Source organism: Macrosteles quadrilineatus, unplaced genomic scaffold (genome assembly GCF_028750875.1).
Source record: "Macrosteles quadrilineatus isolate MER2022 unplaced genomic scaffold, UCM_ALF_1.0 Scaffold_2__2_contigs__length_208266976, whole genome shotgun sequence".
Classification (NCBI taxonomy): domain Eukaryota; kingdom Metazoa; phylum Arthropoda; class Insecta; order Hemiptera; family Cicadellidae; genus Macrosteles; species Macrosteles quadrilineatus.
In genome coordinates, this window is record NW_026542595.1 from 99,323,262 (window position 1) to 99,395,350 (window position 72,089).

The window sequence follows — 72,089 nt, forward strand, 5'->3', positions numbered from 1 at the left end:
TTTTGTTTGGAGAAGGTTTTAACTAGGTACATTCTGTTTCTCAAAGGAAAAGGGGTTAAAATCATATAGACTAGCATGCATAGTATGAATAAAGGGTACTTACGTATTAAACGGAGGCCACATTTTGTCAGCGCGCTGCGGCGGTTATGTTAGGTTGGGTTATCATAATAGAAAGTATAACTCGTCTGGTATCGATTCATAACGAAGCGAGGAAGGTCCTACACACATAATATTTACGATAACCCAACCTAACATAACCGCCGCAGCGCGCTGACAAAATGTGGCCTCCGTTTAATACGTAAGTACCGAATAAAGTACAGGGAAAACCTATAACAGTAATATTTTGAGGTAGTTTCCTTTTCTTTATATGCTTGTCAATGCTGGAGAAACGTAATTTCGTGATTGGTTTCGACAAATGGGTAATAAAACCCTAACCATGCACTGCAGTGGCAAAAATGTTAGACGTGAGCCGTTGATTAGCTTTTTCAAATATAGATGAATATAAACTCGTTAAATGTTTTAAAATAAAATCATAATATATCCATTGAATATAACATGTAATACTATCTAACAACTAAATGGCTAAAGAGGATGAAGAAGCAAATAAATAGGTATTGTAATGTGGTCTCAACTGTGAACCCGCTGAACGTTTTAAATAGGCCTATTTAGATAGAATGTAAAGTCAATCGCACTTTTAGCAAGAATTCCACCACATAAACTTAGAATAAGAGTAGTTTCTATTTTCGTTTATATTATTTTGACCAGAACCAAATCTAGGGTAAAGTTTAGTCAATGGGATGCATTTACACTAATTTAGTTTACCTTAACGAAAGGAGAATAAAAGTAGAAATAATAACTGGGCCAGGTCGCTAATTCAGTGGGTTTTACCAAGAACTTAAATTATCTCCACATCTTTATATGCCTTTTCATATTTCACGAAGACAATTTCCGAAATTACAATCGGGGAAGCATTTGTATCAAAGAATTTTGTTAACTATAGACTACCGGTAAGCATTAAAATGCACAAACATACGCCTGTAAATTAAGTTACCATTCTTCGTAATGTAATGACATATTTGATGTAATACAGTATAATGATAATTAAATGCTAGAAACTCACGTTTCTATATCCCGTAAACTGATGCTGAGCCGGCCAAACTCCTAGCGCCAATGCCGCGCCAAGCGATTTTATGCCTATTTTTAATCGCTTAAAAATGATACAAGCAGGCTCCGTATCAAAAAAAGCTTCAAATAAAAAATAAAATTCATACTTTGATCTAAAACTTTGCCGCAGGAATTTTTTTCCTGACCAAAAAATAAAAAAGTTCCTCGCTTACTACATTTTTCATGTTTTTTATGGTGTTAAAAAACAATCATCTGTTTTAATTTGCCTAAATAAATTATAAAAATTATGTTAAGGTAAAAACTAGCTACATAGTAATGAGCACTGGTTTTTCCAGAAAAATAATATATCAATTTGAAATTTGTATGTTAACAAATAAGTGTAGCAGAGCAGGTTGAGTGAATGTATGTTTGTGTAAAACAGAGAGGTTCATTCGGCCCGTCCGCCTCGGTATCCCGCCAATTCGATTGACTTATGGCAGAGACTGTACCGTTGGAGCTTATGAAACTTGGAGGTTATGAACCGCTCTGTTTATTTGATATTTAAAAGTTGGAGTTTGTGAAATTTGGACATTGTGAAACTGTGCTTATTTGAAAGTTATAGTTTTGGAGTTTATGAAGTTTGGAGGTTATGAAACACACTGTTTATTTAATATTTTAGACGTTGGAGTTTGTGAAATTTGGACATTATGAACCTCACCCGAAAAGACTTGTAACATCTATATCTATATATATAATACGCTAAGCCGATTTTTGTAAACAGAACTCCTCCCTCATTTTTGGACCGATTTTGATGATTAAAGTGTCAAATAAATTGCCCTGATATGTAGTTTTGCAAAGTGTTTTTGATATCTTTATTAGTTTGGGCAGGATCTTCCATCAAAGTTGGATTCTCTCCCATAAGATTAACATGGGGGAATCTAAATATTTAATTGGAAACTTTGTCTCCACTAATTTAAGAGAACGGCTGGACGTAGAAACTTGGTAGAGGTGTCCAAAGAAAGGTCTTGGTCTGTAGATGAGCTATCAAAAGAAAAACGAAGTAAATTCGCTTAGGGCTCTGCCCCAGAAGCCTTTAAAGATCCCTCCACAGATTTGTTTACATTTTGGTCACGTGGAACTTATTAATAAAACAGCTGTTAATTTAAAAATTGTATTTTAAACAGCAGAAATTTATTGGGAGTAACTGAATGGTCCAAAAGAAGTATTTGCAATGTTATTTTCTGATTTTAAAATTGGTTTTCTTCTGTATCATGTCATGTGTTGCAATATAAAGTTTCATTACAAAATCAGTGGAAAATCCTTTTATCACAATAACCCCTACAATTATTTCTTATTGAGCTATCTTATACCTATTTTACGGTTGGTGTCTGCATTTTTTCACACTTTTTCCCTATATTTTATCATATTATTCTAGACAGATCATCATAGGTTCATGAGATTATTGTCATGCATGCTTTCAATCATTTGGAAAAATCTTCGATTGTGTAATACAATAGAAAATAATACAAGTGCAGAAAGGCACGGTGCCCATTTGAGCCGTGTCCATATTTTGTTAAATTAATAGTGGTTTACAGCAACTGGATAAAACATTTTACAATTTTTATGTAGAAATATGTGCATGATTTAGACAATAGACAATAGATAATAGACAAAGCTTTATTGTACATAACGCCTGAAACAATAATTACAAAAGTAATTCCCAAGCTGGTACATGGTCAATTTATATCTAATTTATATCTAGGTTCCTTAATCTAATTATACCCTGACAAGAGTAAAAACTATTACAATTTATCTTTAAAAAACGTCTGAATTTTGTAATACGCTTTTTGGCTCAAAGTCTCTTTCAGTTTATATGTAAAATTTGATTTTGATAAAGTTCTGTATGAATTAGGTAAATGATTGTAGATTTTTAATCCCATGTAAAGAGGTTAAGTGTAAGAGAGGGCCATGTGGCCCTAACTTTGCCTGACTAAATAAATCATTTTCATTTCATTTCATTTTTAAAGAGGCCCAGTTTCAAATTTTGTGTGCGAATGTTTGGGATATTGAAAAGTTTTGTTATTATTTCTCGTTTGATAGTTATGATTTATCTTATATTTTTTTAAAAAGAAAGGATTTGCATGAACATACTTTGCTATTTCAAATATATAAAGAGAAGGTAATGTTAAAATGGAATGTTTTTTGAAAAAAGGTTTAAAGCTTTTTTTAGACTTCTGGTGAAAAATAGTTCTGAGAATTGACTTTTGGCAAGTGAACACTTTCTTGGCCTCTGCAGAGTTACCCCATAGAGTGACGCCATAAGCCAGCAAATAATGAACATACGCATGATATACTGTCAAGCAGACTTCTAGCGGCGTGACCTTGGATAGTACACTTAGTGAATACCTTGTTGACCTTAATTTTTTATTTAGATGATGAATGTGATCAGACCAACTTAATTTTGAGTCTGACGAACAGTATGGGAATTATTTTATTCATTGAATGATCAACCATATTTGGTAACTAACGCAATTAATATCATTATTGTTTTTACACTTATTAATCTTTAAACAATGCTAAATTCTCAAAATATGTATAATTACACTCAATTTATTGCAGTTAGATGATTTAGCGTAAGCCTTGAAATTAACCGTCGATTTCGACGGGTTTCACCTAGTGTGTATATAACAAGCCATCCATAGTATACTAGCAAATAATAAAATACAGTAAAAAGTGATAGAAATCTGTTGTGACTATTGAGCAAAGATTACACTGAAGATTACTCGATATAGGGCAAAATAGAGCAAGTCATTGTTGAGAAGTGTTAAGTGTTTAGTGTTGGTGCCGTTTGACTGCACTGGCATCAACTAAATGTTTCACTCTTATTTAAGGGTAGATTTTACAATTTCTGTGCACTCTTTCTTTTAGTTTACATAATTTTGACAACTGTAGTCATAATAAATTGAATTTCCACAGGAACTTAAATAATAAAAGCCAAAATTAGTCGCAAAAAACTTTCCTTCATATTGTTTTTACATTTGAAATAAACTATACCGATTCACGGCTCAGGTTATATTGTTTAAATGGAATTACAGTATAGGCATTCGGCCCAGTTACGTAATTTATTTATATTTATGATCCATACCGTTTATGTCCTAATACACCTGTGTATGTCCTAACTTTCTAACAGTTGGATTTTGACGATGATCTGCATCTTTGTTTGTAGGTTGATTATGTGATCAAACATGTCAAATTTTGAGGTTAAATCAAAATTTTAAAAATTGACATATTCATGGATCAGACAACTATTTAAAAACAAAAACCATGCGGTTGAAAAAGGTAATAGTTTAAGGACTTTTACATTGAAATAGAAACATAATTCCTGATTCAAAATTAACTAATGAAAAATTGTTTACTAAATTAGTGTCTCCAAATCTAAAGTGGTTGCCATAACTAACCAATCGAGCTAATATTAAAATTTTACAACTTGATGTCAAATTGGTTCTGTCAATAATTGTATGAAAAGAATAATGCAGTTTTTGTGACTGTGATAAGGATAAACTATTGGGATATTATTTTATGTTTCTTTCGTATAAGTTCTTAAATCGTCCATCGTACTGTAGTCAATGGTAAAAACTGTTGTCTAATCCATGATTAAGACGATTTGTTCTTATTTAACCTCAAGATTTGACAGTATTATCACATTTAAAACAAAGAAGTCTATTGTCATGAATAGTCCACCATGTACCTGAACTGCTTCAAGTTAAACCAATCTTAGGCCTACTAGGGATTTAGGATAGGCGCAGTGATAGCTTTTTACTTTCCCTCCCTGTATGGAGAAAGTTTTTTTTTTCGTCAAAGTTTCCGAGTTTTGAGTTAAATATCCGTTTTGGGTCTCCCTGAACCCAATCTGTTAGGTGTGTGTGTGTGTGTGTGTGTGTGGATTTTTCCAGAGCTACAAATCACACCTGTGGTCCAATTTTGATGGAATTTGTATGCTGGCACTAATCTAGTGTATCTCCTTGAGGTTTTAAATTTAGATTTTTACGTTTATGGTTAAAATAAACCTCATAGTATTTTTTCAGTCCCACCTTGACATCTACCACGCCAGTTCTAGAGGGTTGTGGCATTATCACATAGATAAAATCCATTGGTGATTAGCGGGATTTGAACCCGGAGCCCGGGAACCAAAACCTCGCGCTCCCCAGCGGTCTAGTCTTTTATCTCTAAACAAAACTTTACAACCCCATTGCTGTAAAACTACCGTTCAAAAGTTATTGCAGCTTTTGTGATTTTTATCAGTTACCCCCACCTCCCCATGATAAAAAAATTGTTGTCAAACTAATGAGACAAAGTATGTGTCAGATTGCTGACTTCGTTTATTATTTGTTTAATTTATAATGTGATAGGTTTATCTGCGCTGCTGACTGAGTTGTTGCCGGTGTTGGTGTTATACTAGTAGTAGTAGGTGTATATGACTTCCCCTTCCCACCTGGTCTGTACAGTCATTACCACCACCACGACACAACAATACTCTACCAGTCAGCTGGGGCTGGAGTGAGTCAGTGTTGCCACAATCGCGAAGGTGCACACACCGTCACAATGTCGCCAGTATTATCCCACTTGTGTGTGTGTGTGATTGTTTTTATCCTGTGTCAACATGCTTTTGTGTCAAGTGATAATGAAACCTGCCAAAGTTGCGGGGACAAGGTAAGCAACTACATAATTTAGTACGTAGTTTTACGTTCAGTTCGATCTCAAAATATTTATACATTATTCCTGTATAATTCCGTTGGGTTAATAGGTCCTGGCTACAGAAACAGACCTTCGTAAAGTTTAATAGAAATGTCTAGAGTGTAGGAAAACAATCTAAATAATACTACACAGATATTTATCTTACTTAATTCCACACTCACCTTATATCCTTATTCCGCTTACGAGTGCGCCGCCGCATCGAAGTAATGATAATGACAAATCTTAATAAAAGAAAACTATTTTCGTACAGTTACCTGACAAAGCTGGCTTACTTGCACTGATTGTAGCACGCAAAGTAGCTAATTGCTGCATTTAATTACTTTTCCGCACTCATTTTACTTTGCTGCATTCACTTTACTTTGCCGTTTGCGAGTGCGCTCCAGTATTCCAATCAAAAAACCCAAAACAGTGTGCTTTTATAAGACGTACGCTCTAAAATAAGCTGGCAACACGATACTACGACTACGATCAGCTATTGCAGCGTTTCACAGGCTGAATCACAGACTTTGAGTATTATTTTTCATTCAACGCTTGGTTTTAAACTAAGCTAAAACGCGTTGCTTATAGTGTTTGTAAGACTAATTATTTATATGCTTTATAGTAACTATGGGAACAAAAATGTGTAACGCGAGCGCAAAGTGCAAGTTTGCGCACTAGCTACACAAATAACTTTTGTGTTTATGCAAACGAAGGCTGTATTAATCTCAAACATGCAAGTAAAAAATAACATCTTTTATTTAAAAAAGCAAAACTTGTGAATTAATTGCATTATTCTAAAGTTAGAAGTGGTACTTATACTTGGCATTTTAATTTCATTGTTTAAATCCGTATTCAGTTTCGAATTTGAATAGTAAAATTCTACAGATACTCATGGTTAGACTTGTAAACAAAATAATGTTTAAGATTTAAAATCAATAGTGTTATAATTCTTCGATAATTCATAAAAGAATATAAACAAAAAACGCAAATAATTAATCAATCTTTTGACATTGAATCGTAACCACAATACAATCAAAACCCTTATATCTTCTGGAATTAAATAATTAGAACACCAGAGACTCTCGATACTATAATGATAAATACGTAATAGATAACCAAAAACAATTTAAATACGTTGTTTAAACGGTGTTGATACTTTGACTTATGAATCAGTGAAAGGCGATAGGCTACTCAAATATCCGAGTACGTCAAGGAGAGCGTGTCTTCTTAGATTGTGGTTCACGTACGCTGGGATAACTTCCTTCCGGAGCTGTAGAACAATCGTCTTCGTTTTCTTTTATTTGGTCTCTGAATACATTTACTTGGACTTTTTGTCTCTCTTTTCCTTCGATCTTGTGTATGATCTGGTCATCTAGGTTCTATAGTCTGTACGATGGAACATGTATGACTGGTTGGGTAGCTGAGTGGTTAAAGAGCTCGCCAACAATCAAAAGGTCGCTGGCAGCTATAGCATCCTGAGAAAATGCTATAGCTTTTTGAAGGTTCAAAGCCGGACCCAGCTGTGCCTGATCAATGGGCTGTAAATAAATGATCCTGACTAATGAAACAGCTGATCTTAGTCAGTAACAAAGCTACACAGATCATCTCTCACCATTCATTCAAATTTCACTCATATGTGAGTTTAAATACGCACCTAGGTGGCGTCCCAATCTCAAATAATTGATAAGAAAATATAATTGAACGAACCCAGGTCTTCATGGGACATGTCCGAACATGCCGATCTGCTACATCCCACAGCTGTTTTTCGAATTTGTCACATTTTAGTTTCCCTACTAGCGTATGGAAAAATGTTTCGGTTTGGTAAAAAATAAGAAACTTAAATCGGACAAACTATTCGTTCGGCCTAAAACCGGTAGACTTATTCTGATATATCTTTAAATCGCCGCCGCTTGAAACACTCTTATATGTGTTCTGTCTTTGTTTTGTAGACTCTAATTTTATGTGTTATCAATAATCGAAATGGTTAACTTATATTATTTTATATTATATCTGTAATGTCTTTTTTGTAAAATTACAATAACAGTGAACACGTTATTTGATCGACTTAGCATTAGAGTTTGGCAATACAACTATAAACGGTGTACGAATCTCTAGTATACTGAACCAGGATGCTTATGGTTTGACCTTAAAATCTTTTTTTATCATGTTCAAATTGAAGTAACTCACTGTCAAGTGGAAATTTAAAATGCTGTATTTTTAAAGAGGTGTTAAATGAAGATTCGTTAAAAGTATTTGAAATCCTAGACGAAGCAGCATTTGATGGCCGGATTAAATTTCCCCTTTTACAGACACTGGGAAATCCTCAGCATATGTTCTTAACTGCAGCGATTAGGTGAACGAAAACAGGAAATTATTGTACAAAAATATACCTGTGTGGTCCAAATGTGAGGCTTTGATGCCACGGGTTGCTTAGCTGTATGTTTAGCCCTTGATAGTGTATTTTTAGAATATTTTGGATGCAAAGAAAATACACTTTACCATTCAAATAAATTAAAAGTAGTTGATATCCGTGATTATCAACGGAGGACGCGTAAGACAAAAATCTATAATGTAGATCTCAAACTGCCGCACAAAATTACGCATCCATAGTTATTTTTAGAACAAAAACCTAATTTTACCGCTTATTTTGAAAGCATTCTGTTTAAATTCAGGTAAGGTTTATAAATTTACTGGGATACCTTGTACAGCGTATAAGTAGGGCTTAAGAGTGGTAAGAAATTCTGTAACTTTATGATTTAATTTGAAAAGATACGCTTATACTTATTTGAAATCGACGTCTCGAAGTCTTTACATAATATGTGCATACACATAACAACGCATAAGAATATATTTTTAATTTATGTAAATTGTCTGTGAATTGTTTTACAAAGTTGGGGCTTTACATCGATGACAATTTTATAACAGTCGGTGTATAGTAGTTTTTTGGTGTAGTAGTTTATCGGTCTAGTAGTTTATCGGTCTAGTAGTTTATCGGTCTAGTAGTTTATTGGGCTAGTAGTTTATCGGTGTAGGTAGTAGTTTATCGGTCTAGTAGTTTATCGGTCTAGTAGTTTATTGGTCTAGTAGTTTATCGGTGTAGGTAGTAGTTTATCGGTGTAGGTAGTAGTTTATCGGTGTAGGTAGTAGTTTATCGGTGTAGGTAGTAGTTTATCGGTGTAGGTAGTAGTTTATCGGTGTAGGTAGTAGTTTATCGGTGTAGGTAGTAGTTTATCGGTGTAGGTAGTAGTTTATCGGTGTATGTAGTAGTTTATCGGTGTAGGTAGTAGTTTATCGGTCTAGTAGTTTATCGGTGTAGGTAGTAGTTTATCGGTCTAGTAGTTTATCGGTGTAGGTAGTAGTTTATCGGTCTAGTAGTTTATCGGTCTAGTAGTTTATCGGTGTAGGTAGTAGTTTATCGGTCTAGTAGTTTATCAGTGTAGGTAGTAGTTTATCGGTCTAGTAGTTTATCGGTGTAGGTAGTAGTTTATCGGTCTAGTAGTTTATCGGTGTAGGTAGTAGTTTATCGGTCTAGTAGTTTATCGGTGTAGGTAGTAGTTTATCGGTGTAGGTAGTAGTTTATCGGTCTAGTAGTTTATCGGTCTAGTAGTTTATCGGTGTAGGTAGTAGTTCATCGGTCTAGTAATTTTTCAGTTCACCCGGTACAAATAAACAAGCATAACAAACCACAAGTTCCTTTAAATGAATTAGCTTTACCCGTGCTTTGCAACGGATTGAGGACATCATAAAACTGTACCTAATAGTAAAATATATTTTATAGTATTAAGCAGGGCTTCAGAGAAACTTATATCAATGCAATGTTAGGAACCAGAGTTTATCTATATTTAAACATAGTAATGGAAACATATCACCACTCAAATCTAAAGCATATTTTATGAGTGTTTTATCGGGGTAACGTTTGAGTGCGCTAGTTGTGCCTAAATTTTTCTCCCTCATTTCTCGATATTGTTAATTTAATATTCAGTTTTATTGCTATAACATTATTTGACAAGCATAATATATAAGATCGTAGTTTTTGTCAAAAACTAGTTTTTAAATTGGATAAATAACAAGAAAAATAAAGTTAACAATACATTAACTCACTTAACCGGACAAACGACCTTTAGTCTACTCATAAGAATGAAAATCTACAGGGAGTGAGTTTAATATGATACAGAAGTAACCGGTTTTATGTGCTGGGAAGGCTAAATGTAGACAGTACTTCCACATTTTCTGAGAAAACACTGTGACTCAAGTATAGAGAAAATAAGTATCCGGTTGGTTATACCATTGGCATTGGGTATTGCAGGTCTGTTCATCCTATAAGTATAAAATCCGGAACTTGTTTGGATAACCGATTGTTTTCAGTATTGCTTGTTTTCGACTGAATTTCGAATATTGGGTTTAACTTTCTCCAGAAGATAAAAGTTCCAGAAGATACGCAGTAGTTTGCAAATATACCTTTATTTTGTAACAGTTTACAAGTTAGACTGCATTAAATACTATTATCCAACCGTAATCATAACTTGAAACTGTTAATAGTTTATGCTTGAAAAGTGTTATAAGAAATGGAACGATTTTTTACACACCTATTTGATCTTGTATTCATGCACTTAAGAGATTGGCGAAAGTAAGACATCTCATAGGGATTTTTAAAATTTTAAGCTTGTTTTCATGAATGGTCTATACCCGGTTACGTTATAATGCACTTGTGGAACACCATATCTCGCACTTATTAGTAAACTTTACACTGTTCCCATATCCACTTTGGTAATAATGCCAAAGGACACGTGAAAGGTTACAAAGAATCGATTTGTTTGTAATGGCTTTCAAGCGGGAAATGGCTAAAAATAAATAGTAAACATCAATACCAGTACGTAGGCTATCACATTACATAGACATTGTAATGCTATTGTTGACGAAAGGCATTAGTTTAGGATAAGACAGACTCGTTAAGATAATATTGTTGACGTCAGTGTTGCTGTCAATGCCTTCTACACCTAACGACCTTGAATGACCGTCTGTTATATCGAGGTGGCAGTGGTTTGTCTACTTCCGTAAATTAAGGTCATTGTCATTATAACTAACCGCTATAATATTCTAACCTAAAAATTTCGCCAATTCTTCGAACAAGTGCAAGTTAAATTCATTTCGTGCGTTCCTCCTTTAATTTAAGCTCAAATTATCGGGAAGAAAATCTCTGCTCTTTCGTGGAAGATAATTTGTATTACGAATCTGAATTAAATAAACCAAAAACTTGTACAATTGTACAAGATTGTAATATGTTTATATTTATCCATTTTAGGAAGTTATCATTCGTGTCTATCTGTATCTGCGTAATGTCCTGATGATACATATTTTAATAAATATGTGGTCTTCGTATTTGATGTGGAGTATTAAAGATTGTAACTAGTGTAAGAAAAGGCATTGCACTTCGTCGAATCACCAAGATTTCACAAACAATTCCCTTTTAAACCGAATAAACCTTAAAGGTAGCTCTTTTGTGTTGGAATTCAGCTTGGGCTAATGCAGTAGGGACTGTATTGTTTGTTTGTGCATTCGACGTTTTTATGTTGGTAGCTGAGTAGCGCTGAATGGGTGCTAGAAGAAACCCACCTACTTATTAGATAGAAGCATAGACTAACGAACCACAAGAAGGTTGTCAGTTCTAACATGAATCAAATTCAGGGGCTTTTTTATAGTATGAAAGTGGACCCAGTTGCCCTTGATCGTTAATAGCCTTTAACAAAGTCGTTCTGGCGAAAGAAACAGTTTGGTTGTGATTAGTACGAGTACAACAAAGCTACACAAGGCATTCACCCATACCTAATCGCCATCCTTATGTTTCAGTTGAAAAAAACAACTATTTGAGTCTTCATTTTAAATGTTGGTAATGCGATTTGTATCTGTAGGCACATAAAACAGCATTTAGCCACTTACTGAATAATATCGGGTATCTCGGTGCAAATAAGGCACACTCAAGAATCGAGACTGTTACTCAAAGACTGGCGTCTGCTCTGATTCATGTACAGCTAATCGTCCGTACCTCCAGTGCCATTGTGATATCAGTATTGCAGTCTTAACAAACGAGACTCTATGAGGTCACGGTGTTGGCAAAGACGATATTCCCGCCAGTATCTGCGTCTGCTCTGATTCATCTACAGCTTCGTCTGCACCTCCGGTGCCATTGTGATATCAGTATTGCAGTCTTAACATACGAGACTCTATGAGGTCACGGTGTTGGTCAAGACGATAATGTTCCCGCCGGTATCTGCGTCTGCTCTGATTCATGTACAGCTAATCGTCTGTACCTCAAGTGCCATAGTGATATCAGTATTGTACAAGTTTCTATGAGGTCACGGTGTTGGCCAAGAAGATATTCCTGCCAGTATCTGCGTCTGCTCTGGTTCATGTACAGCTAATCATCTGTACCTCCAGTGCCATTGTGATATCAGTATTGCAGTCTTAACAAACGAGACTCTATGAGGTCACGGTGTAGGCAAAGACGATATTCCCGCCAGTATCTGCGTCTGCTCTGATTCATCTACAGCTTCGTCTGCACCTCCGGTGCCATTGTGATATCAGTATTGCAGCATTAACATACGAGTTTCTATGAGGTCACGGTGTTGGTCAAGAAGATATTCCTGCCAGTATCTGCGTCTGCTCTGATTCATGTACAGCTAATCGTCTATACCTCCAGTGCCATTGTGATATCAGTATTGCAGCCTTAACATACGAGATTCTATGAGGTCACGTTGTTGGTCAAGAAGATAATGTTCCCGCCGGTAAACAGAACAGATTATTATGGACAATTTTCATCACGATCAGTACTGTAAAAACAAAGTTTTGACAACGTTGATAACTTCCAATCTGAGTAATAGGTCTGATTGGGTTCCGGAATGATGTGAAAACTTTGTTTTTCACTTATCTTGATGGAAAATGTACGCTAAAATCTGTTAAATAATGTAAACTTAAAGGCCCTGGGGAGCGAGCTGGTCTAGTGGTTAGATCCTGCCAAATCCACAATTAATTTTATTTATGTAGGTAATAATGAAGCAACCCCTAGGTCTAGCCTGAAGTAATGTGAAAAACAATGCCGGGCTCGTGCCTAGCGTTCCTAGACAAAAATTAAAGTAATTAATTATGAACTATAGGCAACGAATTAACATACGTGTTTCTGATATCACAGAAGACACAAAATAGCTTTCGTGTTTGTTTCATCCCTTCTCAAATAAATCCTGTAAACTGGCTCTACTCTCTAAAGATTCTGGAATCCCCTACTTTCAAAGCAAAAAATTCCTGTAAAACTTTCCGATATATATTTTTCCACATAAGTTAATGCTAAAACATTCAACTTATTAAAATTACCATTCTCAAGTGTGGATTACAGACTTGACGCCATCTTAGGAGGCGCCGCGTCCGTTGCCACATACCTGTGCTTAGCTTACATTCAATCGATGAATCATCGGTCTTATCCGGTATTCGTGCCCGAGTCGACATTCTCATAATGTTTACTTTACTTAATTTCACTTATCACTGGTGACACATGAGTGACTGTAAAATGCTGATAAAGTTATATATAGTGACCGTTTTAGAATAATAATCAGAGACCAAGGGTTACTACAGCGTCACAATCATATGTTTACTAAACATTTTTTTATTCACTTCTGCAATAATTTATATGAAACTATTCAATTATTTGTTAGTTGTATTGTTGTTCTACTATTTGTTATTTGTTCTGTTAAACTGCGAAGTTAGTGCTCAAATCATTGTCTATTGGATTTGGATACTCTCAAACTTTGTCAGATTTTACATTTTACAATTGATAAGTTTATTATTTTACAGCATTTCTGACGATAATATTGCTACAACGCAACTAGAAACTAGAAACGTTTCTAGAAATAGTCCGGCACCTATAGGGGGTTGAGTATGCACTGAAAGTGTAACGCATTTTGACTTTTGATTGTTGTTGGGGGCACATTGGAGATGACCAAAAGCGATGTTGCCGCCCTCCCAGCAGGTGCACAACCTATGGGGAGGGGGGCAAACATGGCGGGGGGCGCTATGCGTTAAAACGTAGATATCTCCGAAATGGTAAAAGATAGAACATCGGTTAAAACGTCGTTTTAATCTAAAAAATGTGGTTAACAATAAAGGTCATTAGGTCCGAAGGTATCTTGACTAATAAACGAGTTATAAACTAAAACATGGAATTACGAGATATTTGGATAGCTTTTTTTAACAAAATAAGAATTAATTTGTGAGTGTTTTAAGGAAGAGTAACCAAATATTTTTGCTGATCATTGTACTATGGACTGCTGGGATGACCAAAACCGATTTTGTCGCCCTCTCAGCAGGTGCACAACTTAGGGGGGAGGGGGGAAAGTACGGGGGGGCGCGCTCTAAAGAATCGCTCATAACTCGCGAACTAGACTCGATAGAAACATGCTATAAACGGCATTCTATTACAAAATATTATTCTCTAAAAAAATGAAAAAACCCGTATCTGCTATTTAAATTGAATATTAAAACATTTTTTTTTATTTATTGCATTTAAACTCAATTAAAGAGGATTTAACATAAAGGAACTAATGTCCCATGAGTTAGTTCCATTTCCACCAAGTCTTTCGCTGGAAAACGGACACATGAAAAAAAGTGTTAAATCTGATCTGACTCATGCCATTGAAAAAGACTATGAGTGCAGTACAAGTTTGGAATACACAGCATCTCTTCCAAACCAAATACATATTGTTGATGGCATGGCTCTTATTCATGGCATTCGAACTAGCGTGATAGCTAAAATGAAAACTTTTGGTGATTTAGCTGCCTACCAAATGATGAAATTGGAGAAGATTTTACAACAGATAAATACGACTCGAGTAGATATGGTGTATGACACTTACGGCGACTCAACAATGAAATATGTCGAGCATGAAACCAGACTTGATGGAAAGTCTCCGTTGATTGTCAATGTACACAACGAATCAACAAAACTACCGACTCAATGGCCTCGGTATTTATCACACTCTGAAAACAAAAGGAAACTAATCCAGTTTATTTCACATTATGTATTGAATAACATCCACGTCCCTAAAGATAAAAGACTTTATTTATCAGGATGTTTTCTCAACCCGACATTGTGTTTTTCCAAAGACGACACTCAAACCATAACCGAAGTATGGACTTTAAAAAGTAACCATGTAGAGGCAGACACCAGGATGTTCCTCCATGTCCAACACTGCCTTCAAGAGGACGAACGAAAGAAAAATGTTCTTATTCATAGTCCTGACACTGATGTGTTTTTGTTAGGCATACGATTTTAGGATAGTTTTAAACAAATTGGTTGCCAAGGTTTGTGGCTAACTGTTGACGTAGGAGCTAAAAAAAGAAGTTTAAGTTGCCACAAAGCAGCAGAGGTTTTAGGCAATAGACTTTGTGAGGTTTTTCCAGCTCTACATTGCTTGACAGGATACGAAACAACAAGCAAAATAGCTACAAAAACTTCAGCATACAAGTATGCCAAAAACCACCCAGAAAAAACCTGTGGCATTTTTCAACTTCTAAACCAACGCCCACTACTGGATGACAGCGTGAAAATATTAGAAGCATTGTATTTGAAGTTATTGAGAAGAAAAGGTCAAACTTGTAATGAAAGTCGCTACATCCAAATCACCACAATCTGCCGTCAAGGACATAAGCAAAATGTCTTGTACATCGGACAGTTACAAATTACATCTGTTACAGTGCAGTGCTCAATTATACTATTGGGAAAATTCTTTAATTGCTGAAATTGAGCCTTTAGATTTATCAAAGTACGGATTTTTCAAAGATAGCTCTGGAAAATTACGCCCTCTACTTATGGAACTGACTCCTACTCCTACTGCGTTACTTCAACCATGCAAATGCAAAAACTGTTCCACGGCAACTTGCAGCTGCTTTTCCGGCCACTCTTCTTGCTGCTCCTATTGCAAATGCTACGGAAATTGCAAAAACCCGAAAAAAACCTGTGTCATACATGGAAAACGAAGATGAAATCGAACATGACAGTTTATAAAATCTTGTTTACAACGTTAACGAAGTGTACAAATTACATAATAAGGAATTGCACTTGAAAAAGTAAGCAGTACAATTTGACAATAGGCCTACCTTTTTATTTTTATAGATTATTTAGTTTTTTTCAAGTATGTACAGTAATTTGATTTTTGTTGTATTGTATAATATACGTATTATTGTATGTATTTTGTTGTGTATTTGTTGTTTTACCTTATTTAGCGTAAAGTTTATATTTTAAAATAAAATAATAAATTAAACATATAACTTTTTAACAACTACACTGATTGTCGCCGATTGTCGTGTGATCTCCGCCACGTGGCGGCGCCGCGGCGGCGTCACCGTGCAGTAAACCTTGTCATATTGTCAAATATATACTATGTGATGATGATTTTTAGTGTATAAAACCCACAATACACAATAACACAATACTGTTTGTTATTCGAAGGTTTTATTATTATTAATTAGACGTTATTTTGAGTTTAAATTCAATAAACTAATTCAAAATGTTTAATTACTGAATTTGTATAGCAGATACGGGTTTTTCTCTTATAACATTTTTTTTGAGAATAATATTTGTAATAGAATGCCGTTTATAGCATGTTTCTATCGAGTCTAGTTCGCGAGTTATGAGCGATTCTTTAGAGCGCGCCCCCCGTACTTTCCCCCCTCCCCCCTAAGTTGTGCACCTGCTGGGAGGGCGACGACATCGGTTTTGGTCATCCCAGCAGTCCATAGTACAATGATCAGCAAAAATATTTGGTTACTCTTCCTTAAAACACTCACAAATTAATTCTTATTTTGTTAAAAAAAGCTATCCAAATATCTCGTAATTCCATGTTTTATTTTATAACTCGTTTATTAGTCAAGATACGACTTCGGACCTAATGACCTTTATTGTTAACCACATTTTTTATGTTCTATCTTTTACCATTTCGGAGATATCTGCGTTTTAACGCATAGCGTCCCCCGCCCTGTTCGCCCCCCTCCCCCTAGGTTGTGCACCTGCTGGGAGGGCGGCAACATCACTTTTGGTCATCTCCAATGTGCCCCCAACAACAATCAAAAGTCAAAATGCGTTACACTTTCAGTGCATACTCAACCCCCTATAGGTGCTGGACTAAAACGCAATATTGCTTTATTGACACAACCAGGATGATTTATAAGCGGTTTGGTTGGCAATGGAAGTAGAACAGTAGGCTACTGTTACGTCGTAAATCATTGTTATCAGGTCGTAAATCTGTATTATCTCTTGTAAAACAAATGTAAAGAAAAGTCGCGCGTCACTTATGTTGGTGGTGTTAGCAGTGTTGCCAAATGTGGGTATTTTACTCAATTTCCGGGATATATTCAGTTTTATATTAAGGCTAAATAAATAGTTGATTTTTCATATAACTTATATCAGGCTATGTAAAAAAAATATTTATGGGTGACGCTCTTGAAAAATGCAAACTCTTAGCATAACAACAGCTGTTCTGAATTAAAAAAGGTTTTAACCATGGATATTAGAATAGAAACAATATGGATCCATGGATGAAGGAAAAAACATAAGTGTGCTATTCCCGTCATATGCTGACGTCACCCAGATTGCAAACAAAAAATCAGCTGATTGTATCGCCATATACAATATATATTTGTTTTGATTTGATTGTTATTATTTTTATTTTTTTATGTTGTTTGCAATCTGGGTGACGTCAGCATATGACGGGAATAGCACACCTATGGTTTTTCCTTCCACCATGATATGGATCTTAAACACAAACAAATGACGTTACTGGTCAGGAAGTAAACATGTTTGTATTATTATTACATGAAACGGTCAAAAACGTCCAAACCAGCTGTTAAGGCTGTTCGTATAAGAGTCGGGCTAGTGACGTCATTTGCTTGAGCTTATTATCACCATCGATTATCACGCCGTTTCTGTTCTAATATCCGTTCGCGGTTTAGGTTTACCCGTCTCTCTACTAACCTTGGGCCTACCCAGCATGGGCTTAACTCTAGTAGCATACTAAATAAGTTTATGTAAATTGAATTTTCCTTGATTTTCATACGTCCAAATTTGCTCTGTTATGAGAAAAGCAAACTCTTTCTATTTTATGTTTTATTATTAAAGAATACGTTAAAAATGACTATAGCGATGCATGCACCCGATACGGGTATTTTAGATATTTTGGGGAAATCGGATATTTTTAACATTATTTCGGGGAAATCTGTATACCGTTGGCAGAATTTGGTTTTAGGAAGAATGGCACATTAAGTAATGTCTCGAGAGTCTCTCAACATTGCGATGAAAGTACAGTAATTAACAGTAAGTCGCCAGACGAAATGTGTAGTCGGATGTCGTTAGACTAACGATAACATTGTTACTTTATAACATTATATTTACCTTTGTTGTTTTTGGCCAAGTTATTGTAGGTGAGATGTTTGTGTCGCCCTATGCATTTATTTCATCACCTAGGCATCTTTAGGGGTCTCCTTGTTAATTCATCTTAATATCACTAACACTATAGTCTATATTCACACGCGGTCACTAGTATCGCGGTCGGACAACGCGCGTCGCGGAAAAGAACTAGGACAACAACAACAAAGGTAAATATAATTCAAGTTTTTGAAACTGGGACAACAAAAAATATTTATAATATTGTTCCTTTAAATTCGTAATTTTCTCTTTTTAAGTAGAATCAGAAGAACGTCTGAATCCTGCATACCAATATGTAAGGTTAGATTATATGTTATTTTTAAGAAACATACCACACCAGGGAATGTAAACGATGACACATTAATGAAGATTATATGAAACAAATGTAGACCTGTGTCCCTAATCCTACTTCGTTTAGTTTGGACTATTTATTCTACGAGACTTGTACATTGATCACACGTCATAAGTCAAATTGCAGTATCCCTTAAAGGCAATAACTCAAAATGACTCAAGTATACTAATACTTTAAGCGTTTAAGGGCATGGTGGAAGGAAAACCCATAGGTGTGCTATTCCCGTCATATTCTGACGTCACTCGGATTGCAAACAAAAGATCACCTGATTGTGACTGTCAAATAAGTATATGTATTTGTTTTGATTTAAAAAAACACAATAACAATCAAATTAAAACAAATACATACTAATTTGACAGTCACAATCAGGTGATATTTTGTTTGCAATCCGAGTGACGAGTGACGTCAGAATATGACGGGAATAGCACACCTATGTTTTTTCCTTCCACCATGCTTTAAGGGGTTTCTCTGTTACATCCATTCTCCAGCCATCTTACTTTAACCGATTGTTAAGATTGAGATTGAGGTGTCACTTTAACGTTTATGTTATATCGGAGGGACGGGTTTCGCCACCTCTTGCATTTGTTTTATTGCTAGAGGTCGCCTTCAAAGATTCAATTATGCTGACCCACTTTCTATAGGTTTATGTGAATTGTAATTTAACAGCTGATCGTTCAGTTGAATCCACGCATGTTAGAATACAAATCGGCATGAATCATAAGCATAAACAAATGACGTAACTGGCCCAAATCCTATAGAAATAACATTAACATATGGTTTAGACATTTCCATTCAAACAATGTTTACTTTCGGGCCAGTAACATCATTTGTTTATGCTCATAATACATACCGTAGCCCAGTCAATGAATGCAATAAAACACCCTTTTTCGCAACTAAATGGTGGAAAGCTGGATTTTGTATATGTAATAGAACCACATGAGAGGTGTATTTTCCCAAAAGTCCCCACTTCTACCCCTTGAGCTTTCCCCCCCACCCCCCTCCAAACATAGAAATTGCAGTGTTTTACTTAATTGATCATAAGTCGAATACTTTGTCAGCTATCGAGCTGCAATTTGTTTTGTTTTGTTTCTGATTAGATTTTCTACAAATTTTGTACTTATAATATTTTTCTAAAACCAATACTTAGGGAGATATAAAATTTAAACTTCGTTAAAAGCTTTGTTTCAGAGTGCAAAATTTTGTTTTATCTATGTATACTTTTAATTAGAAATAATACGCAAATATGGTTCAAACAAACGTTTTAGTACGTTTTTCAAGGTTTACAAATATATTATTGGTTAGTCATCTAGGTGACCGGGTGAAGAGCTGGGCGTCGGCAAAGAGAGCGCGTGCGGGCTAGTTGAACACCTCTGCGCTGCGTTATCGCATCTAGCCCAGCCAATAAACGCACAAACTGCCTTTATTCGTAGCTAAATAGTGGAAAGCTGAGTTTGTTATATGTGATGGAACAACTTAAGACATGTATTTTCAAAAAGTTCCCGATTCTCCCCTTGAGCTTTCCCCCCAAACCCCTTCCAAACCTGGAAATTACAGTCGTTCACTTTACTGGATATAATTCAAATTCTACGCATTCCATCGAAGTGAAATTTGATTTGTACTATTTATAATTAGTTTATCCAAAATTTTTGTACTCAAAGTTTTCTTATAAAACTATATCCAAAGAGATATAGCATTTTAATTTTTTTTTATCATGTTTATGTTTTAGAGTACACAATTTTGTTTTGCCCTCTATATATTTTTTAGAAATAAATTACGCAAAATGTGTCAGAAACAAAATTTAAGTACCTATGATTATTAAGGTTTATAAATATAGTTTTATATTTGGTTAGTCGACAGAACGAACTGATGTAGTGAGGGCGTCAGCAAAGAGAGCGCGCGCAGCGCAGCCCTGACCGTCGATGCATCGCGTCGTAGGCACCGACATCGCTAAGTTTTCAAAGGTTGTGGTTGTATACAAATGCTAAGGCTATGTACTTTGTACTTTACTACCAAAACAATCTGTATCCAAGCTTAAGCGTGAACTGCAAAAACAATTATTATTTAGATGGAACCCAATCTTTTACTTTATAATAACCATTTTTAGTTCAGGTAAATTAATCTCTACCTACTTACTTGTTATACTTGCAATACCTGTAATACTTGATTTCTTCATCTTTGACCAATGGAAGTTTGATAGATTGAGGTATAGAACACTAGGCCTAATAAACACTTAAAAAACATACTCTTTGCTCTTCCTTGCATTACAATGTGCTTTCCAATATCTACCACCAATGGGACTCGCTTTGTTCCGCAAGATTTATACTAACTGCGCCTCGCGGTCAGTAAAGATCTAAACAGTAAAAAAAAATACTAATTAGATGAAACCTAATCATTTGTACATTTCTTGAATTTATTGTCAGTTTTAACTCGTTTCTCACTTGAAATAATAATTGATTTAATTATTTCTGTCAACGGCTACACCAATTGACAATAATGTACACGGATACTGAGTTTGTTATATGTGATGGAATCACTTAAGACATGTATTTTCAAAAAGTTCCCGATTCTCCCCTTGAGCTTTCCCCCCAAACCCCTTCCAAACCTGGAAATTACAGTCGTTCACTTTACTGGATATAATTCAAATTCTACGCATTCCATCGTAGTGAAATTTGATTTGTATTATTTATAATTAGTTTATCCAAAATTTTTGTACTCAAAGTTTTCTTATAAAACTATATCCAAAGAGATATAGCATTTTAACTTTTTTATGTTTATGTTTTAGAGTACACAATTTTGTTTTACCCTCTATATATTTTTTTCGAAATAAAATACGCCAAATGTGTCAGAAAGAAAATTTTAGTATGTTTCTAAAGGTATATAAATATATATTTGTTTAGTCATAAAAAAATTGATGTAGTGTGGGCGTCGGCAAAGACAGCGCGTGCAGGCTTCTTAAAGTATTCTCGCAGCGAGCCCGGCCCGTCGATGCATAATAAGGACCCGCACCGCTAAGTTCTCAACTGTTTCATACAAATCCTAAGACTCCCTAATTTGTAGCCTACTTTACTACCAAAACAATCTGTTTCCAATCGAAACCGTGACTAAATGAAGCACCTCGCGGTCAGTAAAAAGCTTTCATCGACCCACTAATCCTTGATACAAACTGATATGTCCCTCTCTTCACGCTTCCCGCTAGTAAGGGTTAGCTTTCTGCTCTGCCATGAGTTGTAAGCCTGTGTTAAAATAATATCACGAACAACGTAGAAAACTGTTGGTAATATTTATAAGCCATTTTTAATCATGGTAATGAATACAAATTATAACCAGTCAATGTTAAAACTAACTTTTTTATTAAGTCTATATAGATGAGATTTCAAAACACTTAATAAGCGCCTTCTTCTTTATTAGCGACGTTAAACGTTTGCATAATGTCTACCACAAACCAATTAAGAACTATTATGCTGACTCATTTTTAAGATAACATGAAAACAATCAAATATTAGAGAACAGAACGTCACCAAGATTCACAGTATAGAGTCTCTAAAAATGATTGATCTCGACCACGTATTAGTGCCGTAAAGCAGATTCGTAATACATTGATGCTAATTTTTACGAAAAAAAACCAATTTGATTGACACATCTACACAATATGTTAAGAAAGGAAATTTGAATAATCTACCTGTATGTATCCCGTAAATAGTCTTGCCTGCATGCATGGGGACACAATTATAGTTTTTTTATTTACTTATTGATAACTTTTGGATATATGCCTTATTACATTAATTAATTGGAAAGTAAAAAGAAAATACGTCTAATAGCCTAACAATTAAAACATAAATTTACCCTTATAATGTTACTCACAATTCTGTAAATATACATAAAAGAAAAGATAAAAGAGAAAGAAAAAGAGAAAAAATGAAAGATGGTAAGTGGTGGTAGATTTCGATTCGACACTCCAATCATCCTCAGACCCATAGGCGAATAGGGTCATCTCATCATTGGGTTTAGTATGTTTCTTACGCAGCTTTATGTAATGCAATATTTGTATCCGTGTACATTATTGTCAATTGGTGTAGCCGTTGACAGAAATAATTAAATCAATTATTATTTCAAGTGAGAAACGAGTTAAAACTGACAATAAATTCAAGAAATGTACAAATGATTAGGTTTCATCTAATTAGTATTTTTTTTTACTGTTTAGATCTTTACTGACCGCGAGGCGCAGTTAGTATAAATCTTGCGGAACAAAGCGAGTCCCATTGGTGGTAGATATTGGAAAGCACATTGTAATGCAAGGAAGAGCAAAGAGTATGTTTTTTAAGTGTTTATTAGGCCTAGTGTTCTATACCTCAATCTATCAAACTTCCATTGGTCAAAGATGAAGAAATCAAGTATTACAGGTATTGCAAGTATAACAAGTAAGTAGGTAGAGATTAATTTACCTGAACTAAAAATGGTTATTATAAAGTAAAAGATTGGGTTCCATCTAAATAATAATTGTTTTTGCAGTTCACGCTTAAGCTTGGATACAGATTGTTTTGGTAGTAAAGTACAAAGTACATAGCCTTAGCATTTGTATACAACCACAACCTTTGAAAACTTAGCGATGTCGGTGCCTACGACGCGATGCATCGACGGTCAGGGCTGCGCTGCGCGCGCTCTCTTTGCTGACGCCCTCACTACATCAGTTCGTTCTGTCGACTAACCAAATATAAAACTATATTTATAAACCTTAATAATCATAGGTACTTAAATTTTGTTTCTGACACATTTTGCGTAATTTATTTCTAAAAAATATATAGAGGGCAAAACAAAATTGTGTACTCTAAAACATAAACATGATAAAAAAAAATTAAAATGCTATATCTCTTTGGATATAGTTTTATAAGAAAACTTTGAGTACAAAAATTTTGGATAAACTAATTATAAATAGTACAAATCAAATTTCACTTCGATGGAATGCGTAGAATTTGAATTATATCCAGTAAAGTGAACGACTGTAATTTCCAGGTTTGGAAGGGGTTTGGGGGGAAAGCTCAAGGGGAGAATCGGGAACTTTTTGAAAATACATGTCTTAAGTTGTTCCATCACATATAACAAACTCAGCTTTCCACTATTTAGCTACGAATAAAGGCAGTTTGTGCGTTTATTGGCTGGGCTAGATGCGATAACGCAGCGCAGAGGTGTTCAACTAGCCCGCACGCGCTCTCTTTGCCGACGCCCAGCTCTTCACCCGGTCACCTAGATGACTAACCAATAATATATTTGTAAACCTTGAAAAACGTACTAAAACGTTTGTTTGAACCATATTTGCGTATTATTTCTAATTAAAAGTATACATAGATAAAAACAAAATTTTGCACTCTGAAACAAAGCTTTTAACGAAGTTTAAATTTTATATCTCCCTAAGTATTGGTTTTAGAAAAATATTATAAGTACAAAATTTGTAGAAAATCTAATCAGAAACAAAACAAAACAAATTGCAGCTCGATAGCTGACAAAGTATTCGACTTATGATCAATTAAGTAAAACACTGCAATTTCTATGTTTGGAGGGGGGTGGGGGGGAAATCTCAAGGGGTAGAAGTGGGGACTTTTGGGAAAATACACCTCTCATGTGGTTCTATCACATATACAAAATCCAGCTTTCCACCATTTAGTTGCGATAAAAAACATTTATTGACTGGGCTACCGTGTCTGTTATAATATTCGTGGTTGAATCTAATCACAGTCAGAATGTAAACAAGTGACTAAAAGTTTAGGAAAATGGATTTTAAAAAGGCTACTAATTGTAACCTGATTGAGGTAGGTAAATTACTCCTTAAGTAGTTGGTCTTAAATCAACAAATTTTATTTATTGTAAATTAGTAGTTTCATTTACCTAATGACTCTTTACTGTAAACCACATAATGTTTGAAATATTAAGGGTAGGCCTATTGCGGATTTTGCTTTGCTTCGGAATTAGTTTTGAGCCCAATTAAGATGCGCAACTTGAGCTCGCGCCCACGTCGTAATACATAAAAATTGAAATCTTAATTTACAATTTAATAGTTATAGAAACTAATATGTTAAGGATGCTAGACTGATATAAATCACAGTAGCACAGGAGGAGAAGACGATATACTGCACTGTAAGTGAATCAGACGCAAATTCTCTTGGTTGTTGACAGTTATGTTTTCTGTGCAAAATATCGAGAACTTTAAGAAACACACATTTTGAATAAATATTTGCTATTTGAGAGACATTTTACTAATAATGTTTGTTGATTATAATATACCATATACTATAACCAACACAAGTAGACTTCTTATCCCGTTACCATTGGAAATTTTAACGCTCGTTTTTCGTGTCTAGTTCATGTCCGGTGACACTGATCGCTAGTGTCGACGAAATTTTGTTTGAATTATTTTAGGGTTATTTCATGATTTGTGATTTACTCTGTTTGGTTATATAATTAGGGGACGAGCTATTGTTTATGATTACATCGTTTTATGATGTTTTAAATTACTAAAATAACAAGAAACAAATTGTAAACAGTTACGACCTCTACAGTGCACCGTACAGAACTAACAATAAAACTGTCTTACGCTGTTCCATAAGGATGAGAAATCTACTAAGGGAGTATTTTTTATCTTTGACAATACAAAATGCCAATCCCATAATTTGTGTAGACTAACTAGGCCTATAGCTAGTTTTAAATCAATGTAAACATAATTGAAAGATCTATTTAAGTACATTTTCAATTTAAAATTATTAATCAGTTGGAAATTGGAATGTAAAAAAAACAAGCGTTTATAAAGCAGCACTCTCTCATCTCTGTCGTTCAAATTGAACTGAGTTTTTTTAAATTCAAATCATAGCCTAATCAAAAATCCTGATAAAATTTATCTACGAATTTAACAGAGAATGAGATGTAGTATGCTCCAAAGTGGTGTGTGTAGAGACAAAGAAATTAGGCTTTTTGTTTAAGAGGCATTGTTGTTCAAGCTGATGATTCATTTCTTTCAACCGACTCCTAATTATACAACTATAATAGCACTGGCTGACTCTTTGCCTGTTCAATGTCATGCCAAGGTCAACTCTCCTATCCTTATTATATCCTGTCTTCAGACGTTTCAGTTGTAAACTTTTACTGCATGGTTAAAGAATTTTTTTTTTATTTTTTTTTTTTTTGTGACCTCCAAAGGCTGGTAGGCCTACTGTATACTGAACCTTTGACTATTGATAAAACTAACTCGTTCACAAAATTTATGTGATTTGAGGGGAAACAATTTCATCCCCTCCACTTCAACCTAACAATGAAACAACGGCCCAACAGCTGATCAGCTGATATATACATTAGGTAGGCCCTAACCTAAAAAATGTTATAAGAAACCAGGAAGCCTTCGTGATACTCCACTTTGATCTATGGAGTTTAGAGGTTATTTTCCTAAGACGCTATGCACGAGTACGGGATTGTTTCGCACATTACTTCAGGCTAGACCTAGGGGCTACGGTACTATCACTTAGATAAAACCCATTAGTGATTTAGCGGGATTTGAACCCGGGACCTCAGGAACCGATGTCCCACGCTCTATAACTACTAGACCAGCTCGCTCCCCGAGTTTAGAGGTTTTGAGGAAGGTGTTATGTAATCATACTTTGGTTTCTAAAAATCACAATGTAGATTTTCTTTGACTTAACGTGAGGTGAGAGTGGTATGACTGATGACCTATAGTTTTGTCCTCACTTCTACTCCTGGTCTGAATCTTAAGCAGGCCTTCAATGATTTCTCCTTGGATTGCGTCCAAACTGGTTTTGTAATTACATTCATACAATTGAGGACTCTGTTAGTGTTATGTATGTTTTGTAATTAAGTTGGATTTCATCTCTATTTATACAGGGTGATTAAACAGGTGTGTCAGCTGTTTTATTCGAAAATTATAAGAGATATCAAAAAAAGTTAAATGCTATGTGCCTTGGATTTTTTTTTATTGTAGTCAAGTCGAAAAAAAAAATATTTTAGCCGCCATTTTTCCATTATGGCCGCTAACTTAGATTTTTTGTATGGAACACTCTGTATTTTATGATGTATTCTGGTAGAAAATGTAATTTTAAGACAAATTTACTCTTGTGTTTTTTTTCATAAACCTAACCGTTTCAAAGATCATAATGGTTAAAGTTTTGAAATTTCGGCATGAGAAAGAGTTTCAATAAAGGCCTAAGCATTAAGCAAGCATGCCAGCTGTTTTATTCGAAAACTATTCGAAATTTCACAACTTAAACCATTATTGTCTCTGAAACGGTTAGGTTTATGAACGAAACACAAGAGTAAAATCGTTTTAAAATTACATTTTTTTCTATTTATTATGATGTATAAACAGGGTGTTCCATAAGAATAATCAAAGTTGGCGGCCATATTGGAAAAATGGCGGCTAAAATATTTTTTTCTGCTTGACTACAATTTTTAAAACAAAAATGTATAGTTCTTTCGTGGATTTTTGAAATAAAATATAGAAATTGTAATAAAATTAATGTTATACTTTAAAACAAAATAACTTTAAGATAATCATATTTTATGATTGAATTTATTGTTTATTCAGTCAATCTATGCTTTATTGTGTTTTTGTGTGTTATCTACGCCAATGGCATTTTTTACGTTTTGAAAGGGGACGATCCAAACCTCGGTCTCGTCACTATCTATAAAAAACGTTTTTTTATAACGTTGGCCTTTTAGCGAATATCTCTATAGGGAATAGCTATTACCAGAGGTGGCACAGTAAGACCTAGACCCGGGACCAATATAATTGTTGATTTTGGTGTCCCTATAGAGGCTCAGATATTATGTACTCCGTGAACACGATAGCTTGAGTCTTTTCCTTCTGAATTTGATGAAATTGATCTAAATTGAATATGTAGAGCTGGATTAACTTGAAAAAGCTTGTGAACCAGCATGATCGAACCATGGGAACGGGGTTTATGGGGGTTTATAGAGTCAAACTTGGGGTTGACTTATTTTTTACCCTAAAACATATTTTTTCAAATTGTCTTTAAACTATTTTAATTACTACAACTAGAAACTATTTTAACGACTAAAAAATCATTTAATTATTTTAAATTAATTAAATTAAGATAATTTAATTAATTTATTATATATTTTTATTAATTTAATTGATTTAATTAATTTAATCAATTTAATTGAATTTAATCAATTTAATTGAATTTAATTAATTTATAATTAAATTTTTTAATTTATGTTTTATATTACAGTAGGTTTTTTATATTTATTTATTAGTTACAGAGAAAGTTCTAAAAATTGTAAATTTTAAACTCCCATGTTATTCTTATAGAGAATAAGTAAAATGTTGTAATTTGCTTGTTTATGGATATATTTGGATATATTTTTCTTATTTATTGATTTTATACTAGGCTATTAATATTCGTCTAAAAACAAACTTAATTACCCTCCCTGAAGCAGCAAACCTAGGTACTTGTTAAACCTGAATTGAAAGAAAAAAATTAACTAAAAAATCCAATCAGGCAAATGGAAATTCGCTTAGTCTGCAGGTTAGCTGCGGTAGGAGCTAACATAGGTTTCTAACATTTGTTAGATACCATCATTAATTTATAGCCCAATGAATTTTTGTTTTATGAAAGGAACTTATTTCAGCTTTTTGCAGTCGTGCTGCAGAACTCTTGATGTAGATTCTTAGATTACATTCTCCACCAGTGCCCAATGTTGAATATTGCTGCAGAAAACGACATGTTTACAGTTGAACTAAACACAAATCATAAAACCAAAGCTACATATTAAACTTTGTTGCAGATCCCCTTGGAGATGGCTATTCGAATGAACACAATCACAGACGAGAAACAACTTTTCAGAGAATTCATCAAACCAGATGTGGAAAAGCCGGTTATAAAAGTTGCTAAATTCCCTTTAAGTTTTGGATTTGGACCTGACTCAGGTAAGCGACTAGCTAAATTTCCACTTTAACTGTATCCGAACCACTCACTCGTTGTTAAATCAATTAAATTGGTTTTAACAGCTGATAAGTCGTTCGAAGTATTACAATTTTACTTCTTTTCTCTCAATTCTTGAACTTCATTGGTCCTAACTTGTTCTGTAAAGTAACAAAACAATAAAAGTAAGTAAACAATACTGCAAGCAAAGTGAATATTTTAATTCTAAGAACGTAATTGAATAGGTTAGTTTAAAAACCAGTCGTAGATAGGGGCCTAAAATGTATTTCTACTTTCAATAGGTAATATCTACAGTTGTTGGAAATAATTTAACTAACAGTGCTTGGTAATCTGTTATTCAACTTCTTGACGTAGAATTGAAACGTGAGTAAGTAGGGCTTAGTACAATCTTAATGTTTTTCTCCATAACATTAGTTTTACACTCAAGATAATGTCGGTGCCAATATGTCAAGTGTTTGCGTAAGAAGTGTGACTCACAGCTTTTAGTCATTGTGTTGACATTATAATCATTAATCAAATCTCAAGCAAGCTCATAATTTTACAAGTGTAAAGCTATCTGACTATTCTGGTAGTTATAATATTCTAGATTGTCCACTGAATCATGTCTTTTTATAGATATTTGAGATAAAATATTGCGTTTGGACTATTAAACATGTTTATAAGTTATCTATATAAATAAAATTAGAGTTTTGTCTGTTCATTGCTCAAAGTTGTATACTTTTTTGTTATTTTTATGTTTTTTAGTCAATGGTTTTCTACAAAGAAGAAAAAAAGGCTTATCTTAATCTCCTTCTGTCTGTCACGGCCCGGAAGACATTTTACACGATCTTCCCCTGAAAAAACGAGAGCATCGATCGGGATTTAAGTTTTTACCAGTATTGAAAACATTTTTGACAATGTCTTTAGCTATTGAAAACTAAATTAACTGTTTTTTACAGAATGATCGTTCAAAAACCCAGTATTGTGCTATTTTGGACACATTTCTTCTAAGTTTTACTACCACACAACAATAGATCTCGTGAATTATCATGACATATCAATCAGCTGTTCTCAAATATTCTCTTTGATAACTGTAACTGAATTGTTTACTTTCTAATATTAAGTAAATATTGATTGATGGTCTCCATGGTAACAGAATAACAAACCCACAAAGTTTAAATGTAAACAAGCAGAACTGTCAAATGAATTTTGACAACGCAGCTGAATTCCACACAGCTGATTCAAACATAACTGCATGACTATTACAACAGAATTAGTCAGAAATAGTATATCTATCATAAACATAAATAAATTATGTCACTCGCCTGAATGTAAACATTATTTAACATGACTTATATGGAACTGTCAAACCATATGTTAATGTTATGTTATTAGTATAGGATTCAGTTCCATTATTTGTATATGTTATATGTTTATATGTTTATGATCTACACCGAGTTTTATGAGAATTATCTTCCAGATATATTAAAAAAAAAAAATAACAAAATTAAAATATTGTTAGGTTTGGGACTATTGCGATGGCTTTTTGTTTACAGGACAACTACTCACTATGTTGTTTGGTTATACCTTAAAATCTATCATTAATTTTTGAATTTTGATACTGTGACACAAGAAGAAGTGTACATTTGGTATTCTGTTGTTATATCTTAAGTCTTTTTTTATCTGTTTGTCATGCGTTGGAAATAAATGTAGACTATTCTAATTTTTAATGAACTTGATCATGGCATATTGTTGTATACATTGCGGTTCATTTATATTTATTATTATAGCGTAAAATACGCTATTTACACAAATAATATATTTCAAACGAGTATGATCCTATTATAATCTTGGTAAAGTGAATCGTTACAAAGTTACTAAATGTTAAAAGTGGAAGCTTGTTTTCAGTTAGAGGCAAAGCAAGACCTGGCAAAGATGTTATTCCTTCAAGGCCTTATCACTTTCACTGGCTACTAAAATCACAATTTGCTTTACAGAACAAAAAACACTATTCTGTACACACAAAAAGTATTGTTTATTGTAATAATTAAGTATTTTCCAAAAAAATATTTTTAAAAACATGGAAAATTTGCATTTTTGACTTTTTGTCATATCTTTAACTGTTTACTTTAGCAATATTATAAAAAATACCATATGCAAAAAAATATGTTAATTTTTGAAAGTATATTGTCTTATACAGTTTCAGATGGTGTTCCAAAGCCGTCAGAGGAAGAGCCTGTTGAACGAAGTAAGTATTCACTATATCATATAACTTTGTCATACTTTCGATAGAAGGACACATGTTACATCACAGAAAATGCTTTTTAATTGATTTCAGACTATTATTTATAATTTGCGGAAAGTTAATAAAAGAAACATCTTATAACACTTAAAACATATATTTACGCTTATACTGTTACTCACAAGACGGTAAATATACAAAAAAGATGGTAAGTGGTGATCGATTTCGATTGGACACTCCAATCATCATCAGACCCAATAGGCGAATGACATAATGTATACAATGTACATTCGCCTATTGGGTCTGATGATGATTGGAGTGTCCAATCGAAATCGATCACCAATAACCATCTTTTTTGTATATTGACCGCCTTGTGAGTAACAGTATAAGCGTAAATATATGTTTTAAATGTTATAAGACGCTTCTTTTATTTACTTTCCGTAAATTTAATAACATGTACAATGCTGATCAAGAAGTTATTTATAATTTGGTGTACACTTGACTAAATTTTTCACAAGATTTTATTTTTGTTGTTCAAAGGTTTATTGCGGACATTTTCCATCACGAATGTAAAAAACAATACACAACGTTTCGGGATCTGGAATCTGATCCCGTCTTCAGGTGAAAAAACTTAACTAACACATTACAACTAACAATACACAAACGCCCAACCTAAGTTGGAATACACTACCGAGGGTAGTAGTCAAAAAATATGCACTGTATAGCAGTCAAGTCATGATACAACATGCAATTAATAACAAAACACAAAACACTATAATCTATAAAAGGTTTACGTACAAAAAACTCACTCAATGGAACACTAACAACACCGTACGCTATGACTCCACCAATGAGACTGAACCAACATGGCTGACCAATCGGAAACACGGAGACAACAGAAATGGCTTCCGGTCCCTGGAAAAGTAAAACCAACAAAATGGCGGAGCGATGTACGATGCCGCAAGATGTGTGTTAATTATGTTTATTCCTATCTCGAGTTTTACTACGAGTTAACATAACGTGCGAATTTTGAGGAGAACTCGTTATTTCCTTATTTATTGAACAATTAAGTTCCCTATCCTTTAGTTCCTTGTTCAAAATGGGTAGCCAAAGTGGCCTTATTTCAACCGATGACTGACTGATTGGTTGGTCTGCTAATTTAATGTATGAGGCTTCAATGAGTTTACGTTTGAAAAAATGAGGTTCCTTATGGACAATTTTTGCCTCTTCAAAATTCATAATTGAATTTTTTATTCATTGAATGAGTTTTTAGAGCATCTTAATAGCGTTTCATCCTCCATAAAACTAACCATGGAGGTGGAATCACAAAACAAACTCCCCTTTTTGGACGTGTGCGTAGAAAAGCATTTGAACAGTCTTAGAACATCTGTTTATAGAAAAAAGACACACACAGGGCAGTATCTAAACTTTCAATCAAACCACCAAATTTCTGTCAAGGAGGGGGTTGCTTACTCTCTGTTTGACAGGGCTAAGAGCATTTGCTCCAATCAGGATGAGTTAAAGGAGGAAATTAAGAAAGTAGAACAGGATTTGGCTAGTAACGGATACCCTCGATCCATTATAAACAAATGCAAGAAAGATAGGGCTACGCGTGAACCTTTACAAAATCGCAAGGAAAAACTCGTCCACATGTCAATCCCGTATGTGTCAGGGCTGTCGGAAAAAATCAGAAGGGTTGCTAGGAAATTTAATGTGCAAACAGCATTTAGGACACATAACACACTTAGACAGAGTCTCGTCAAAACAAAACCCAAAAATGGCACTCAGGATACTAAAAACTGTGTTTACAGAATAAATTGCAATGATTGTTCCAGGCCTTACTATGGCGAGACAAAAAGACCGTTGAACATTAGAATCAAAGAACACAGAGAAAACACCAAAAAAGGTTTAGTGGAAAAATCTAAGATCGCTCATCATTGCTGGTCCGAAAATCATCGTATGAATTTTGAAGAGGCAAAAATTGTCCATAAGGAACCTCATTTTTTCAAACGTAAACTCATTGAAGCCTCATACATTAAATTAGCAGACCAACCAATCAGTCAGTCATCGGTTGAAATAAGGCCACTTTGGCTACCCATTTTGAACAAGGAACTAAAGGATAGGGAACTTAATTTATTTATTTATTTATTTATTTATTTATCCATATACGGTAATCACCATTTTACATTGTACATACATTGCAATTTTTTTTACAGATGGCCAAAAAAAAAGATATACTACTAAAATGATCAGCTATCTACTACCTACACTTAGAATTAACGAAACAAAGTTGAAAAAATAAATATATGATAAATATCACAGCAAGTGGCAATAAAGAGTAGAGACTAGTTAACATGCAGGAACAATAATAACAATAAATATTGATGAAGTAGAGACTAACAATGAGCAAACCCAAAATTATGAAACACTACAAAATAATACATATTATGGAGGCAAAACCAGCAAATTTACAGAAAAAAAATAACAATGTGCAAAAGGTACGGTAAACTCTGAAGAAATTAAAAACTTAACAATGAGGTAACAACAAGACAGACCATAATATTAATAAATATGAAAAAGTAAGCACATAAGTGAGGGGAGTCGACGGCCCCAACACTACCACACACTTGAACAAAACATGCACTCACTGGCTTGGAAGTGAGGGGAGTCGACGGCCCCAAAACTACCACACACTTGCACAGAAACATGCACTCACTGGCTCGGAAGTGAGGGGAGTCGACGGCCCCAACACTAAGTCATCGCCACACTCCTAACGAAAAGCTAATTAAAAATAAATCAAACATGCACATGCTCCTCTGACGAGTAGAAGTTGGTTAGCTCCCTCCTAAGACGATTCTCGGAGAACTGAATGAGGTCGATGTAACTGGGCAGGCTGTTTCCCAGACGATGAATTTAATTGTTTAATTGTTCAATAAATAAGGAAATAACGAGTTCTCCTCAAAATTCGCACGTTATGTTAACTCGTAGTAAAACTCGAGATAGGAATAAACATAATTAACACACATCTTGCGGCATCGTACATCGCTCCGCCATTTTGTTGGTTTTACTTTTCCAGGGACCGGAAGCCATTTCTGTTGTCTCCGTGTTTCCGATTGGTCAGCCATGTTGGTTCAGTCTCATTGGTGGAGTCATAGCGTACGGTGTTGTTAGTGTTCCATTGAGTGAGTTTTTTGTACGTAAACCTTTTATAGATTATAGTGTTTTGTGTTTTGTTATTAATTGCATGTTGTATCATGACTTGACTGCTATACAGTGCATATTTTTTGACTACTACCCTCGGTAGTGTATTCCAACTTAGGTTGGGCGTTTGTGTATTGTTAGTTGTAATGTGTTAGTTAAGTTTTTTCACCTGAAGACGGGATCAGATTCCAGATCCCGAAACGTTGTGTATTGTTTTTTACATTCGTGATGGAAAATGTCCGCAATAAACCTTTGAACAACATTAACTCACCATCACCAACAATGAACTTCAAACAAAAAAAGATTTTATTCTATGTCTTTCTATTGGTTAATTGTAGAATATGTTTCAGTGATGAACCCTTAGAGGCTAGTGTTGTTGATATGTTGTTGCTCTATGGCAGTGCTGGATTTAGGGTACTTACTAAAGGCCAAATTACTTCAGCGGCCCCTGTGGTGGAAATTCCTTGCGATCGTGGAAGTAATCGTGAATATCTCCTATGCATCAAGGGGATATCATCATCGACACCTGTAATCGTGGACATCTCTCCTAAAACAAGTCAAAGCCATCATAAGTATCCGTGACCACGGCAAAATCATGAACATCCCCCGCGGGCTGCAACAAAGGGACATCATCCTCGACACTTGCGACCGCAGTGAAATCGTGAACATCTCCCGTGAGCTCTCTTACGGTGTTTTTCTGCCCTTCATATTCATATTCATTTGAGATGGAGACTCAATCTATGTGTGTATTTTAACCCAAATATGAGTGAAGGATCAGTGTAGAATGGAGTGGGATGCCTTGTTACGCTTTGTTACTGACTGAGACCAGCTGTTTCATCAGTCAGGACCATTTTTTAATGCCCAATGATCAAGGACACCTGGGTCCAGTTTCGAACCATCAAAACATTACAAAATTTTCTCAGAATCGAACCGGCAACCTTCATTAAGGATCATCTTCAGCTTAACTCTTTAAGTTTTGTCCCAGAGAACTGGATGTGTCGATCGATTTAGTGGTAAAATCTTGTTAACAAAGTTCAAAAGGATTTTAAACAACATAAAAAGAGCAGATATACATAAAAATAACAACATGGGTCAAATAGAAGTTGAGATTGAAGCAATGTTAACATGTAAAGTAGTGCCAAAACTGGCACTTGATTCGGCCAACAAATATCAAAGTTTCAGTATGTGACCATTTGGTTTCTTAAATTGTGGGAGTGGTTGTATAGCGGTTGTAATAAAAGTTTCTGTTATAGAAGCTGTAGTCAAGCCCAAGCCAGCCCAGTGTATACCTGAGCTAAAGACAATCAGTCTGAGAGAGACAGAGGACCCATGGATCTACTACTGGCCTGAGTGTACCAGACTAGAGCAATGTGGTGGTTGTTGTATACATAAGCAGCTTAGCTGCCAACCCATTGAGACTGAAATTGTTAACTTTCAGGTAGGCCTTGATCACATTCCTTACTGTACCTACTATTTATTTTTTTATGTTGAAAATGTTTGTGAACTGATGTTCTTTCCTTTTCTTTTGATCACTTGCTGAGTCTGTAACTTTCCAAAACTATCCCACAAATTTTCTCTTGTCCAAAATTATCACCTACCTATCTGAATACAAATTGGCATAGTGGCAAAATACTGTGTCAATGATCAATCCACTTGTCCCAAGGAAAAGAGCGGAAGAACTGTTTTGTCATGAATCTCGGGCTTTATCTTGCTCTGTTTGATATTTTAGTATTTCTGTACTAGTAACCTAAACTTATCAGTGAGCGGTCTTATTTTATAACATAACTTTATGTGATTGTGTCAGGTGACTGTCCTGGAATATGCTGGAAACCAAATGATCTACAAAGGAAAAGAGATAATCAGCAGAGAGAAGCACACAAAGTGCAAGTGTGACTGTATAGTCAAGGAGAAGGTTGGTATTGTCTATCACGCTAATACCTCGGTATTATGACAATTATTTAAAATCTAAGATATTGTACATTTAACAATGGTAAGGATTGACTTTCTTATTCCTGCTTGGCACTGATGAAGGTTCTTGTAGATTCCGTTTCCTCTTCTGCACCGGATTTAGAATCATCTTCTTCCACGTCCTTCTTCCTGTACATATCTCCTCCGCAGCCAACGGATATTGGCAGTAATCTACAGAAAACTACTCAAACATTCCACACTCATTGTTTATTCATATTTTGGTAAAAATATGGCTATTTGTGTCCCCATTAACCCTCGAGGGGAGTTAAGACCTGTTGACAATGAATTGTTTTATTTTTTTTATCATTTATTGCTATACCCTATCCACATCACTTCAGGTTGTGTAATATAATCTGTACTGCCAATTTGAATCCACAAGCTTTGTTAATCCTCCTCCCTTCCTGTGTATTTCATTTTTTTTTATTAAAAAAATAAACATAGATGCTATTAAGTGTCCATCACAATTAGGCTGATAAAACTTTATGACCTTGTTCTAGTAATTTTGAATTTTCTCAGGATTGCAATGAACTTCAGGAGTATCGTAAAAGTGAATGTCGCTGCTTTTGTACCAACAAAGATGCTGAAGCAAAATGCAACGATGACCCCAAGAAACACTGGAATCCGGATAGTTGCTCCTGTGAGTGCCTCAGTGTGGTTGAGTGTTCGTCTGGAACATATTACGACCCATCAAGTTGCAGGTAAGTTTCTATTTTATTAACGAGTAAATTTAAATTTTAACAATTACAATTGGTGAGTCAGTGGCTCAGTCTTGACTTTGGGCCATGGGCAGACTTGGCCTGTTCACGACCCTGTCAGCGCCCTCGGCACAACTAATAGTAGCGCCCCTTCCAACAGCTGGAAGACTGTAAAGGCAGTTTGCAGGACCACCATTACGAAGGCCTCCACACCCCCTTCCCTACCGCATACCCCCTTATTCAAGGCCCCGTCCTTGCTGGGTTACCATTGAAATGCAAGCCACGCACACATACGCGCGACCGATGAGGCAAACAGAACGAGTATCACAAATACATGGTGAGATGGTTTGTGGCTTGTTCTAAGCGGGCGACATGCGTGATGGCGGCAAAGGTTTAATGCAGGAAAATGTGAGCGAACACCTGACGCGGTAGTCGCGCGCTGAATTCATTGTGCACTTAAGGAAAGATGTCTTCATCGCTCGTGTAACTTGCATAGCATTGATCTAAAATGTCAGTTTTGGTTCAGAAGGAAATTGTCCCTTAACTCTCATACAAATTTTTTTTTTCACTTTTGTATACATTTTATTTTATTATATCAATTTTATCCTTAGTTTCTTTGAGAGCCTTTCCATTATAACTTTAGACCCCACGTGTCTTGTACTGGCAACTGATAGCCGTAGGGCACCTAGCTGGTCTCTATCTGTCGGGAAAATGCAGAGCACGTACCTCAAGGACCATGCCCACCCTCCCTTCTTGTAATTTAAATTATTTGCAGTATTTACACAATTTGTCCAATCTCTTATTTGTTGGTTTATTTTTGGTTTGCTAGACATTTTTTTCCACTAGACTAGAAACTCGTACTATACTAATTTTTCTGGTTTTTCGTGTTGCAAAGTTGTCAATAATGTTTTTGTAATCCGATTTTATAGTAATATATATAGTAATACTAGCAGAGAACCCGTCCTTTGTACGGGGTTGGCATAAAGTATAAAATGCTTATTGCAGTTATACTCAAGTTTTGCGTTTGCAATGGGAGAGGACACAGTTTGATAAAATTTGCTTCTTTAAATTTACGTTATACTATAGTATTACACATCTTCCATAGCCATAATATTCTACAACTTCTCGTAAACAATAGAGAAAAAATAAATTATTAAAAATCAGGAAAATATCACAAATCATTCATGAAATTAAAAACATAAACATAACTGTAAACAATCCTAACTATACAGTTCTCGTTGCGTATCACATTTGTTCGTTGCTGCTTAGTTCAATAGCTGTTTTCATTAATTAAAATAATAATAGTGTTGCACCCTGTCAGTTAATCTTATAACTTTTTAATGCTTTTGCATATCATAGAACCAACTTTTTTATAGTAGGGACCACGTAAGTTTGCGTTTGGTGGCAGCCAATCACAAGACAAGGCTAGTGCGACGTTGCCACATCGCCCGTTGACAACACTGATTAAAATACTGAACAATATTTTCAAATCAGCTGGCATAAATTTCCACAGTATAAACAAACATCTCAAACCAAGTATATAATCGAGCGGAGCGAGCGAAGCTCTTTGAGATCGGACCTTATGCAAACTATGTAATCAATTAACTCAATAACGGCTGAACATATTGAATCCAAACTTACCAGGGGTATTTCGACAAATATTTTTGATGTTTCGAAACAAACAAATTTCAATTTGATGATACCTGTACAATTTAAGACTGACATAAAATTTGCAATGTTTAACAGGAGTCTTATGAGTTGCCATGATGGTTACGAGATAACAACGTAGATGTAAACAAAGAATCGTAGCGTATGCGACTCGACATTCTGTACCCACGGGCACCTCAGCTTACACATGCACATATGGCCTATTTACAATAGACAGTACAAAAGAAAAGGAGTCAGATGGATACCATTAAGCGTTGATTAACAATACACCGATTCGCATACTGGCGGCCTTACTGAATTATTCCAAGGAGATTATTTCTTTTAATTGTTGTTATTGCTATTAGTTTTTTGGTAAATATTAGTCCTGAGTGTGGTAACTTTTTATGACGATTAGATTAAGGTATCTGTTATCCTAAAATGCTATGGGAAGGGAGGGAAACAGGTCCGCGACGTAGGAAGTCGTGAAGGAAGCAGTTAAGATGAGCGGTCCGGAGTGTGGGAACTGTTTATGTCGATTAGATTAAGGTATCTACAATCCTAAAATGTTTATATTTAATATATTTAACTATACTTGTTAACTTGTATTGTCCAATTTATAACTTTTAAGTGTGGAAATAATTTTCTCTGTGCAGATACAGACACAGTTACAATTACACATGCCAACGTTGTAAATATATGTTCAGTAATTTATGTCTGTTTATTTAAATGTATATTTTTTTTATTTGAAAGTCTGACGCCATCAATTCCTTTTGGGTAAAAGATGAAGATAATAAGGTAATAATTACAAAAAGTAGAGCCTAGACTGCTTGGCCTGTACGGGAGTCCAGTTGTAAAATAAGCGTGATATAATATTCCTATTTTTCCTATTTTGGGAGCTTAACAAGCAATGGTAGTAGTATATTAATGTAAACATTTATTAATAAAACCATTTTCTTATTTGTTATCTTATTTTTTTATGTAAAATACTATTGTGGTTCTTTAGCAATGGTACTTATGATAAAAATAAAGCTACTATGAGTAGAAAAAAATCAAACGCTGCTGATCATAACTTTAATTAACATTATAAAGGTCCGGGAAATGTGTCCTATTTACTTGTTTGGATCTATTCAGTCTCGGGGGATAATTAATTATGAGGTAGTTAGTTTTCAGCGTCCGGCTCTTCTTCGGTTTCTGCTTCACTACTAGTGTCTGAACTTTCCGCCAAGTTTACAATTAATTTGTCTATTGTTACGGTTCTAACACACTCCTTCTTAAAATCCTCTTCCTGCAGAGCTTCTGCATGTAGAACTCTGGACTTCCACTCTTCTTTCGTTACATTGTTTAAAGCGTCATGTACAAGTTGCTCAACGTCTTTTAATTTAAAGGTTTTATTTTTGGATGCCACCTCTCCTTTCACTTTAGCCCATACTAACTCGATGGGGTTATATTGGCAGTGATAAGGAGGGAGCCTGACCACTGTATGCCCCATTTCATTGGCCAAAATATCTAGTTCATACTTTTTCGGTTGGGTTTTGTACGGAAGAACCCTCGCGAGTAGTTCTGGTTTGGTTTCACTCGTTGAATATTGTATATTTTTTGCAGATAGCCAATTTTGAATGTTTTCCTTTGTCCACGATGTATTTGGTATTTTTTCTACGAGGACGGAGTGGTATGGTGCGTTGTCCATTACAATTATCGAACCCTCTTCCAAAATGTATAACAATTTAATGAACCATTCTTTAAATGAGTCAGCATTCATTTCATCATGATAGTCGTTTGAGGACGTTTTTGATTGAAACACCCACTTGCATTCATGCAAAAACCCATCTTTCGCTGAACCAACATGGCAAATTATTAGTCTCCTACCTTTGCCGAGAGGAACCTTTAATCCACCTGACTCAGTCGTATCCTGCCATATGTACTTCTGTGTATGATTTTCGTTCACCCACGTTTCGTCAAGGTAATATACGGGTCTGCTGTCACTAGATTCTCGGAGCTCATGCATGGTTCTCAGAAATTTTAAACGAGCAGCTACGACGTCGTTTCTTTCTAATAAAAACTTTCGACCGTCGTTGGTTTTTTTGTATCTAAAACCTATTTGTCTCAACAATCTTTTGGTCGAGGTTACCGATCCCATGTAGTTTATCTTTTCTTTAAGATCATTAGTGATTTTTTTTGCTGTAGGAAATTCTCCTTTATCGTAATACTCTTGTACTGTTCGTCTCAAAACATCCTTTTCAAAGTCGTCAAATCCTGTTACTTTCGGTTTTCGCTTTCTCTGCTTACCTGGTGAAGGAAACTTCATTTCAGATTGCGTTGGTTCACCCTCTATTGGTCGTTTGGCCTCTGCTCTTATTGTATTTACTGTTCTTTCACTTACACCACAAGCCTGAGCACACAGTTTTCCACTTTGCTTGAAATTTAGAGTTTCTCTAAAATTAGGCAATGACATATTCTTAAAGAAGTTGTAAACGTTATAAATAATACGCCTTTCACCACTGCGTAATATTTTTCCCTTGCCGCCCTTACTTCTGGATGGCTGTCCACTCGAACTAGCATTAACTTCATTGGTTACGATATTGTCACCAGCACTATTACAATCCATTTTGTCCAAATGTAAAACACAATTAAGTTGACTAATAAATTAAAACGGTATACTAAAATACCTACTTACCCGGCAATTACCATAACTAATTAATGTCTATTCACCAATGAAGGAGATCACTGTACAAACAAGTCTTTAAAATACTCTACAAAATATTGAGTTGATAGAAACACTTCAAGAATATAGTACTTTTATCTCCAACGTTTTTTAAACTATAGCTGAATTCATAAGGTTCACTTCACCACATTGTTTATATACTTAAAAACAATGAAGTAAAGTAACGAACTAATCAGATTCAAGGATTGATAGAAAATAAGTAAAATTTTAATGTAAAATTGCAAACTAATCAGCTGATAACAAACAATTAAATTGTTGATTCTCCGACTTCATCACACACATCCTTTTCAGTGTTTTCATGCGTGGTTCTATTCCAAGGCCACACTGCTATTCTCCCGAGAACAGAATTGTTGAACTATGAGTGGGATGTGGGATAAAACGGGGGTTCTCGATCCAAAAATTATAATTTTTGTTTTCGTTGTGTGGATACACTGATTCTTTCCTTAATCATAAATATTGAACTAAATGATTGGTAATCAACAGTTGCAGGAAGGATTATTGGGGTTTGGTTTGGCTGTGATGATTCTAAATTTATCACATAGTGTTTGAAGTACATTGTTTTAGGAATGTAATTTATAGGTCTACTAAAGTTTCCCATTATTTTTTATAACGGTATCCTGTTTCTACTACCTACTATTTAATGTTATAAATTTTCAAAAATAAATAGAATTTTTTAAGGCACAGATGCAAAGAAAAACATTAAAACTCTTATGTGACTGTGTCTATTAGAGTCCCACTACTCGTTTGGTCAAATGCATTTTAATACATAAAAGCTTGTGCAGCTTTTCATTTGCTTGAACTCAATTCATCTATACTCGCACACAAGCTACAAGAATGATTTAAAAAAAAATTATCGTTAAGGTATACTCTACGAAACAAAGATATTAACTTGAAGCCAGGTCTAACAATTCTTTGAAGCTCAACGGTTAAGATTAGGATTTTACCTGAAGCAAAGTGGCAGGCGTTCAGAATCAAGATGTATGGAGTAAATTTGGGAAAAGTATAAAGTAAATAAAAGCATGTCTTGTTATCCATATTTAATAAACTAAAATGGATTTGGGGCCTAGAATTATTCATAAAGAAATTGCTAACATTGTTCAGACCAAATATTGTTTCACCTTAAACACAGCACAAAAGCGCATCACCAATGAACCAATAAAGAAAACACGTCTTACTACTGAAATTTAAAACGTATAAATTCCATAATTAAACATACGAGTCTGAATTTACTGATTTTAAGAAAAATAGCCTATAATGCCATTCAAATAAGCTACGCCAGCCGAAAATATCATTCGTATCTGAATTAGTAAAATGTAAGCGCTTCCAACAATGAAGCGCCCGCAGCTGGGCATACAGTGACGTCATCACTCGCAGTTGCAGTCCACTCTGTCTGGCCCACCTCTTTAACTCTATACGCCTTGATTCAGAGTGGGTTTGTTTGGGAAGTAGATTTGGCAACACCGCACGGTTCTCATTGGTTCATTCAAAACCATATGGTAAATAGGCTCCTCCCTCAAACGCAAACTTACGTGGTCCCGACACTAGTTGAAACAGCTGACTAAATTCTTTAATTCCCATTAAATATGAATACTTATAAGGTTAACATGGGGAGCTACAGAGCCACTGGGGCGGAGCCCAAAAGGATTTTTGAGATAAGAATATGCGTATATGTTAATCGGGAATGTGAGCTATCAACACGCCAAATTTCAGCCCAATCCGTCCAGTGATTAAAGCGTGATTGAACTTCAAACAAACAAACACACAAACTTTCACATTGATCATATTAGTAAGATACAACAACAATAAACAATAACAATAATAAAGTACTGTTTAACAACAATAAACCACTACGCTTTTCATCAAGCATTGACGATCTTATTTCTGCTTTTACTCTTTCAATGCTGAAAAGCTTTGTTCTACTGAGCAGTTTGTATTAGGTATCCTATACTCTAATACGAGCAATGTTTGCTTGTATGCTTGCTTGCTTGCTTGCTTGCTTGCAGAAAGATCTCGAAAACGGCTCCGACGATTTTCTTCAAATCTTGTAAATAGTTTATTTTTGGCCTAAAAACGAGTTTCATGCAGTTAGAACTGCCAACAAAAATCTAATTACGTAGAAAAATGAAACTGAAAATCACATTTTTTTAACATTAGTCTTATGGGTTGCTAGGTAACCATGTTGGATGAATTAAATAACAAGGATAAAGTAAACAAAAGACTTGAAGTTGTAGCATGTGTTCATAGTAAGCCAACTACCCACAGTATACTAGCAAATTACAAATACAGTACAAAAGGAAAACATCACTTAATAATTAGCATAATATTTAGCAAAGATTATACTGAAGATTACTCGATACATTGTAGGGAGTATGTTTTATAGTCTATGGTTTTATCTATGATTGTAGTCAAGGGCAGCAGTGCGAAGTCTGGGATCTGTTTATAACGATTAGATTAGATTAAGGCAATCCTAAAATACTATGGGAAGGGAAGGAAACAGGTCCGCGACATAGGAAGTGGTGAAGGAAGTAATAAAGGCAATCATAAAATGCTATGGGAATAGAGGGAAACAGGTCCGTGACGTAGGGAGTGATGAAGGAAGTAGTGAAGGCGAGCAGTCCGGAGTGTGGGGAATGTTTATGACGATAAGATTAGGGTATCTGCAATCCTAAAATGCTATGGGAAGGAAGGAAAACAGGTCCGCGACGTAGGAAGTGGTGAAGGAAGTAGTCAAGGCGAGTAGTCCGGATTGTGGGAACTGTTTATGATGATTAGATTAAGGTGTCCGCAATCTTAAAATGCTATGGAAAGGAAGGAAAACAGGTCCGCGACATAGGAAGTGGTGAAGGAAGTAGTCAAGGCGAGCTGTCCGGAGTGTGGGAACTGTTTATGACGATTAGATAAGGGTATGGGCAATCCTAAAATGCTACGGGAAGGGAGGGAAACAGGTCCGCGACGTAGGAAGTGGTGAAGGAAGTAGTCAAGGCGAGCTGTCCGGAATGTGGGAACTGTTTATGACGATTAGATAAGGATATGGGCAATCCTAAAATGCTATGGGAAGGGAGGGAAACAGGTCCGCGACGTAGGAAGTGGTGAAGGAAGTAGTCAAGGCGAGCTGTCCGGAGTGTGGGAACTGTTTATGACGATTAGATAAGGGTATGGGCAATCCTAAAATGCTATGGGAAGGGAGGGAAACAGATCCGCGACGTAGGAAGTGGTGAAGGAAGTAACAAAGGCAATCATAAAATGCTATGGGAATAGAGGGAAACAGGTCCGTGACGTAGGAAGTGATGAAGGAAGTAGTGAAGGCGATCAGTCCGGAGTGTGGGGAATGTTTATGACGATAAGATTAGGGTATCTGCAATCCTAAAATGCTATTGGAAGGAAGGAAAACAGGTCCGCGACGTAGGAAGTGGTGAAGGAAGTAGTCAAGGCGAGTAGTCCGTAGTGTGGGAACTGTTTATGACGATTAGATTAAGGTGTCCGCAATCTTAAAATGCTATGGAAAGGAAGGAAAACAGGTCCGCGACATAGGAAGTGGTGAAGGAAGTAGTCAAGGCGAGCTGTCCTGGGTGTGGGAACTGTTTATGACGATTAGATAAGGGTATGGGCAATCCTAAAATGTTATGGGAAGGGAGGGAAACAGGTCCGCGACGTAGGAAGTGGTGAAGGAAGTAGTCAAGGCGAGCTGTCCGGAGTGTGAGAACTGTTTATGGCGATTAGATTAAGGTATTTGCAATCCTAAAATGCAATGGGAAGGGAGGGAAACAGGTCCGCGACGTAGGAAGTGGTGAAGGAAGTAGTCAAGGCGAGTAGTCCGGAGTGTGGGAATTGTTTATGATGATTAGATTAAAGTATTTGCAATCCTAGTATGCTATGGAAAGGGAGGGAAACAGGTCCGCGACGTAGGAAGTGGTGAAGGAAGTAGTCAAGGCGAGTAGTCCGGAGTGTGGGAACTGTTTATGACGATTAGATTAAGGTATTTGCAATCTTTAAATGCAATGGGAATGGAGGGAAACAGGTCCATGACGTAGGAAATGGTGGTGAAGGCGAGCCGTGTGGAGTTTGGGAATGGATTTATGCATCTCCAATACTAAGGTGCTTTCAGAGTGAACTAATGATTTTCCCCGAGCAAAGCTCGGTCCCCAGGTACTAAGGTTAAATATATCCTGGCACTTTGAAATTGAAGAAAGTGCTCTCTAATTGGTTTGACTTTATATAGGTATACATTTCTTTGACTTTTGTTATGTTGTCCAAAATCATGTACTGTTTGAAATGGTTGCATTTCTGCAAAAAGTCTTGTCCATCAATAACTTTCTGGTGTTTGTCGCCTAGTAGTTTAACCTCACAAGCCACCTCTTGGGAATTTTTGAGTTGCAAATCCTGGAATACCGTATCTTGAATCTTGAGTCAAGATCTTTACAGTCCTCTCTTCTTTTGTGTAGCTGTACTAGGTTGTCAATTATCGCAACAAATACTTCAGTACAGAATCTCGCTCTAGGAGACATTTTTTCCATTCTAGTATCTGGGCTTTCATCAGGAAAAAAATAATTTTCCTATCCTCTACTTGCCACATACAGGTTCTTCTTTGCCAGCAAGTCTTAATGCTCTTGACTCGTAGTTATCAAACGAGTCTCTTTTTTCATACAAAACGAAGATAGTGTTTCAAGTTCCTTTGTAGCACCAGGTCTAGGTCTTGATTTTGAAGAGTCTTGCTTGTCTTGTTCACCCTTTCAAGAAGCTCATCCCAGATGACAGTTAGTATCGTGGTTTGGTAATTACCAAGAATTTTCAAATACCCGGCGTTTGAGACTCTTGTTGCTGGTGTCTTAGTATTGTCTGCATACTGTTCAAGAGCGTCTTTCAGTTCATGCTGACTTATGATCAGAGCTTGAAGTGTGTTTGCTCTGGCAGACCATCTTGTGTCACTCAATCGTTTAATCAAACGCTTTCTCTGATCTGTTTTTTATTTTCCTTCATTACGCTTTTCAGCGTGATTTTTTAAAACGTTCCATCTGTGGGTGGATGTCGAGAAAAACCATACAGTCCTGGTGGAAAGGGAAAAAATATGGTTGCTTCTGGACATGCCTTCTCAGCAACAAAACACCTAGCTAGGTTTAGTGAGTGAGCTGCACATGGTAAATAAACAGCAAGATAATTTTTACTTTAAATCTTCGCCTCGAGACCTGAGTATATGCTCGACACGTTGGACGCAATATCGTAGCTTTTCCCACGATAACATTCAACATGCGTTTCTCTAGTAAATTTAGTGTAACTTCCTCTAAACTTCAGAGGATTTGTGTCATTTACTGGGTAAGAGTTGTATCAGACGTTCCTTGGCAAAAGCTAGCATTAGTCGGTATGCGGTGTGTGAGACACATCTAGTATGGAGTCTAGAGAGAAAAACAAGCTAGTTTGATTTCATCTAAGATTTCCCTCGGTACTTCTTTACTCATAATCTCAATAAATTCACTGCAAATGTCGGATGGAAGGTACCTTTGCCTTTGTTACCACATTTTGCTATGGTTGAGCATGAAATTGATCGAATTCACTTATCATCTCAAGATATCCTGGAGAAAGTCTGTTTGATGTAGAACCAAGTCTTTGATTATCGCCTCTAAAAAGAAGACCGAGACTCGTTAAAAACTTTACAACAGACACAACTCGAGTCAATAAATCTCGCCAGTACACAGTGGGACTGGGCCTATTTCTTTGGCGGGAATTGTCGCCGGCAACCCTGCCACACTCGGCTATTGTTCACGTCAGTCGCGCAGCAGCCACGCTTCATTGTTTTTATAATTAAAAACTTACCTCAATGTTACTGCTAGTTTTTCTTCTGCACCAACACAATCACATAACTGAGTATCTGTCTTTTGTAAATTGTTTCTAATGTTTGAAAACAGTAAATCAAAAGATGCTATGGACATACGGTAATAATCAAAGAGTTTTTCCGGATAATGCTTGAGTTTTCGGTAATAAAACAAATTTCCTTCACATGGACGACTCATAATAATTGGAAGAACTCACCATTTTCATTTCCAGTTAAGCCCTCTGCGGCGACGAACAACATACTATTGCTGCTAAAAATTGAAATTTTGAGTGACAAAACTCATCTTGCATGGTGCGTCTCGTATGGTTGTTGCAAGACAACTGCCAAAGCCGATGATTTTTACCGCCAGAGTGGCACCTCTGGTCAATTTTTGCGCTACAGAAACTGGAATAAATAATAATAACCATCATATAAATTATAAGTTTATAACAGGGCGCTGCTGATAAATAAGTTTGAAACAAGTAAGAATAATATTAGCACCATAAGATCTACGTAAGCAGATAGCACTTAATAATGCATTTCAAAGCGTCAAGGCTACTTAAAATATCAAAGCTAAATGTTGTAAATGTTATGTTCTGGAAAACGCATGTTGTAACAAAAATGTTTTTCTTGCAGTTGTGAGCCCCTTCCAACCGAAGTCTCCACCAACAACTCAAAAATTACACAGCCTCCTACCCGTCGAAGATGGCAACCTAACTACTCTTTCTTTGGATGAAAGTAAACTCTACCTGATAACGAAAATCATCAGTCATTTTATACCAAAACATCTACATCATTCGAGCTTTCCATGTATATATTGTATTTATTTAGTTATAGTTGTTTATAGACCTAGTTAATATTATACATTTTTGGCCAGTGACGTTGCGTCTGGAAGGTGTATTTACTTAACTTAAATTTTCTGTTCGTTTATGTTTTCATAAAATGAACATGAGTTTGTTGGCCAATGAGTTGTTCCGTCCTGTAATCAGTGAAATTTTGTTTGTAAGTGAATTGTTGTGTATCTATGAACAAATAAATTTATTAAACGTTAACAATACTGTACTGTCCTGTTTTTTTTTTTGTTCTTCAATAATACTGATTGTTCTTATTTTAGTTTTTCAATATCGAGCCTCTGGATTACCAAGACGACATAAGAGATAAGTGGATTAAAATGCCTGTATTGTTGGTAATTGAATTAGTTGCTGTGGCAACTAATTTTAGCTCACAATAGAGCCATAATCAGGCTTTACAAGGTAATTGCCCCTTCTTCTGAAATAGTTCACACATATTTACAAACATCGAAACATCAATAAAACAACACACATGACTGGTTTTTACGAAGCAACCGGCGGCAGTTTATGTCTAAACTGTTTTGATTACCAACAATAAATGTATTTAAAACAATTTCTAGTGATCGTATTTGTAATTGATTCTAGTGATCGTATTTGTAATTAACTGACATAAATTGTCTTTTGACTACACCATTTGTTTATACCAAAGCAATAGAAAGAGAAATATGCAGTGAAAAGAACTATAAAAAGTACCGGTAATAGAGAATAAAAAAATTTAAGTACCCCCAAAAATTGTAGTAAAAGAAATTACCACCAATATTTCTTATATAGTTACAGTTTTTAATCAGACTTAACAAAAAAGCATTATACACCTTTACATCCAAGTGGCAAAACCACTGGATAGGGGTGTGGTTACTGAAGGTGAAAGAATAAACGTAAAACTAACAAGGGAAAGAGACAATACAATGGAAGAAAGAGGAGGAAATTTTGTTTGTACAGTAGACTCCCTCTTATCCGGACTCCTCGGGACCGAGGCCAGTCCGGATAACCGTTTTTCCGGTTAAGCCAACGCCCCCAAAAACTGTTTACTGTGATATTCGACTTAAATTTAGGAGAGCATTGTATTTAGACATGTGATCACTGGTCTCAAATCTTTTCCACAAGAACAGTTGTTTCAGTACTGCCTACTTCCTGCCGATCTAGTCCGGTTAAACTAATGTACTGATAAAAATTGTCCGGTTAAAGAGATGTCATTTCCGTCGAGTGTAGTCCGGTTAAACCGATGTCCGGTTAAAAGGTGTCCGGATAAAAGGGAGTCTACTGTAGGTGCATTCATTGTGTCAATGACACTACCCAGATGGATTGGACTCTACCCAGTGGCAGATTATTTTTGCCAAGAGACAATATTCAGATTTTAAGTGGGAAGAAGCTGATGTAAAAACCTCTAAAACTAATTTAGTAGACTTAGTGAACTGAATTGAATCAAATTGAAGAAAATATTATCCTGGCTGGTAGCACCGCCTAAAAAAGTCAGGTGGAGATGAAGAAGTGTGTTGTGACACTAGCAGCATAGCATCAGGAACTTTCCTCAAAATTTAAGATGAAATCATTGAAAACACTTCTTGTCTTAGAAAGCATTATTACTAAGCCCATATTAACGTCGCTGACCTGGAGACTTTACTGCAGAGGCTGAATCCAGCTTTGATTTAGGCTTGTAAAGACTTCATGTAAAGAATTCAGCAAAAGTTTATGCTTTGGTTTCATCACTATTGATTGGTGACCAAAGCATCAAGTGCAGAAATAGAATTAGTGAAGTCTCAAGCAAAGTGGGCCTATAAACTCAATGCTTAGCGAATAAGGAGTTTCTATAATAGTCTATGTGAAAGTGGGTTGGACAGAAAATCTGTAATCAGACAATTTTACAGCATGCATCATTTTAGTGTTATCGAAATATTTCCACACTACAGAGAAGCAAACCTGATTTTTGATTCAGCAAAGATAGGTGAAAAAGGCGTAGAAAAATTGCAGAGTAAGATGCATCTGGATAAGGTCTACTATCCACTACTGGATAAGGTATGCTATCTGCCAGCGCAACGGAAGTCAGGGAATTAAATTGTAACATAACTTGGCAAACACTTTCAATTGATATAACACATGGGACAGATAAATGTGTGACGATTGTGGAGTGTGAGCTTAGTACATTATTAGGTGTTGTACGCCTTGTGAAACTTAAGATTGGGTAGGTATGATACTGTTGGAAATCTACACTGAGCTACGAGCCACTCAAAGAGTTGGTAGTGGTCAACAGTGCAACATTCTCATGTGAACAGAAGGGTGTGTACTTTTATACTACTATAAATTCTATGTACTCAGTATTCTTATGAATGGGTATTTCAAAAACTTTAGATTATGATAAAAGTTAAAAGGAATTCCCTTAAGGAAGACATTTTGAATGGTTTAATCTCCACCACTTGAGACTTATTACAAAATAAGAGTTGGAATTAGATGATGGAGGAAACTGTTTCTAGTGAGCTTAACAGATTATATCAATGGTTTAATCTCTCATGTTTTGTTTGTTCTCTGAAAAGATGTTTTATTGGAGGTACATTTGAAGGGTCATGATAATTGTTATTAAGGTGGGTTTAAGTTTTTGAGGTCATATTGTATAACATACAGTAAACCATTAAACTGGACTAATTGAAAATTCAGATTAAATAAGATAAACTTAATGAAGGAAGGTGTTTACAGGATAACTCATGTCAACTTAAAATTACTCAAATTAAATTTAATTGAAAACAAAAATAATAATAGAAAAAAACCAATTTATTGTTGCCAACGGTTAAAAGCTCAAGTATTTACAATTTTGCGTTATTTTTATTTGAACCCTAGAACACCAGCAATAGGATCATACAATTTAGGAAATCAGAAAGTAGGAAAATCTTTGCCTGACTAAAGTAATCTCAAAGTCTAAATCATGCTGATCACAAAATGTATGTTCTAAAAAGTTGCAATGTTATTTTGTTGTGTCAAGGATGAGCATATGAATGAACTCACATGATTTTAAGCCTTCTTATTAAAAAAGAATAATAAAATAACACCCTAATGTGCGGCTATAAAAAGTGATTGCTTCTATGCAAAGTAAATGCAATCCATTCCTATTGAGCGCCTATAGCCGCATGACTGGAGCAAATATAGCCGGACGGCTAGAGTCGATGTGGCTTGACTACTAATAATACTTACGCAGTTTGAGGTGTGTACCTTTATGGATGATTCAAAGTAGATTGAACTGGTTCGTCACCACCTATCCGTTTTCAACCCCAAGCATCCCCAATACTTGAAGAAGATGTCTCTGGAGAATACTCTGAAATCCCTCTTTTTGCCATACCACGAACATTGTATTATGTTGTTCAATGTTTTTCACTATACACATTAATATTTCTTCTTCCTCCTCTTCTTCCTGAATATATACGCTGCCAACTGTGCTTATTCCATGTCAGAGCGCAACTGCACTAGTCGCAGCCGCAGCATAGGAATTAAGACGAGCGTCTTGGGCCATACGGCTCTGATCGCACGGCTACAGTCGCATGACTACTGTCATATCACTTGCCCCATAGGAATTGAACATTTTAGGAAAACAAACCATCTACGTGTAATTTATCTTTTTCAACTGCAAACAACTTACGTCCAATCCTCAATTTTTTTGATGTGTCAATAAATGTATAACTATTTATCTTCCCACCTTCCTTTCATCCCCCCTATTTATTGTCCCTTCAAGTTTTTTTTTCATTCTCAACAAAATGACTTACAGTAATGTTTCTGGATAGAATATTTTATAGCACCAAAATAAAATGTTGCAATAAAGTTGAGTCAGGTGTGAAAGATTAGTTACACTTGTAACCCTATCATAAACAAGTTGCAAGTCGATTCACATCCAGATGAGATAAGTTCCGTTATCTGTGCGGGCTGATACCTTTAATCTCCATTGTCAGTTTGAAGAGCACGGTTTGTAGAGGGAATTCTTGACGAATCACTGCCATGCTTATGTTACATCTCCTTAGTGGTAAGTAAAATTGTTTAACAGATAGATTATTGTAGTATCAAACTTACAACGTTGAAGGTGTAACTAGTTTAAGGTAAAATTTGTTTTTACACAACTTATCGCAGGGACATAGGAGGCATTCAGGGGTTTACCGTTTCCATGAGGAAATAAACTGTTCTTTCGTTCTTTCTTACCATGTGTCAAGCGCCGGTCACACGGAGCTTGTTTTTTCACCACTATAGTAACTAGCAGCAGAAGACCAGCATCATGTGATCCTCCAATGGCTAGAAACACTCGCATGAGCACAGGGCCGGATCTAGACAATTTTTGAGTGGGGGAAACTAAAATTTGCCGCCCCTCTCCCCCCCCTTCACCCACAACAAAAAATCCCTCACAAATTAAACAAAAATGGAATAGGTAAACAAATAAATTAAGAAAATTTGACATAGTTTTTATAGTATTATAATTTATACAAATATTCACACTATAAATAACAATGGTATGTAGGTAAGTTAGTAGGAGTATATTAGGACTTTAGATGTGTCACAACTTAATCTCTAATGATTACTTTACGACTCTTTTTGGAGGCAAATTCTTTGATCACTTTATCAAAGCTAATGTTTGAGGCTTGTTATACTTACCATTTTTTGCAGTTGCAGTGTTTTTATAAAACAGGTCAATTTTCCGTGTCTTTGATAATACATCGTCTTACCTCTTCTTCTTTTCTTTAGCTGATTTTTTGTACTGTGCTCCACTAAGCCTTTTTCGACCATCCATGTTATATTAAACAACAAGGCAACAGTAAAAAGAAGTAAACATTACATTATTACCAGTGCGATAACAGATGATAATTATGCATGTAGAAGGAAAAAACTAGACGACAGCAGAAAACACGGAATACAGTTGCACTACGCAACGCAACAAAAGACGCAGGAGTTTTGATATAAACAGTACAAGCACAGAAAACATATTACTATAACCCAGAATGCTCACCGCATGGTAAAAAGCATTAAGTGTTTTGAGAGAGCTTTGCCTGTCAATCGTAGGCAGCGCCACCAGCGTTGCCATAAACTCAGCATAGCAACGCTGGTGGCGCTGCCTACGGTTGACAGGCAAAGCTCTCTCAAAACACTTAATGCTTTTTACCATGCGGTGAGCATTCTGGGTTATAGTAATATGTTTTCTGTGGTACAAGTCACAACGTGAACTTTTCAAGCGTGAACCTGTGCGCTGATAGCGAGTGGTGTGGAGGGGGAGCGGTGCGTTCCTATGTAGAGTGGGAGAGGGAGGGGGGGCGGCGGCACGGCAGTGAGGCAGGGCGGCATGGCGCCTTGACTGGGATGGCGATCAGCTGAAATTGTAAACAAACTTTGCTGTGCTGCTAACTATGCTATTAGGGCTCTCAGTGTTTTCTACTCCGTTGCAATTTATATTGATTGCTATTGTTGTTTATGCAGTTTTGAAATTACTTAATTGACGTTCCTTATGACGTTTGGCTCATTTAAAACTTTTACAAACTGTATTAAACAAATTTTCTGCAACCAGAAATTTGCCGCTCCTCAACCCTGCCGCCCGGGGCAACCGCCCCCTCTGCCCCCCCCCCTTGTTCCGGCCCTGCATGAGCAGGTACCTCTCACCGCTGGAGGGTTTAAACAGTTATATTCCAAGCGCTTGAAGTGTCACTTGCAGGTCACGTGACCGCCCAGCTGTGGTCTCTAGTGCCATTCCAGCTCCGTCCGACTGGAGCCAACAGTATCGAGCTAGTTCTCCCAATAAGAATAAATTTAAATTAATTTAATAATGTAAATTAAATAACAAATTTTAAACTTCATGTTTTGAAAATTTATTTTAATCTATTGTCATAATCTTATTGTTGTAACGATTGCTACATCTCGCCTATAAGCTAAGGTGTTCTGTGTTGTTAACAGATAAATAACTTTTGTGATAGACCTACCACAACTTATTTGTTTTTAATTTGTATAGTTACAAGCCTATACAGTAGTAGGCACAAAATAATAGTGTTTATATTTTACCATTTAATTTTTTACATTACACTTTTTTACTTTTTTTTAAATTTTAATTTTTTTTACTTTTTTACTTTTTTAATTTTTTACTTCTGATGGCTGATTACTGAGCTATAACTAAAACTTAAGCTCACTGTGGCTGATCATAGATAAAACATCACGTTTATTGCCAACAGACGATATTATTTTTGTTTTATTAATACTCAAAGTCACAGTGCCAATCACAACACCAGACTTTGTAGCGCTAGTTTCCCAGGTTCGTCTGACAGGGCTTCTAGCACGCTGTAGAACCAGGAACTAGAGCTGCTGGATCTTGCAGCGAGAACTAGCTGCTGAAACAAGCCCTGTGTGACAGATGCTTAAAACACACAATGGAAACGAAATAGAATATTTCGTACCTAGGGCCGAAAATGAGGTTTTGTCGGCTCAAGACAGTTTTTAAAATGGTTTTTTTTTTTAATGCTCGAGAGTTGCAAGACCATTTCGGTCCGTGGTACGAACGCTATTTTTCACCACACTATACCCTATTACCACTTTTCACCACAATAATGCCGCACACTAACAGTCAACACTTTTAAGGTTATGTAAAAACACAACTTGAGGAATCAGCAAAAATAATAATAAATAGTTGCTAGCAGCGATGACAATATAACAAGTCTATTGCAATGCTGTGGATACTGATTGTGTATTTATGCATTAATGTTTTGGGTAAGTAAGCGAACAGCTGATTTTGCGGCCCTAGGGATGTAAAAACCCGCTCGGTCCCCAAATAACGATGACAGTGGCATGGCCAGCAAAACGTAACTTTCAGCCACACCAGTATGTAAAACAGCTAAAAACATCATAGTGTGGTGAAAAAATTATTTTACTTCACATTTTCAAGACTTGAATTGTATTTGATTAACCTGTTCCTTAAGTAGGTATGTTTGTGTCACCCTTCTTATTTACCTACTCAAGAACTAAAGGTTACAATAACAAAGGTAATTTAAAAAGAAAAGTATTGTAATAGAAATTCACAAACAAGCTATAAATACTTTTAATTGAGCCCTGATTAGAAAATTGAATTATATAGTGTTCAGCAATTAACATTTTTGTGTCTATAGAACTTATTATTTAGGATGTCAAAAACCAAATTTACAAACAAAATAGTTGGTTTTGTTTTGGTTCATTTTTTGGATGCCAAAATTATCCATGGGGAGTTCAGTTCACAGTTTATTTGATCGATGCCATTATTACATTTATAAATATTGTGATGACCACGGGTAAAAGAGGAAACTTTAATAAAGGAGGGCGGAGTCAAGATATTACAGTAATACTTAATTTATTAATTGACAAATTTTGATTCAAAATAATACGATTTAAAAAGACATATCTATACCCTGAAGACAACTGCAGAGAGGGTCGAGATATTGGACTGTGATCTCACACTCTTCCTGATCTTCTAACCCGACTGACTGTCCCACGCTTCTCGGTTCAGAGGAAGTTATAGAGAATAATAATTGGCAGTTATTTAGTATGAAAATTAAATTTAATTCTTGTCTATATCAAATACTATATAAATCATGAGTAATTGAAAGGTTTCAAATAATAAACATATATTAAGTTAATTCTTCTCTTTTATTTTGAAATGCCCTGAATATATTTTACGAAGAAAATATTTAAATAATTTTGAGTAAGACTACACTGGCCCATTTTGCACATTTGGCTCTTACACTTTGTTTAGAGCCACTAGAAAAGTTGGTTGTCAAAATATCTGACCATAACTTAAACGTTTGATTGCTCAAGGTAACTTTGATTTTTTTTTCAAATGTTTCAGTTATTGCTCTTATCACTGTGCCATTGAAGCGCCATCATTGCGCAAATGCGTTATCAAATGGGACAGTTACAACCAACTCCTCCCAGTTCCCATATCAGGTACCAGTTAATACCTCAATGTTGAAAAAGTTACTTCTATCTTATCAGTAATTACCAAATGGATAAACACAACCATAGGCTTCTTTATCACGTATTAGTTCTAGAGGTATTGGAAATATTAATGGGAAATATATTTGACTATATCGATCAGTGCAAGATTTCTCATCCTATTGCCATTAACTGTATGGGCTATTAGTTTACAGCTTTTTCTAAGGAATATGTTGGCCTTAGTCACTAACAAGACTATAAGATTCCACCACTCATCCTACATTCATCTCCTTTCATACTTGGCTTAAAATACCTATGACATACATTGTACAATCGCCATTTCAATGAAAAGTATTATTAAAGTATTAAAGTAGGTATTAGAAAATCTTAATGTTTTGATCTGCTTCATGTTCATATTTTTTAGAGAGTTTTTGTTAAGTTAAGTTCTTGAACTAAAATAAGAGATATGTACCTACGATATTAAAATATTTTATAGTATGTAACAAAAGTAAAAATACTGTACTTTACTTTTATACTTTTAATTGAAATCGCAACCATACGAAGGTAGGTATTTTAAGCCAAGTATGGATGAAGATGAATGTGGGATTAGTGGCGTGATCTTGTAGTCTTGTTACTGACTAAGGCGGACAAGTTCCTTAGGCCCCTTTTATTCACTGCGGTTGCCCGCCAGCGGGCGCCCGCTGCGTTTTTATAAATGCATTGCCGTAAATGGGTGCTTTTATTCAAATAGGAGCGGTCTCAGAAGTTGCGGGTACCTGCGGTGGTTTGTAAATTCACCCGCTTGCACCTAGAAACCGCCGGCGGGTAGCGGTTCGTATATGCATTGTGTTATATGGGATCGTTTATTCAATGCGGGAGCCCGCCGTCGCTCTAGCATTGCTGCCAACCCAAGTCACCAGTGTCAGTTACTATTCGTGGTCTAGTCTTTCTTCAGCACTGGTTGGTTGGGTTAACAGCTCTGTTACACTATCCACGTAACAGCGGTCGATCGCAGGTGACACATTGGTGCAGCGGTCGCCCGCAGTGAATAAAAGGGGCCTTAGACAGGACTGTCTAGTAATTAATTACTTTAATTATTCATACACTCATCAAAGCTGGCTCTTTGGGCCTGTGAATTGCGGTAAATTTTCTCCTCTGTTGAAATAATGTGTGTCTAGTTGTTGTTTCCAACATGAACGGTTTGGTTTATGATCTTAAACTAGGGTTGCTTTCAGAGACGTGAAAGCCAGTTGAGCGGAACAAACGTGATTTGATATTTGTATAAGTAACTAAATGTGTAACGAGTTATTTTTCCTAGGGGGGTAAATTTTCGCTATTTGGCCGCGCACCGGTTGTTGAGGTAGGCAGGCGGCGGCGGCGAAGCTACCTAGCGCCCTTTGACCCGGCTTATCAGTTCCGATAAGCCTGGGATATCCTAGATCTTCAGGACAGTATAGGAGAAGGAGATTCGAGTCGTGGATCCCGGACAGTGAGGATAGTGTGGTGTCTTGTGGACGACTGGGATACGTCGGTGGTGTACGGTTTACGTAGAGAGTGGTGTACGTGACAGTGGTGTCGGAGTATGCTGGTGGTGTGATTGCGCCGAGTGTTGGTGTAAGTTGGGTACTGACCCACTTGTGGTGAGTGGACGACTTGATATTATTCGTTTGATAATATTAATATCTGGTTTTATTGCGAGAGTTAGAGTTGTAACCGTGCTGGTCAAAGCCTGACGATAGTTAGGATTTATTTATTAGTCAGGAATAATATTAAAGTATATTCCTGACGGTTCTGGGCAGGTGCTAGAGCGCAAATAATATAATTTAATTGACTGTAGTAGATATTATTTTGCGTTGTACCTAGAGTTAGTTATATTACTAATAACTCTGAGGCCCGACAAACCTAGGCTGCACGATTTAGCGTGCGTAGTTGGAAGCACGAGGCCAGTAGGCTAGTAGCTAGTTTTATTAGCCTATTAACAGAAGCCCAGCTAAGTAACATAAAGTTGGTAGTAGCAGTAGGGTTGGTATTGATTAATCATTTAATTATTTTAATTTAACCTGAACAGCTTGCTTAGTAATCCAACACGTTAGCTTGGTAGCTTGGATAGCGGAGTACCGGCTATCAGATAATATATTTATCTAGTGTTTGGAACGTATTTAATATTTATTTATCTGCTACTAAGTAGCTCAGTATTTTAATAGTGCAATTGCCATTTAGTTTTGCTTGTTTGGCTTGGTATTTATTGAGACCAGCTACTAGTGGTGTAGTCACTCTACCTATAGTGTACTTGTATATTATTATGTGGTACGATTATTGAGTGAACTGTTTGATTCTTAGCTTGGGCATTAGGGTTGTGTATTGGATTATAGTGGCCTAGTAGACCCCGCCTGGTGATAACACGCGTTGTGGTTTTTATTGGCAAGTCGTCGTGTAACTCACTGTGTTTTAGGCACTCTGGGCTTAACTATTGGATAGTTAGGATAGGACGAAGCCCGAGTTGCGTAGTCAGCAACGACCCCCTAGGAGTGTGGAGAATCGGCGTAGGCCTGGTAGTGATTATTGCACGTTTGTTTTGGTGACTTGTTTTTGACTTGTTCACAGTGCCCGTGTATGAGCCAGTCCTATACCGGTTAGACCCGGCTTTTGGCCTAGTGGTTTCCCTGACCTTATCGCAGACCCTGGAACTTTACCCAGCCATTGTAGGCTGAGCTATCCCCGGCAAACGGTTGCGATTGCGACTGCACTTTTAATATTTTTTTTCCCAGTGCAGAAAATTTCGTCGCAAGATGGCGCCTGCGAACAGGGACTGAGGTTGGCAGTGGTGCTGAGTTGCTGACGTATTAACGGCGCCCGAACAAAATAATTTTATTTGTGCAGATTTGCTGCGGACTTGTGCAGATTGGCTGCGGACCTGAGCTGTTGAGCAGAGTTTTAGGCAGACCTGCTGTGATTTTATAGTCGGTTGGGTAGGCCTAACCTGTTTTCTGTTACAGCGTGGTGTGTTGTGAACCCTAATTTATTTAGTGGTTGTATACATAGATGTTAGTTAGTAATTTTAATTTTGCTAATTAATTGAGCCTTATCATTGGATATTATTTGAGTGAGAACCCTTATTGTGTATTTGTGGTTTGACTTTCACAACCATAATTGGTTTGATTTATTATTTTGCTAATTAATTAAGCTTTAGTGTTGAATATTATTTGAGTGAGAACCCTTATTGTGTATTTGTGGTTTGACTTTCACACCTATAATTGGTTTGATTTAATAGTACGGTGTTAAATAGATTTTAATCGGTTTCGCTCTTATTTTTGCGGATTAGTCGTAGTATTTGATTTTTAAATATGGTTGTGACTACGAGTACGACGTCTGTGCTGGGCGGTACGCCTATTACGTCTGCTATTGCTACGACTAGTTCTGGGGTTAGCTCCGAACTGTCGGTGATGACGACATCGTCATTGTGGCCGGCGTCTTCGCCCGTTTGGCCGACAATTTCTTCGGTAGTGGCTACGACGGTGACAACGTCTCTGACCTATTCCGTGCCAGCGACTATGTCCTTGGGGTCGCAGCCCCGGGACGGTCGCGTGGGTTGGATATATGACCTCTCGAAAGGGGAGCTCATGAGGACGATGGACCAGTATGGTTTGGTGACCACTGGGACTTCTGCTGAATTACGGCAGAGATTTTCGTCGTTTTGGAAGCAGCGGAATGCCCGTCGGTACAGCGAGGATAGGCTGTGTACGGCTGGGGCTGCTGCACCGACATATGTACCGCCGGCTACTACAACCATAGGGCATCCAGACCCCCCGAGAACCGTACCTCAGGTACTGGTTAGTACTGAATCGGACCAAACAGAGATATTCAGACTTAGCAGGGAGTTAGAGGCGGTCAAAGAGATTCTTGGGTTGTCTTTGGAGACTGATACCCGGACTCTTCGAGAACAACTTGCATTGGTGGTGCGACAGGCTAGGGGCTCGCCGAGTAATGGGGTCGGCTATGGGTTCGAAAGACCCGCCAACCCTACGTCCCCTGTTATGGCTGCTCCAATGCCTACCTTTGGGTTACCTAGTAGACCCGAGGGATGGCAGCGGCCTAATGATAGTTCTGAGAGACCAGCCCGGCCTTCTAGCTTGGAGCTGCCTCGAGGCTCGGATATGCTCTCAAATGAGGCCAGCAGGGTGGAGCCAAAGGATTGCTCCAAAATATGTAACACGGTACGGAAGTGGGGTTTGAGGTTTGATGGCCGACGAGACCCTGTGTCGTTCCTGGAGCGCCTTGAAGAGCTGATGGTCTCGTACTCTATAAAATCAGAGGACCTGCTCAGAGCGCTGCCGGAGCTGTTGCAAGGCTCAGCGCTTCTATGGTACAGGAATTGCAAGGAGCTCCTGTATTCATTCGAAGCTTTTCGGCATCAATTTGAGATCCAGTTCCTTCCACCTGGTTATCAGAGGAATTTGGATGAGGAGATCCGGAAAAGGACACAGGGTGAAGGCGAGCACTTCCGGGACTACGTTGTTGCCATAAGTACCTTGCTTAGGCGTAGCGGTACGTTGTCGGAGCATGATAGATTGGACTTGATCTACAACAACATGCGACCTGAGTACAAACTCATGGTGCGAAGACGGGACTTCCGCAATCTGGCCGAGATGATTGAGTTGGCTGAAGATTATGAGGCCTATCTGAGAGAGAAGGCAGCCTTCCGGCCTCCACCTTTACCCAACGTAGCGCTGGTTTTGGAAACCGCCTACGTTCCCCGGAAGAAAGCTGAGAAGAATCTTGTGACTGTCACGTACGAAAGAAGTAGTTTTGAGAGACCGTCTCCTGAAGCCAAGTCAGTTGGGCAGCGGGTTGGCTCGTACTCGATCGAGGCTCGTGTACGAAGGCCCGCAATGACAAGGAAAGTGGCTGATGGTGTACGGTGCTTTAGGTGCCAGGAGACTGGTCACTTTGCCAAAGAATGTGGCAAGCCAAGGACCGTCTCCTGTTATGGGTGTGGGAAACCCGGTCTTACTGTGAACCAGTGTGGATGTCGTGCGGGAAACGGCAGGCCAGCTCAGACATCAGGAGGTCAACTGGGCAAGGCCACCGACAACGAACGACCTCAGAAGAGTGGTCCGAGTGGCTCGGAAAACTAAACAGCCTGGTTGGTGGAGTAGACGAGGACCGGCTAACTTTGGAATCTAGGCCCTTTGTTGAAGTTGTGCTGATGGGCAGCGTTTTCGTGGCGTTACTGGACACTGGGTCCGTCGTCAACTTGGTTGGGCGAGGAGTCGCCGAACATCTTCAACGCCAGGGGATAGAGCCATGTAAGAAGGCCACTCCTCTAAGGATGGCAGATGGGACACGGTCGAGGGCCGAGTATTTGTTTCGGTTAGCAGGAGAAGCTGCGGGAAGACGGTGGATAGGAGATGCCTTGTACGTCCCCACTCTCACCACAGACATGGTTCTGGGTATGGATGTCATCCGAGACCTCGGATTGGTGACATGTGGGACAAAGGTAGTAAGAATGGGCGTGGGTGATGACTGTTCTGGCCAAGGTGGCCGCATAGACAGTGTCAAAATTGGTGACGTAGACCCCGAAGGCCCTTGCAATGGAAATCCCCGTCTGGTTCCTGATGCCAAATCATTCTGCACCATGGTGGCTGGTAGTGGCAAGTAGAAGAGTTTTTCTTTGTTTTAAGTTTGAGACCTGTGGTGTAGGATTCACCATTGGGTTAGGGGTTAGAGTATTTTGTTTTGGCCGGAGTTCGAATATTTTTTTTTCTTTTTGGCCGTTTTCTTTTTTTTCATCCCGATGTAAGTGGGGGATGTAACGAGTTATTTTTCCTAGGGGGGTAAATTTTCGCTATTTGGCCGCGCACCGGTTGTTGAGGTAGGCAGGCGGCGGCGGCGAAGCTACCTAGCGCCCTTTGACCCGGCTTATCAGTTCCGATAAGCCTGGGATATCCTAGATCTTCAGGACAGTATAGGAGAAGGAGATTCGAGTCGTGGATCCCGGACAGTGAGGATAGTGTGGTGTCTTGTGGACGACTGGGATACGTCGGTGGTGTACGGTTTACGTAGAGAGTGGTGTACGTGACAGTGGTGTCGGAGTATGCTGGTGGTGTGATTGCGCCGAGTGTTGGTGTAAGTTGGGTACTGACCCACTTGTGGTGAGTGGACGACTTGATATTATTCGTTTGATAATATTAATATCTGGTTTTATTGCGAGAGTTAGAGTTGTAACCGTGCTGGTCAAAGCCTGACGATAGTTAGGATTTATTTATTAGTCAGGAATAATATTAAAGTATATTCCTGACGGTTCTGGGCAGGTGCTAGAGCGCAAATAATATAATTTAATTGACTGTAGTAGATATTATTTTGCGTTGTACCTAGAGTTAGTTATATTACTAATAACTCTGAGGCCCGACAAACCTAGGCTGCACGATTTAGCGTGCGTAGTTGGAAGCACGAGGCCAGTAGGCTAGTAGCTAGTTTTATTAGCCCATTAACAGAAGCCCAGCTAAGTAACATAAAGTTGGTAGTAGCAGTAGGGTTGGTATTGATTAATCATTTAATTATTTTAATTTAACCTGAACAGCTTGCTTAGTAATCCAACACGTTAGCTTGGTAGCTTGGATAGCGGAGTACCGGCTATCAGATAATATATTTATCTAGTGTTTGGAACGTATTTAATATTTATTTATCTGCTACTAAGTAGCTCAGTATTTTAATAGTGCAATTGCCATTTAGTTTTGCTTGTTTGGCTTGGTATTTATTGAGACCAGCTACTAGTGGTGTAGTCACTCTACCTATAGTGTACTTGTATATTATTATGTGGTACGATTATTGAGTGAACTGTTTGATTCTTAGCTTGGGCATTAGGGTTGTGTATTGGATTATAGTGGCCTAGTAGACCCCGCCTGGTGATAACACGCGTTGTGGTTTTTATTGGCAAGTCGTCGTGTAACTCACTGTGTTTTAGGCACTCTGGGCTTAACTATTGGATAGTTAGGATAGGACGAAGCCCGAGTTGCGTAGTCAGCAACGACCCCCTAGGAGTGTGGAGAATCGGCGTAGGCCTGGTAGTGATTATTGCACGTTTGTTTTGGTGACTTGTTTTTGACTTGTTCACAGTGCCCGTGTATGAGCCAGTCCTATACCGGTTAGACCCGGCTTTTGGCCTAGTGGTTTCCCTGACCTTATCGCAGACCCTGGAACTTTACCCAGCCATTGTAGGCTGAGCTATCCCCGGCAAACGGTTGCGATTGCGACTGCACTTTTAATATTTTTTTTCCCAGTGCAGAAAATCTCGTCGCAAATGTAAAAAAGTCAATAGATGTATTAATGCTTGTTTTATTGATTATAATTGTAATAATTCAAATTTGTTTTTACTACATCTTGTTATTCAGACACCTCTTCCAGAAGTGCATTGGTAGTTTTGACCAGGAAAATATTACAGTAGTTGGAATCTGATATTAACATCCAAAAAGGGCATTAAAGTATAAAAAAGAGAAAGGAAATTTAACATTCAAATTCAACTTTAGCCTACAACAAAAACATTGGTGTTCATTTTTCACCCTTACAATCGGTTTAAAGTATTTAAGTATAAAAAACAGTAACTATTTAAAAAACACGTGAGTATTAAAGTATAACATCAGGAGGGAAAATTTGACATTTAAATTCAACTGTGCAACATAAACATTGGTCTTCATTTCAACCCTTGCAATCGGTTAAAATCAGCTTTCTTTGCTGAAAATAATTTATGATTGTTAATACCAAGTATTCTTGATATGATTGTAATGTAACTGGAATGTAGGTCTTCCACCATTATTGGGACGATTTAGAGACGGCATTTTAATACTGGCCTTAATAAAACCATTCACCATTGGATACAGAAGATTTTGATGAAAAAGCTGGCTATAAATTTAACATGGGGATGGAATGTCTAGTTGTATTGATAGTCAAAGATAACCGTGGTTAAAAGTGTACTTCTATAAGTCCAGGTAATTAATTATTTACTTATTACGGTTATAACTGGACGTATGTATAGTCCGTGGCTTGGCAATCAAATAACAGTATTCATATAGGATAGGCTACTGTTATCAACATTTGAAATTACTGAATTGTTACCAAATTACTGTTTCACAAAATGCAGATTCCATTTCAGCCGAGCCATTAAAATGAGGATTTGCCGAACAATTATTAATATTACAGAATAGTATTTAATGATGTACAACTTTTCACATTTCATAAATTATATGTTAGTTTTGCTATGGGCAAAGGTCCAAATCCAAATGTTCTTTTCTTTTGGTTTTTATGTAGTAATTTGCTACAATCATTGACTTTATATAAAGTCAATGCTAGAATACAGTAGATGGTTTGTTAAGACCATATGCAAACATTTTTGGAATCGTTTCCCCATTTAACCAACTATTCCAAAAGATAAAAATTATATGGTGCATCACAAATAAACAACTCGATCACCTACCTATAACCTACACTTTACCTTCCTAATCTAACCTTACTTCAAAACATTTAATGTAGTCACGAGTACTCATAAACCCCGACCTACCTTCCCCACATGCCTAAATTAGATCAGTGTTCAATCTGCGTTTTATTAATAAGTGTAATAACTTACTGCACCGTCGATGTAATTCAACATAATATAATCTGTGATGTATTATCGGATTAAATATCGATTTCGATGTGGTTCGATATATCGCTTATTAAATCCTGATTTCTAACATTGGCTGTTTCTAATCAGCTGGCAACACAAATAGGTTCCCAAGAAAGTAGTCACTGGTCCGTATCCCTCCGCTCCTTGTTTATGCTCCGCGCATTGAGAAAGTAGTTCCGTATATTTTCTCGATTTTCAGTGAATTCCGCGCCTTAAAAAAATGTTGTAACGGCATTTTCTTGTTTATTAAAATCATAGGAATGGTTTAAAAACGTTTAAAAGAAAAGTATAGAAAGTTCAGAAATACCTTATGATTCTCTTGTTTACATTTTTCTTGTAAACAAAAAAACTGTCATAGCTACTTTAGTCCCATAAGCCTAATGTTAAAAATTTAAAAATTTAAGTTCGTTTTAAATTGCATTAGCATTATCTAATTGAAATTTGTTTGTTTACAAACCATCTCATTATTAGTCTAAGTAGTCTTGTTAAGTTTGGCTGAAATGTGTTCAGCCGTTATTGAGTGATGGTGTTATATTGTTTGCATTGAAGTTGATCCCAAAGAGCTTCGCTCGCTTCGCTCGCTCCGCTCAATCATATGACCAAATCACCAAATGTGGGCCAAATACGCCACATCTCCCCATATACATAGTATATGGAGAAAGTATTGTTTTTGTCAAAATTTTCATCCCATGAAACCCCCCATAAACCCCCAATCTCGTAGTCTAATCATGCTGATTAGCGAACTTGTATGAATAAACGTAGGTACAAAATTTAATCTAAATTAGTTAATGAGTGTGCTTGATCTAAATTTTTGCTTGAGCTGTCTCACTAACAGACATATATAGGTATATATTATACATATATGGATTTGAACGAATTGTGTTTTTGGCCTCTGGAGACATCAAAATTAAAAAGTAAATCGGTCCCTGGCCCAGATCTTACTATGAGACCTACGTTAATAGCTAGCTTATATAGATATGTAGATATGGGAAATTCGCTAAAACCATAACAAGTTTTTGTATTGTGAAATAGATTCTATAATATAAAAAAAATCTTATATTATAGTGTGACTTATTAAACTGATATTATACCGTGCAGCTGTGGGATTAATTCATCTGACAGGTTGTAGATATATTGTTTATTATTGTTTACAGGGCTTCATATTTTATAATGCCGATATTGGACAAATACCAGTCTGTAATGCAGTGATTATTAATAATCATCAGGTTCTTACTACAGCCAGCTGTATCTCATCTGCGTAAGTATTTTTTATAATTTTATAATAACACTAGCAGAGTACCCTAGCTTCATTCGCGGTTGGCGTATTTAAGTATGAAATGCTATACTCGTAATCTGTGTTTGCAATGGGGGAGGATAGGGCTTGAGAAAATTTGGTTCCTCAAATTTATGGTATGCTATAGTATAACACATCTACCATAGCCATAATTTTCTACCACTGCACCTAAACAATAGAAAAAAGTAAATAATCAAACATTCGCGCAGTATCACAAATTATTTATTAAATTAAAAACAAAAACATAACTGAAAACAATTCTACTCTGTCAGTTCTCATTGTGTATCACAGCTTCATTGTTGCTGCTTAGTTTAAATTAGCTCTTGTCATAAATGGAAAAAAATAATAGTGCTGCAACCTGTTGGCAACTGGCAAAATTATTTAATTCCTTTTAAATATGAATACTCATAAGAATAACATCGAAACTTTGAACTCCCGTTGGGCATAGCCCTATAGGATTTTCACAACTTTAATATGCCTATGTGTTTCTCAAGTTTATCAAGTACATCTCTGCAAAATGTCAGCTTAATCGGTCCAGAAGCTTTCACGTGATAGAACTTCAGAGTTATACCATTGACTATTGGATACTGAAGTTTTCTATTAATAGTCAAAGGTTATACACAAACATCCATACTTTCACATTTATAATATTAGTAGGATTAGTAGGATAGGATAATTTTGGTTTGGCTAAAGATAGATGACTAAAGACTAGGGAACATTACATATAAAGGGTGTCCCAGTAAGAACGCCGGATTTCAGGAGCGTTTTATGCTTATCTGTATTTCAATAGGAATTCCCAAATTATCAGCGATGTTACAGTATTAGGTCCCATTTGTAGTCATGAATCGCTACACGACGGATCAACGCGTGGTCATAGTTAAAGTGCACTACAAGTACGGAAAATGTTTCTCTGAAACGGTGCGGAAGCTGCGCGCTATTTTCGGCCAGGACAATGCACCAAATGAGTCATCTGTCCGAAGATTGATTTCTAAGTTCAAAGAAATTGGCTCAGTTTTGGACATTAAAAGACCAGTGTGCAGTCGGGCAGGTCGCTCCCTTGAAAATATTGAGGCTGTACATGATAGTGTAGAGGACAACGCAAGAACATCGATTCGTCGGCGTAGTAAGCAGTTATAGCTCGGAGCACAGTACAAAGAGTTTTGTGAAAGACCTACACAGGTTCCCTTACAAAGTTCAACTCACACAAGAGATCAAGCCAAGAGATCCTGTAATAATAATAAAGTAGTATAATTAATTTTCTTGAAAAGAAACAATGATGAATAAGTTGTTATTTACCTTATTTTAGGAACTCCTACTCTTTATCAGACCTCATCCTGATGGCAGGCACAGCAGATTTAGATACTGCTGACTTCTACAACTTCACTTCATCGCAAGAACATCCTGATTACAACAGTACTACTTACTACCATGACCTCATCATACTGCAGGTGATACGTAGCTTTGAAATAAGATGTGGAGTTGATAGAAATTTACTATGAATTACCAAGAGTTTCCAATTACAGTTTATACTAACGCTCATTCAACATTAAATCACAAAATAAACAGACGGTTTAAACCTATAGATATACTAGCGGAATACCCGTGCTTCACTAAGGAATTAATATTAATTCCTTAGTGTAACTAACATTAATAACTTAAATTAAATAAAAAAACTTAAAAATTAAACTTTCAAATTGGTTGAAATTTAAAATTAGTGTTTGTGCCAAAAACTGTTAGTCAACAATTCAGCTACAACCTGAGCTGCCCCAAACGATGTTGGTGTTATTTTAAAGCAGCTATTATAATGTCTCAGCCGGTCCATAAAGTGTATATGCTCAGGGTGGTTGCCCATGACCAGACTGCATAAAGGTTCAGGTAGGTACTGCAAAGGTATAAGCTGCACATTACCACCATTGCAGCACATATCCAGTGTGTTTCTTCTCTCCATTTTAAGGCCTCGTTGTACTTACATCTCAACGTCATGGTATCGCCACCCAGCTATCTCCTTCATTGTCTATTTTCGATCATATGTCATTGCTGATAGATTTTTCACCATTCATCGAATCCTTGGTGAATGTCTTTCAGGATGAGTTTCTTCATACTTTTTGCTTGCATTTTTCACCTGCTTTTTCCTTTGTTTGTCTGTGCACCTGCTATGCCGTTTACACCTTAATGTATTTTGTTGAGATTCCGGGATCGGCTGACATTCGGGAGAAACGGGCTCTTTTTGTAGCTCTTAAACATTAAAGTGTGGAACAAACTCGTCATTAACATTTAAAACCTCAGTGTCCATACTATGAAACGGGTTGAACAACTACAAAAATATTAACAGAACTAAGTTCTTACAAATTAAAATGCAATAAAAACTAAGTTTAATTCTACTTTCTTAAACACTGATACATATTAGAAGTTGATATTACTAAAATGCCACAACAAACTAGGTTAAATTCACTGACACACAACTATGATTTTTATATGGTTCGTTATAAAACGCCCCCATACACGGGAGAGCATGTTTGCGAGCCTGTTGGCGGACACGCTCGCGAACATGCTCGGTGTTTCCGACAGACGGTCGAGCATGCTCGCGAGCTTGCTTGCCGCCACCACACAGTACTCACTTCTCTCGTGCTGTGACAGCCCGACCAGCCGAGCGCCGAGCCCAGTATGCTCGCCGGTACGAAGGCTTGCAGACCCCACACACGAGCGAGCATGTTCACCGCCAACACCATCACGAACATGCTCGCGAACATGTTTGCCCGTGTATGGGAAGCCCAACCTTAGTAAACTTTATTCTAACAGCTGATGGTTAAATAAATTGCAGGCAAAAATGTAAACAAAAACTCAAAACAAATTATTGTTCCTTTATGAACTCCATGCTAACTTTGACCTTCTGTCATATTCTTGGCCTGTCAAAAGGTTTGGATAGTCATAGTTCTCTAAGTAGATAATTATTGTTATAATTCACATGTGTAAATTACTGTACATGAATAGTACTACCTAAAACTAAAACCAAGGCTTTAACTAAGATAAAACTACTTTCAAATCCTCCAAAGAACTCTAATATGTTTATCAACTGTACATTTTTTCTTTGTTTGTTATTATACTGTAGCGTAGCCTCCTCTATACAAGGATGCGCCGAGACAAAAGTGGTGTTAATGACGTTTTTATTAATTTAAAATAACTACGTAATATAGCTATATATTTTTGTTGTAGACAGAAAGGGACTTCAAAATCTCTAAAAATTTGTCAGCTGTTGATCTCACGCAATCTACCTCTTACGAAAACTGTTACATAAGCAGCTGGTCTATAAACGTAAGTATTTCTCTTAATCAATACTTATTTGTGTTGTTTTTTAACCATTGGTTATATCTGAAGAAACTTTCAATGAGGTATAGAAGAGTTGGTATCATAAAAAAAAACTTGAACTAAATTTTGAGACCGAGAGGCAAACCACTAGGCTAGCAACACCCAATGTTCATGATTATTGATTTGATTGAGTTTGGGTGGACTTTGTCTTAAGACATATGAAAAAAAAAAATTTGAATAAATCACACATACTGTTGCTGCAGTCTGAAATGGAAATTAAATATCTAGTTACATTGTCAATGTCACACATAAACTACACACAATTATTTCTCACAAATTTAGGTCCATATCAAAACCGTACCGAGCTTGTTTTATTTTTTGTATCAAGTTTTTTCTTAGGGAGGTTGATGGCCTCCCCTAGCCCCCTCTGTGTAGGCCCATGTCCTGAATGTATGCAATTAATTAAACAAAACTGAGGATATGTACCTAACAAAAATTTGCTTAAATTATAACCATTATGATTTTTTTTTTTTTTTAGGATACGGTGTCAGAGTTACTATACAGCCAAGTGTCTGTGAACTCGCATTGTCAAACCGATACCAACCAAATTTTCTGTGCAGGAGATGTGTCTGATGTGGTAGGTTAATTTCATCACCATTTAGCTTATTTTGATATCTCTTAAAGTTTTTGAATAAAACAGCTGGCACACTTATATCAATCACCCTGTATAAGACCGCCCAGGCCCCCTAAATGTTAGGCGGGGTGAAGGGGCGTGATTGTCGGGAAATGCCTAGAAGCGTTTTTTAGAAAGTTTTATTCCTGACCATGGATATTCTTGCAAATATTTGCTAGATCCGTTTTCGAGTTGTAGAAGCTAAAAAAAGCGTTAGGTAGTTTCGGAAGTGGAGGGGGGGGGGTTATAAATAGAGCTATAAAAATTGTCGGTACCGATTTACTTTTTCCTTTTTGATGTCCCCAGAGGCCAAAAACACCATTCGTTCAAATTTTCATGTGTATATATGATAACTTGAGTAATTTTTGTCTAATTTTGTTGACGGTGTAAGGCAGGATAAACTTGAATGAGTTCGCGAACCAGCATGATCGGACCATTGGAACGAGGTTTTACGAGGGTAAAAAATTGTTTCTCTCATTATTGACCCTCAAAACACAAAATTTTCCAATTTCTCTCTAGACCTTTTTAAAAGGCTAGAATAACAAATAGTATATCAAACGGTTTTTGTACAGTTATTAGTAACGGAAAATTTTAAAATTGTATTTATTTAATTTTAAAATTCTAAAAATTGTTAATTTAAAATTCCCATGTTACTCTTATGGAGAATATTGTAAAATGTTGTAATTTGCTTGTTTATGGAACTTGTTTAGGTACTCGTTAAACCTAATGTTATTTAAATAGATTAAATTGAAAATCAATTCAGACAAATGGAAGTTTGATTAGTTGGTAGGTTTGCTGCAGGGGTATTTAACTAAAAAAAAAAACATTTAAAAACCTAAAAATGTGGGGTTTTTAGGTTTTTAAACACAACCATAAGATCTCATGACCCAATCTTGGCCATGGGTAGAATCTATCTTTCTTGTCAACATTCGCCCAAGCTGTCCACCAATTACTCAAAGTGGTTAACAATTAATTGTAAATTTTTGTTTTATAGTCCTTTCACATTCAAAATATTACCTAAAAACAACCAAGCCATAAAAATATCTAAAAATATTAAATATTTATAGTTTTCATTATGTTGCAGGATGACAGAGGGAGTCCTCTTGTGTGCAATGGAGTGCTCAAAGGAATCATACCAGGTGTACCAGATATTGGACTCTTTACCAACATATCTACAAACTATAATTGGATAGTCAATCCATCATCATCAACAACAACATCTACCACTGAAAAAACCACCACAACATCAACCAGACTACCAACTACCACAACATCTACACCTGAACCAACTACCACAACATCTACAACTACACCAACTACCACAACATCTACAGCTATGCCAACTACCACAGCATCTACAGCTACACCAACCATCTTAACATCTACAGCTGAACCAATTACCACAACATCTACATCTACAGCTACAGCTACACCAACTACCACAACATCTACAGCTATGCCAACTACCACAGCATCTACAGCTACACCAACCATCTTAACATCTACAGCTGAACCAATTACCACAACATCTACATCTACAGCTACAGCTACACCAACTACCACAACATCTACAGCTATGCCAACTACCACAACATCTACAGCTACACCAACCACATCAACATCTACAGCTGAACCAATTACCACAACATCCACATCTACAGCGACACCAACTACCACACCATCTACAGCTATACCAACTACCACAACATCTACAGCTATGCCAACTACCACAGCATCTACAGCTACACCAACCATCTTAACATCTACAGCTGAACCAATTACCACAACATCTACATCTACAGCTACAGCTACACCAACTACCACAACATCTACAGCTATGCCAACTACCACAACGTCTACAGCTACACCAACCACCTCAACATCTACAGCTGAACCAATTACCACAACATCCACATCTACAGCGACACCAACTACCACACCATCTACAGCTATACCAACTACCACACCATCTACAGCTATACCAACTACCACACCATCTACAGCTACACCAACTACCACAACATCTACAGCTATGCCAACTACCACAACGTCTACAGCTACACCAACCACCTCAACATCTACAGCTGAACCAATTACCACAACATCCACATCTACAGCGACACCAACTACCACACCATCTACAGCTATACCAACTACCACAACGTCTACAGCTACACCAACCACCTCAACATCTACAGCTGAACCAATTACCACAACATCCACATCTACAGCGACACCAACTACCACAACATCTACAGCGACACCAACTACCACACCATCTACAGCTATACCAACTACCACAACATCTACAGCTATGCCAACTACCACAGCATCTACAGCTACACCAACCACATCAACAACAACATCTACCACTGAAAAAACAACCACAACATCAACCAGACTACCAACTACCACAACATCAACAACAACATCTACCACTGAAAAAACAACCACAACATCAACCAGACTACCAACTACCACAACATCTACACCTGAACCAACTACCACAACATCTACAGCTAT

General features: G+C 36.6%; 2 protein-coding genes across 2 annotated transcripts in view; both read left to right on the top strand.

Annotated features, from left to right (window-relative positions):
- The first annotated feature begins 5,657 nt into the window (after positions 1-5,657).
- On the top strand, positions 5,658-47,940 carry LOC128986877 (uncharacterized). The gene is made up of 7 exons (XM_054407466.1): positions 5,658-5,814; positions 28,461-28,602; positions 30,798-30,845; positions 35,294-35,478; positions 35,845-35,952; positions 36,525-36,706; positions 47,515-47,940. Exons 1-7 carry the CDS (start codon positions 5,707-5,709, stop codon positions 47,612-47,614), a joined length of 873 nt encoding a protein of 290 aa, XP_054263441.1. The 5' UTR covers positions 5,658-5,706; the 3' UTR covers positions 47,615-47,940.
- A 13,786-nt stretch (positions 47,941-61,726) lies between these two features.
- LOC128986075 (mucin-2-like) overlaps positions 61,727-72,089 on the top strand; it is a 13,570-nt gene continuing 3,207 nt past the window's right edge. Inside the window, exons 1-6 of the mRNA XM_054406183.1 lie at positions 61,727-61,786; positions 65,448-65,551; positions 66,894-67,035; positions 68,801-68,899; positions 69,432-69,530; positions 70,651-72,089. The exon at positions 70,651-72,089 is cut by the window's right edge and continues 3,207 nt beyond it. Coding sequence (XP_054262158.1) covers positions 66,925-67,035; positions 68,801-68,899; positions 69,432-69,530; positions 70,651-72,089 — 1,748 coding nt within the window. The 5' untranslated portion in view covers positions 61,727-61,786; positions 65,448-65,551; positions 66,894-66,924. The remainder of the gene's footprint in view (positions 61,787-65,447; positions 65,552-66,893; positions 67,036-68,800; positions 68,900-69,431; positions 69,531-70,650) is intronic.

Bases quoted from the DNA above. Each gene is read 5' to 3' on its own strand.
- LOC128986877 (XM_054407466.1), top strand. From the start codon at position 5,707: ATGTCGCCAGTATTATCCCACTTGTGTGTGTGTGTGATTGTTTTTATC. The intron at 35,479-35,844 runs GTAGGCCTTGAT...TGATTGTGTCAG, and splicing joins CTGAAATTGTTAACTTTCAG to GTGACTGTCCTGGAATATGC. The intron at 36,707-47,514 runs GTAAGTTTCTAT...TTTTTCTTGCAG, and splicing joins TACGACCCATCAAGTTGCAG to TTGTGAGCCCCTTCCAACCG.